The sequence below is a fragment of the Acromyrmex echinatior genome, chromosome 11 (genome assembly GCF_024713525.1).
Source record: "Acromyrmex echinatior isolate Ae372 chromosome 11, ASM2471352v2, whole genome shotgun sequence".
In the NCBI taxonomy this organism is placed as follows: domain Eukaryota; kingdom Metazoa; phylum Arthropoda; class Insecta; order Hymenoptera; family Formicidae; genus Acromyrmex; species Acromyrmex echinatior.
In genome coordinates, this window is record NC_141862.1 from 2,427,798 (window position 1) to 2,499,886 (window position 72,089).

The following is a 72,089-nucleotide window of genomic DNA, read 5'->3' on the forward strand; positions in this document are numbered from 1 at the left end:
CCGGTGTGATAATGATCGAATTCATTGGTCTTAGAGCGAAGATATACGCGGGTGAAGATATATGAGGGTGGACGGCATGAAAGAAATTAAAAAAGCGAAAGGCGTAAAGAGTAACGTCGTCGCGCGAACGATAATGTTTGACGATTACACGCGATGTTTGAATGAAGAGATCGAAATGGCTCGTCGTCAATCATGTATACGATCTAAACTGCACGAGGTGTACACGATATTACAATCGAAAATCGCTTTGAGCCATAAGACGACAAACGATACGTAGTACCGGATTCGACGAAGACATTACCATGAGGGCATTGGCGAATACCTTTGTAATATATATGTGTATATATAAGGGTGATCTAAAAGTATGGAAACGGCCAAATAACTGTGGAGGAATGCACTTTGGGGAAAAAAGTTTCAGACAAAAGTCTTAGGTTTTTTTGCTGGCTATTCAATCGTGACCTGAGATTTGACCTTGACCGTGACCTTGAATGTCATTTCAAAGTCAAATTTACTTTTTTAAATAGGAACACATTTTTGATCACAGGAATGGAAACAGCGGAAAATTTTACGTCCGCCTGTGACTTTGATCATGACCTTGACCATGCCCTTGAAAGTCAGTTCAACGTCAAGTTGACATTGTCAATGGAAATTCCTGTAAATTGGTATCTAGGGGTTTTCGGGGTCGCTGATTACGATTTTGAAGTCGATTTTCAAAAATTCAAGATGGTGGATCCAATATGGCTGACGAAATTTGAAAAAACTATTGAATTTGTCTGCAAATTGGTATCTGGGGATTTTCATGGTCACTGATTACGAATCTGAAGTCGGGGGACTCCTAAGTACGATTTACATCCCATTTTTTTAAACTTTTTTTATTTTATTGTTTTTTTTGGTTTTTAAAATTTTTTTGTGTTTTTTTGTTTTCTTTTTATTTTTTATGATGAAGTGAGCACCCAGCCAACTAAGACAAGATGAAGTGAGCACCCAGCCAACTAAGGTAAGTGTTAAGCTTTGAAGAGAGTAATTTTAAGATGACACACTTAAAAGCTTGTGTACAAAAATCATCTTAACCCGCTACATTAACACTTACCTTAGTTGGCTGGGTGCTCACTTCATCATAAAAAATAAAAAGAAAACAAAAAAACACAAAAAAATTTTAAAAACCAAAAAAAAACAATAAAATAAAAAAAGTTAAAAAAAATGGGATGTAAATCGTACTTAGGAGTCCCCCGACTTCAGATTCGTAATCAGTGACCACGAAAACCCCCAGATACCAATTTGCAGAAAAATTCAATAATTTTTTCAAATTTCGTCAGCCATATTGGATCCACCATCTTGAATTTTTGAAAATCGACTTCAAAATCGTAATCAGCGACCCCGAAAACCCCTAGATACCAATTTACAGGAATTTCCATTGACAATGTCAACTTGACGTTGAACTGACCTTCAAGGGCATGGTCAAGGTCATGATCAAAGTCACAGGCGGACGTAAAATTTTCCGCTGTTTCCATTCCTGTGGTCAAAAATATGTGTTCCTATTTAAAAAAGTAAATTTGACTTTGAAATGACATTCAAGGTCACGGTCAAGGTCAAATCTCAGGTCACTATTGAATAGCCAGGAAAAAAACCTAAGACTTTTGTCTGAAACTTTTTTCCCCAAAGTGCATTCCTCCACAGTTATTTGGCCGTTTCCATACTTTTGGATCACCCTGTATATGTGTGTGTATCAACATTTGTATTACTATTATGTTTTTTATATTTTTATATAATATATATGTATTACTATTATGCTTTATGTATTAACTTAATTTATACTTCGTATATGTTTCTTTACATTTTTAAATATTTTCATACAGTGTACATGTTATTATGTACTGTTATCATTATAATTTATACGTAATATATATTTTTAATATTTATAAAAGTATTACTATTATGTTTTATGTAGTACCATTTATTATGTATTACTATTATTTTCATTTCATGTATCATACATTTATATATGTATTTTATATCTGTATACTACAAAACGAAGATGAATGGGAAGTAATAAAAATATAGGTTTATATATTTACATTGAAATATTTTTTATATGTAGAAATAAAATATATGAATCAAATTTTTATCAAATAACATTGTTTTTGTGTATCCATGAATTGTGCGATCCATCGAATCCCAGCCACGTACATCTTGTCTCTCTTCTTGCGCAGTACTTTCTTCACAAGATACACGTCCGGATGAATAGCGCGATGCAATTCGCGCTCCAGCGATGGATTTTCCGCAATAATCCTCGAATAAACAGGTGACAGAATTGATATACTGTATCTTAATGATTGTAAATACCTCCAATTTGGCGTGTACCCTTCTCAAAAATCATCTTGTACTTGCTCACGCGTTGAATCACGTACCGAATCGCCTACTTTGAATTTTGCAAGACCCGCGATCTTCATCGCGCTGTACACCATATCCAAGAGTCTTTCGGCGATCGCGGGAGTTACGTCGGCGGATCGCATGCCGATGGTGCGATGCTTGCGCGCGTTGTAATCTATCACGAGACGCGGCAGCTCGTTGACCCATTTGTAATTGCCTTTGAGCGTAAACATCTTTCACATGTTTTTCTTGAGCATGCGATTGAACCGCTCGATCATTGACGCTTTTAACGTCGAATACGTGGAATAACAGTGATTAACATCGTGCTTTTTCAAGATTTTCTGCACATCAGCGTTGTAAAACTTTTTCCCCATATCCCATTCCCCGTTTATAAATTTTTCGAACATTTTCTACTCTCTCGAACGATCTCAGCGTTAGCCGTCTCGCTTCCATCCTTGCTCTTGAGTTGCTCACGCGTATTTGCTCAATACATTGATGACAGTGGGTATGTACTGATGGCCTCTGAAGCCCGAGTACGGACGCATCTCAACAACATCAGCCTGCTACAGATCGTCGTATCCCCGGACTATGACGTGCCTTCGCGGAAAATTTCTTCTCGCAGGAGCATGCAATTCCTCGACGAGTCGACTCGGAGCTAATTTTCTCTCTCTTTTTCTCAGATTTGGTTTTCATGATTCGACGCGTAATACACAGGGTACAAGAAAATAATGTATTTTTTCTTGCTGGTGTTACTCGACTGAATCGTTTCATGGATACGCGATTTAATTTATAAGTCCAGCTCCGCGAAGTTCCTCGATGAAAAGTCGCAGCGGCTCGATAAGAGGTTTAAAATGTCTGTCCAACACCATGCCCTCCTCGATTCTATCTTCAGAGCGTGATGTTTTTTGCGAATCGACTCGCTTATCTTCTTGATCTCCCTTGCGATTTTTCCACGTTCGCGCACATCTGCTATTCGTCTCTGGCTAAGTACTAGTCACGTTACGGTATTGCGAACTCGTTAAATCTTTTCTGTATCATCCATTTGTGAGCTTTGTTTATCTGTTTTCCTTTTTTCTCTATTATTTATATATATATATATATATATTATATATATATATATATATATATATTATAAAATATATATAATAAGTAATATATATATATATATATATATATATATTAGGTGTTGGAATTAATTCGTAGCGTTTTTAATGAAAGAATGTTATTTATTTCACATGAGCATTAAAAAATACATTAATGAAAGTACTTCCCATCACTTGTAAAACGCTACGAATTAATTCCAACACCTAATATATAAAACTTTCTTTTGCAGAGCATTTTCTTGTAATAAATCCCGTTATATACCTCATATATTGGGAAAAAGATTTACACTGACTCCTACAAATACCTGAATGTCGGAATCGTCGTGGGACCTGTGTGTGTCTTTTATGAAAATTGCAATTGGCGACAACCAAAGTAACAACATAACTTGCCACTTGCCTCGTGCAATGTGGCAAGCTTTCATCGAAAGACGTGCGGATATTGAGCGGTTCGTGCAATCGCACCTTCATCATTATCGGTCCAAGATCTAGTGACAGAAATCGCAAAAATGTGATGTGAATGTGATTAAAACATTGCGCAAAACATATCTGTATATGAAGCCGTTAATCATGCTCTTCATGTTCAAACTCAAACATTGCGTCGAGAACGTATACTCTGAGCTGTGCCAGTATACGCATATTGTCAATGAAAAATTTAAATATTTTGTAACACTTTTAGGTGAAAATTGTATCATCGATAAATGTGATGCTGTAGATTTTTTGCGCAAAATTTATAATAAATTATCCAATATAGAGTGTGAATTAATAATTTATGCTTTAGATAATATTGTAAACAGTTTGAAAAGTAAATGTACATTTTATTGCTAATTGGAAGCAGATGCTTAAAATTCGATTTGAAATTAATTAAATTAAATTAAATCAAATATAAGTTTCTGCTTATATATAAATATTGTGAGAACTATATAATAAGTTATATAGTATTGTATAGTATTATATATTGTAAAATTACATTATATATAAAAAAGTAAACACATATTTAAACTATATATCTGGGTGTATGACATTATTCATTCCTTTCTTATTGTCGCAGCGCTATCATATTACGCGCGCCGCCAGCATCTTCGCGATCAACGGTACTGCGACAGACGGTCACGACCGTATTAACAGTCCTCTTTATTTAAATTATTAAAGACGTATGATAAAATATTTTTGGATACGAGAAGAAGATACAATGGGAGCGACAAAGATAAAACATAAGAAGGAGAGAGATGGTAAATATATGCGGTAAGTGTATGCAAGCCTTTGTTACCGATGCATTTTTAGGGTGGACGGCGGCGGGCGGCAGCGGTGGGTGACGAAAAAAATACGGAACTCATAACGGAATGTCATCATGTTTACGTAATCAATCGACCGGAGTCCTATGTTTATGTAAACAGCGATGCCGCCGACCGGGGACCTTCCTCGCGCCTTCCTCCTCTTTCCCCGCGTCTACGAGTACCTCCGCGCCTTCCCCCCCCCCCCCTCGCGCCAATGAGAACCCCCCCGCATCTCGCGTTCCCCTCAGAGGACCAAAAAAAAGTTAGAACCACCCTAGTATACTTACCATATATAAAACAAAAACTTTATGTAATATCACTTTTTTCTTTTTAAAATAAACATTTTTGACAAAAAATTTCGTCTGTTTCTTACTCTTAACCTCGTCCTCTTTTACATTAATTTTTTTCTCGCGTATTCCAGATTTAGATAATGTTCATTAAAAACAAAACAGAAAAAATTTTCTTTTAAAATAATGTTCGAATCAACGCATCGATTACGACGTCGTGTGTGAACTTGTTCATTTCTGTTTTACCTCCTCTTTCTCCCTAGTGTGAAAGCAAGAGTCTCCCGAAAATACTACTAAAAGTAGTCGTCATAAATAATAACAAAAAATCCTTTCACTAAAAGATCAGCCGGAGACATTGAGCCGCTGCAGCAAAAAATGATCTAAAGAACAAAAAACTGTATGCTATTCATATCCGCTGCCCGCACTTTCCCCCTTCCCCCGTAACGAAAAAATGTCTCGGACCTGATTTTCGTTGATGTCACGGTATTCATCTCTGTCGACATCCCAATTCTTCTCCAGTCATCGCGTGGATGTGGACAAAGTCAATCAGCGCGTGGGCAGTCATGGACCAAGCTAATCAAATAACATCATTTAATTATCTCATTACCCACCCTCGCGTCGCCGACCAAGAGCGCGTTTTTTTCCAGACAAGGCCACGCCCCCGGCACTGGAGGTAGAGTGGGGGTTTGTTTTGACGGCTCATGGCTGCTCATATACTGTTATTATTGCCATAATATAATATTATTATAGTAACCTTATATGTATAGTTCTATCAACTCGTACAAAAATTGTATTATATTATAAATTGTGATAATTTCAAATATTAATATAGTAAAATATGAAAATACATATAAATAAAATAACCATTTTTATATGATAATAGCAATAATAATTATAATGAATATAACCATTTTTTTAACATTTGTTTACTGTTTACATATAACAATATACAAAGTGTAGAAAAAATCCCAGACCCCTTAAATATCTTGAAAGTAATCATTTTTGAGAAAAATGTTTTATATAAAAAGTTATAGGTTTTGAAAATGATCTATTGACTGATCTTCAATTTGACTTGGATGGCGTCACCAAGGTCAAGACAAGGTCAAATTGATTTTTTTCAAACGAAATACCCTATTTTTGATTTTAGAATCTGAGGTCGGAAGCTTTCTAAAACATTATAATAAAGCTTCTTTTTAATCAATATTTTTCAAGTTATGAGAGTTGAAAATTACGGAATCGTCGCGGCATTAGCATTATCTAAGATATTACGTAGAGATTGCTCGACTGATTTATGAGTCATGTATATGTCTGCGTCTGTATCTCTATCTTCTCCTCCCTCCTACTCTTTCCTCCCCCCTTTCCTCCTACTCCTTTCCATCCCCTCTCCCTCCTTCCCATCCTTTCAACAAAGCTGGAGACTACATAAGTCAAAGATCTCTCCTGTCAAGTTCACTCTTTCTGCGATTGAGAAGGTATATTTTTTCGTGATACTCCGTTCTGAGATTGCTTATCGCCACATAGTATCTTCGTTTAAAGTATTTATTTAAAATATTTTATGATGCTTATTGAAGCAGCGTATATCCTTTTGATGCGGTGGGGTCTTACACACATGTGACTGAACTTTTCAATCAAACTTTTAGGAATGAGGACAATGGTGTATCTAAATCGACTGTTATTCATACTGTACAACGTTTTGAAGAAATGGATTTTGTAAAAGACCGTAATAGACAAGGTAAACCAGCAACAGCAACAAATTCTGATAAAAGATCGAATGTTCTACAGTCTTTTATCAAAGATCCGCGTAATTCAATTCACAAAGTTGCACAACACGATTCTATGTCAGTTCATAAAATTCTAAAAAAGGAAAAATTTCATCCATATAAGATCCATCTGGCTTTGTGAAGATAATTTTGATCGCATTGAATTTTGCGAATGTATGATGTTAAATATCGATAGAAATCTTTTATAATATTTATAATCAGCATTATTTTTTCAGATGAAGCTACTTTTGAGCTAACCAGGAATGTAAATCGATATAATTGCAGATATTGGAGCGATGAAAATCTTCATTGAATGTACGAGGCACATATATACTCAGAATCAGCAAAAAGTCAACGTATGGGCTGGAATTTTAAATGAAGCTATTATTGGGCCTTTCTTTATTAAAGGTAATTTAAACGTTGACAATTACTTAACCATGTTTCAAGATGAAATAGTTCCGGCAATCCGAAACATCTCATCAAAACTTCAATGACATTTGATTCCAGCAAGATGGGGCGCCACTTCACTATGGTTTACGAGTACGCCAATATCTGAATAAAGTTTTTCCGAATTGCTTGATCTAAATCCACTCGACTATTTTTTGTGGGGATATTTAAAGAGAAAAATTTATAATATAATACTAAATCGAAATCTTAACAATTTACGTCAACGAATAATAAATGAATTTAGAATGTGCCTCCCGAATTCTGTAGAAATGCAGTCTTAAGTTTTTATAATCGTCTAGCATATTGTCAGACTGCGGAGAGACGCCAATTTGAGTATTTATTATAATATGTAATATTCCTTTAATCCTAACTCGCCATATTGGGATATGACGATTTTTCATATTGCAATTCAGACTTTAACTTTTTATAATGTAATTTAAGAATAAAATATTTTTTGTTTCATCTTTGTTTATTTGTTCTTGTCTCTAAAGATATCAATTTTGCATGTGATAAGTTAAAAATATGTTTTCTATTCAGAGATATAACTTGATGAAGTTTCTGATTTCGGTGGGGTCTAGCCGAGAAAGTAATTAAAAACTTGTAGGTAAGGCGAGCTAGGTTAAAGGAATGACAAATGCTCAAACGAATGACAATTGATTTAGATATATATCATTGTCTTTATTTCTAAAAGATTGATTGAAGTCTTGTCGCTTGCGTAAGACCTCCTATGACCATCCTCGCATCATTAAAAGGGATTAGCATTTTAGCTTAAGTAATGCTAATGCCACGACTTTCCGTAACATTCAATCCTCTCATAACTTGAAAAGTATTGATTAAAAAACTTTATTATAGTGTTTTGGAAAGTTCCCGACCTCAGCTATTAGATTCTAAAATCAAAGGATGTTTCGTTTAAAAAAATCGATTTTACCTTGACTTGATTTTGGAGTTGTCATCTAAGATCAAATTGATAAGGTCAATCAATAGATTATTTTCAATCCTACAACTTTTGTATAAAACTTTAATAACTTAATTTTTCTCAAAAATGATTACTTTTCAAGATATTTAAAGGGTCCGGGACTTTTTCTACACCCTGTATAACTATAGTTGTATATTTAAAATATATTTAAAAAAATGGAAAAATCTGCAGTCATTTTCAAATAGTGTGTGTAACTATATTAATAGCACATCTAATTGTACTTCTAGCTACAAATTTAATTGGTCAAATTTATTATACGTATTATAAAAATTAAAAAAAAAATAATTGTAAAAGTAATTATTATATTTGCACTAAATGTTTGGCAATACTATACAAAAAACAGATTTGGTTGAATTAACTGAAATTGTGGCGAAAAATGAACGATCCAGAGTTCTAATTAAATTTACTAGATTTCTTGTTAAATCTATCAGAATTCTGGTTGAAATAACCAATTTCAAAATCTACCAGAATTTTAGTTAAAATAATTCTCAATTTACCAGAATTCTGTTTGAAATAACCAGAAATCTTCTATCAATCTATGTTCGAGAGCGAGACAAAGCGAGAGCGATAGAGAGAGAATTTGTCCACAGTCGAATGCGGCGGTTTTCTTGCGGTCTCAAAGGCGATTGCATTTATTGCGGAGCGTTAACTTTGACCGAAAAAAAGCGAAGAAGAGGGATCACTCGATTCGGTCTTTTATCCATTTTGTAGAACAAAGATTTCCCTTTTCAATCGCCTATGAGATTCTCAAAAAATTATAAAAGTTGAGGTGATTAAGCGTTAAATATATAATACTATTACAAAGAAAATCGTTGAATTTATTGTATTCGTATCATCGAAAATTGCGACAGATAGATGAAATTAACGCGAATATTACCGCGATTACACGCGCGTTGACTGACGCGAGTACATTTAATAAGATCGCACGATCTAATACAATGTACGATTTTTATCGCTCTTGCGAGTCCGCATGTAGAGTGGTCGAGGCAGCATCATCAATTTGATTAGAGGTCGGACGAGGTTGTGCGAACAGTTGCTATTCGGATCACACCGTCCTCTCCTGGGTGCTTTGTAATGCGAGCTAGAGGCCGTCTACTTGGTGGTGATGTCTCTGAAATTATGAGGCACAATGAGCCAATCTGAGGAGTGCTTACCTTGCACCACTTTGAGCGTGAGATCAAGGAATGCAGGTTGCGTGACCACCTTTCCCAAAAATAATCACGCATTTTTTGCTGCCAACGAGAGAGAGAGAACCTCGTTGCCTTCTCTGTGAGTGATGGTTCTGGAATGGCTAGCAGCGAGGCTCCAATAAGCAGATGTCCTGGAGCGCGGAGAGGTCGGTTGGGATTGTCAGATAACGCCAGCAAGAGCCGAGAATTCAGATAGGCCTCTACCTTAGTTAAGAGAGTGCTCATCATCTCCTCGTAGGTGAGCGTGGTGTCGCCGATTACTCTTCGAAAATGCTTCGTCGACTTTACTGCTGCTTCCCAGAGGCCTCCGAAGTGAGGTGCGGAAGTAGGATTGAAGTGCCATCGGATTCCTTCTGTGACAGCAGCATGCGCGATGCGGCTGCCGTTGACGGAAGATGCACGAAGAAGCTTTTGTATCTGTCGGCGCCAATGAAGTTCGTGCCACAGTCGGAATAGATATCCGAACACAGTTCTCTACATGCTGTGAACCGACGAAGTGCGGTCAGGAATGCGTCCGTCGTGTAATCAGAAACGACCTCAAGATGCATTGTTTTAGAACAGAGACACACAAAAATTGCGATGAAGGCCTTGTGGGACCGGTGCCCACGTCCTCGATTTGTGCGAATGAGTATCGGCCCGGCATAGTTAATTCTGAGGAATGGATGTGCAGGAGTTACGCGTCCTTAAGGAAGGTTATCCAGTGGCGGCTGTGACGTGACTCCTCTCCATCTGGTACAAGTGACGCATCGATGCAACCAGTATTTGTCATAGATCCCTCGAGGGATCCAATATCGTAGTCGCAACAGGCCCAACTGCACTCCTTCATGGAGTGTTCGGTGATATGACGATATTAAGAGACGTGTGAGGTGTGAATGATCGTGGTGAAATGATCATTGGATGCCGCTCGTCCGAAAAGAGAACTGCGTGCTTCAGGCGACCTCTGACTCTCAGCACTCCGTTCGTCTATGAATGGATTCAAGGCCCGTAACTGACTGTGAGGTGGCATCGGGCGTTGATCTTTTGCGGCAGTGACCTCGTACGCATAGTGCCTGGACTGCTCGAATCCATCATCCAAGTGCGACATCGAGCTCGTCGGGTGTCAATGTCAACTCCTTCCGTCGTTAGCATCCCTCTTGGGCGCAGCCAACATAGACACCATGCTGTGACCTTCAGGAGCCGATGAAGTAAGGAGAATCGGAGGAGGAGCTCCGGTTCCGTGACAATCTTTGACGTGACAGTGGACACGTTGCTCGAGCAATTCCTCCAATGGAACTTCAGGTTGTGCGCTAGGCCAGGTGAAGTTGTCCTTGAACAGCCAAGAGGGGCCTGACCACCAGAGTGGATGATCTATAAGCTCTTCTGGTGTTATCCCCCGAGAGGCGCAGTCGGCCGGGTTGTCCTTTCTGAGAACATGACACCATTGTCCTCCTATATCATGGACACGCGGTTGGCCATACAAGTCTTCCATCGAGATGCGTGACCCTGAATCCAGTGTAGAATCTTGGAGTTAGACCAGAGAGTGACTGGAGCTGTATACAGGCTTAGAACAGTGCGTGTATGTGCGACTAATTTTGTGAGCAAGGCGGCGGCACACAGTTCCAATCGCGGCAAGGATACTGGCTTGATCGGTGCGACTTTGCTTTTTGCCGCTAGCAAGAGAATGTTGACACTGTTAGAGCTGATGACACGAAGATACACCAGGATTGCGTACCCTCATTCGGACGCGTCGGAGAATCTGTGCAACTCTACTCTCACGTCCTTGGCGCCCGTGTTTAACTAGCGGTTGATTCGAAGCTGTTCAAGCTTTGGAAGTTCCTCCAGGAAACGACTCCAATGGCAGGTGTCTGCTTGAGGGAGCGGGGCGTCCCAGTCCAGCTTTTGCAACCACGCTGACTGAAGCAGGATTTTTGCGCTGATAACTACCGATGTCAATCATTCGAGCGGATCAAATGAACGCGCGATCTCCGAGAGAATCTTCCTTTTGGTGAATTTTTCAATGGTGCGGCTTCGAATTGAAAATGTGAAGATGTCGTCGACCGAGTGCCACTGCAAGCCCAGCGTTGCGTGATTCTCGTGTTCCCATGACCGCGAATCAGCGAGACAGTGATCCGTAGGAATACCGAAGAAAATTTCAGGATGGTAGGCGCTCCATTTTTTTCAGTGGAAACTCGCTATGCACAGCTCGGATTGTATCACGATTGCCTTGTCTTTAGTATACGCTCCGGTCACAATGTCGTCGACGTAGCAGTCTCAGTACGGCGGAACCTCGCGGAAATCTTGCGTTTTCGTCGTCGGCGAGCTGACGAAGTGTGCGGACGGCAGAGAATGGCGCGCACGACAGATGTCACTGTATTTAACTGATACTTGCACACCGGATCGCTGACTCAGTGAAGCCAGAGAATGCGTTGGTAATCTCTATCCTCAGACGCCACAAGAATTTGACGATACATTTTTTCGATGTCCGTCATGATTGCGTATCGGTGCCACCGCCACCGGGTCAACACATCGGTAAGCGATGGTAATAGGTTAGCGCCGACTAACAGCTGAGTGTTTAATGACTTATCGGACCTTGTACTCTGAGATCCGTTGAATACCACCTTGAGTTTGGTCGACGCGTTCGATTCTCGGAACACTCCGTGGTGAGGTAGATAGCATCTTGCTTGTGACTCTGATGACCTTGGCACTAATGTGATTTAACTCTTCGTATTATTTTAGAAAGACGTGGTCCGAACTGAACGTCACGCTCATACCGTCGCTCCGTGGCAGTGAGCAATCGCTCGGCTGATTGGATGTCACCGACTGCTGTTGGCGACGCGGCAAATGGCAGTCGCATAACGTATCTTCCTGCGGCTGTGAGTTCTAGGAAAGATTTCCTCGCATCGTTGTTTTTCTGGCGTAATGGACACTGAGGTTGAAGGTTTTTTTCTTGCTCCCAAAAACGTTGCACGAGCGTGGTCAGCTCGTGGTCAGCGGTGCACTAGAAGCGGTGTGAAGTCACTGAGAGATTCTCGCCGCAGTCTCTCGAGAAAATCCGAGCAGAGTGCACTGAGCGACGGGAGTATGCGAATCGTCCTTTCGAAGGCCCTCTTATAAAATGATAGAGCACGCTTCCGCGCCGAGTAACAGCTCGATGGGATCGGCGGCCGAGAATTGCGGATCAGCCAGCTGGAGATCTTCAATGTGAGGCCATATAGTCTTGCATGCTGCGCCTTGATACAGTGAAAGACGTGGCAGGATGAAAGCGACAGCGATAACTCGAGTTCCATTGATCCTGAAGGTGAGACTGAGAGACACTTTCCCGCGACAGGAACCTGAGAGTGAGCTGTCGATTCCGAAAATTGAGATTGCCGCGCGGAGTCGCGGCAGGCGTAAGCGTTGGACTAGCGCCTCGGAGATCAAGGATACTTCCGATCCTTGATTGATTAAAACTCTAACCGGGTGTGGATTCCCATGGCGATCAGCGACAGTAATTCTCGCGGTAGCGAGCAGAATGGCCTTGCATTCGTCGTCTTGGCGTACAGCGGTCAATGCGCTTACGTCGGCTGGTTTCGCAGTGACGTACGGTTTGTGAAGGAGCGTGTGATGCCTCGCCTTACACGTCTTCTTGACTGGCACTTCGCGATTGGATGTGAATCGAGACAGTAGTAACACAACCGGTGTGTTTCCGCGACGGACTTTCAGATGCGGATTTTGCCTTGAATTGTTCGCACATCATTACATTATGCCTATCCTTGCAGAACACAGCCGGGAGCATCGTCTACACGTTTAGCGACGTACGATTTCGCGATTCGCGGTGGATCTCTTTGGTGATCTTTGGTTTTGCGGCCTTGAGAGTCAGAGTTCACTTAGTAATAAAGTCCATCAAGGTATCGTGATCTGGCAAGTCCGTGGTATCACTTGTGTGAGATTCCCACTCGAGGGAATGCTTCAGCGAACTCTTCTAGGCAATGCTTTAAGTGGAACTTCTCTACGTTTGAGATAGACGGATTATTACCGACGATGGATAAGAATATGTCTCGAAACGATGGTCAGTTTTTAAACGCGCCCGAAAATGATCGGATTTTCAGACCCGGCAGCGCCGATTTGGTGGAAAAATCGTTTCCCGATTCATTCGGAGAAGCTGTATTTGACTTCTTAGCCTTGAGCTTTGTCAGGTAATCATTCAACAGGCTATGTTGTTGTACGTAAGTAATTTCAGCGGAATCGGCGAATTGAGACGTAGGCTCACTTTCATCGTAGGCTTTCTTATAATGTGCTCGAATAAGCTCATGCTGTCTTTCGAACTTCGTCCACAGTTGATCGAGAAGCGCTAAGCGGATTTCGACAGCGTGGAGAGTGATGTTGGCCATACCCATCTTCTTTCAATTTGCCACTGATCTGGTCATGTGACCGTGGATGTTACTCTGAGTGGTCAGCAAGGTATTTATTTCTTCATTCATGATTTACTTATTTACGTTCTCTTTTTGTTCTTTTAGGTATTACGCGCACTGAACGCGATGATACTCCCGAACGAGCAATAATCGGCGAAGGCGAATCCGGCTCGAAGGACCAACAGTGTTTGAGAGTGAGACAAAGCGAGAGCGATAGAGAGAGAATTTGAGCGAGAAGGCGTTTTGAGCTAAAGTTCGACTTACGCGAATCTTCGATCACATCGAATGCGGCGGTTTTCTTGCGGCGGAGCATCTCAAAGGCGATTGCATTTATTGCGAAGCGAACTTTAACTTTGATCGAAAATAAGCGAAGAAGAGGGATCACTACTCGATTCGGTCTTTTATCCATTTTGTAGAACAAAGACTTCCCTTTTCAATGAGATTTCTCGAAAAAAAATTATAAAAGTTGAAGTGACCCCATGATTCGGGCAGCAATTGGCAATTCTCGATTGCGATAGCCAAGCGGTACATATTGCCATGCGCCCGCCAAATCAAGAATTTTGATTGGGGTGTCAGTATGTTACGCGTTTCGCGTCACGCGAACGCGCGTGCGTTGGATCGTTCATTTTTCACCACAATTCCAGTGAATTCAACCAAATATTTTTTTCCGTGTAGCAATATATATATATATATATATTTGACCATATTTATATAAATAATAATTAATATTTTCTTTAAAAAAAAACTACAGGAATAAGAATTATATCATAGTCGCTCATACATGCTCAAAGATAGAACATGCAACACTCAGATCGCAGTGACTCTCGAGACTGAGGACAATCGTTTTGTCATTATCATTTCCTAACAAATATCAACGTATTATTTCGTTTCCATGTAATCTCAAATATTAATAATATTAAACTAGCAGCAAAGGCATGAAATTAAGAATGGTTACAGTAGAAAGTATAAGTAACGTTGACAATGTCTCGATCACAAGCGTGCGATTAGCTCAGCGTAAATGTATTAGGCTACCGTTCTAGAGATTGTAGGTCCAAATCTTACCGATGATGCGATGCGTTTTTTAATAATTAATTGTAGTTAATAAGATAGAATATAGATATGCAAAATAGTTAATAATTAATTGAGATGGAAAATAAAAAATAATAATAACAAAAAAATTATTTTTTTCATTTTAAGATGAACTGTATACATTTTTTTTTATTATATAAAAGGGATTGTTTTATCACAATTACCAAATTATTTCGGTTAAAACAATTAATAATTTGGTTATATTTAATCATGTAAGTAATATGACTCAATAAATTATAAAATTAGTATAATAAAAAAGGGCTATGAGCCAAAAATTATATTAATTCATTAGTAATTATAAACAAAAATTATAACAAAAAGATATATAAAAGATATATAACAAACATAAATTTGATAAATTATTCGACGTAAATAATAAACAAAAAAATATATATTAGGTGTTGGAATTAATTCGTAGCGTTTTTAATGAAAGAATGTTATTTATTTCACATGAGCATTAAAAAATATATTAATGAAAGTACTTCCCATCACTTGTAAAACGCTACGAATTAATTCCAACACCTAATATATATATATATAAGAAAATATAAAATATACAAACGTTTCAATCTCGATTGGGTCATTTTCAATGTTTCAATGCATAAAAGTTCGCTTGGTCTACAGAAATAAAATTATTCGGACATTATACAATATGATCGCTTATTGAATATATTTAAAGCCTCACCGTAGTCGTCCATAGAATTGAAATCTTGAAAGAATTTTGAGTATCAAATGTTCCATTGTAAATGGATAAGGATTGTTTCTATTAAAATAATGAAGCAAATTTATCAAGATATAATATCTTATGGAGATAATGCATTATATTAGGTGTTGGAATTAATTCGTAGCGTTTTACAAGAGATGGGAAGTACTTTCATTAATGTATTTTTTAATGCTCACGTGAAATAAATAACATTCTTTCATTAAAAAACGCTACGAATTAATTCCAACACCTAATAGAATTAATGACAGTTTAATTATATAACGATTACCGAGATATTATATTAAAAATTTTAATTTAGTTAAAATTAAATTATATAAATTACCTTCATATTAAGAGAATCTGATACAGAAACCGCAGTTAAGTTTTTTGCAATTTATATTATAGGCAATAACGATCAGAGTTAAAGTTGTTATCATGTTGGTGCTTTAGGACCGTTGTGACATTCAAAAAATTATAAACATTATGAGAATATTAAGTAAAGAAATTTTCTGGAAGAGAGAGGAAATGTTAGAGAAGGGAGATATGGAAGAAAGAGGGATTAGAGTTCCGATTAACAAGGACAATAAAAAAACAACCATGATAGAATTTATGAAACAGATAGAAAATAATATAACTGGATGTCCAAATAATGTTGTAAACTTTGTCAGAAACAATTCTATATCAATTCTTAACAAATTTAATAGTAAATTTCCTTCTATCGAAAAACTTATTAATTCATGGTTAAATAAAAAAATTTATCAAAGAACATCCGGATATACTTATTATGAATGCTGACAAGGGAAATGTCACTGTTGCTCTAGATAAACAACTTATTACACAAAATGGAAGAAATCTTTTCAGATAAAGATATCAAAAAATTGAAAAATATCTTTCGGAAAAATTAACCCAAGATTTACGTGCCTTATCAGATGGAAGAAGAAAAGTTATGTGATGATTCCATGTATCGAAAATTACTTACCATAGATGGTAACATAGAGCTTATGGATTATTTCTGACTATCGCATGAAATTAAACCATAATTTTAAATGAAGTCAAAATTTTAGATAAAGAGGCTTCGTATAATAAAAGATTGATATCATATAAAAAAGCAAAGACAAGACATTAACAAACAAAATGATACAGAATCATTGCCAGAATCATACCTCCAGATCATACAATCACTTTCCCCTTCATAATCACTTCCCCTTCTCAATTACTTTCCCTCTTTCTTCCATACCTCCCTTCTCTAATACATTTCCTCTCTCTTCCAGAAAATTTCTTTACTTAACATTCTCATAACGTTTATAATTCTTTGAATGTCATAATGATCCTAAAGCCGACGTGATAACAACAACTTTAGCTCTGATCGTTATTGCCTATAATATAAATTGCAAAAAATTTAACTGCGGTTTCTGTATCAGACTTTCTTAATATGAAGGTAATTTATATAATTTAACTTTGACTAAATTAAAAATTTGAATATAATATCTCAGTGATCGTTATATAATTAAACTGTCATTAATTTTATAATGCATTATCTCCATGAGTTATTATATCTTGATAAATTTGCTTTATTATTTTAATAGAAACAATCCTTATCCGTTTACAAAAACATTTGATACTCAAAATTCTTTCAAGATTTCGATTCTATGGACGACTACAGTGAGACTTTAAATATATTCAATAAGCAATCATATTGTATTGTTACGTAATGTTGCTATTGAGATTTTCTCCGTTTTTTGAGTCAATGTATTTAAACAATTTACTTGGGGATTGGAGATTAAGTCGTGCGATTAAGAATCGGTTAAGAATGCGGTTCACTGGGAAGTACCGGATAATTTATAGGAAGAGTAATCTTGAATTCAGTGCCAAAAAGATCACGAAGTTTATAGGTGAATCTACGTGTATCGCCTTTTAGAATGTTTTTGTAACTAGGAAACATGAGATTGCCCTTCAATTTCTTTAGAGTGTAGATGGGTTCGCGGGGTAAGTCTACCGGTTTGTTTTGATCTAGCAATTACACTAGTTTTTGAAGATAGGGGAAAGAGTCTTGGTTTAAAATAAGGGCCGATTTAATTTGGAACCTTAATCTCTTTTCTCTTTGTCTTCGTCTGCCTTTAGTAGGCATGGAGGTAATGCAAAAATATTAATAATGTTCCGGAGAACCGCCGTAAGATGGGGGCTACGCTATTGGCAGCGACAGTCACAACAGCCCTTCGGATACCCATATATTTATATATGTACTTGTATGTAACTGAAGATCAGAGATTTAGGTTCCGTCCAATTCGATTCAATATTTTCGTTTATTAAAAGAAACAAAAATGCGAAAAGAAAAATATGGAAGTGTGGTTCTGATGAAGCGCGAGGATAGTTCTCACCTTGATTCGACTATACTGGATAGGTTTCTACTTATGGTTTGCAAATGAATGACTGAATGACTGTAAATAAGGCTGAACGTATAATTATAACTGTAACTGTAACTGACTGTTTTTGCTTTTGGCAGCTCCTTTTATACTTTGGAAATGAATGTGGGAGTGTCCTTTCAAAACCAATCAATATTTCTCAAAATTTGGTAGAACCTATATTCGCGCTTTCCTTGAGATAAGGCAGCAAGGCTCCGCGTAAACCCTACTCCCCACTCTACAAGTTTATTCTTAATAAGTAATAGTTGAGTTTTAATAATTTGTAATAAAAATTCGGTTTTCCTTAATATCCTTTATGCGAGGCGAATCCATTACATTCATATGTTTAAAATTAATTTAATTTTATTAGAAGAAGAAAAAAGGAAGGAAAAGATATTCGTCCTCGCATTCAGGAAGATTTCTATTTTACTGCTAATTACTTAATTGTTAAACGCTAATATACACTATTACTAATGTTAATGTACGCTTTTATTTATAATAATGTTAATATACGTTATTTGTTATTTTATAGGAGGGCTTCTTTGAGAAAGATCGTGGGATATTCTTAGTCATTCTTTAGAATAATCTGTATGACGATAATTTGTATGACGCATAAAAGTATATAATGATTTATCTGTTGGTTTGAATGTTTAAATAAAGAAATTAAATATACCCTCCTATAAAAGAGAAAAGAAATTTTCGGTTTGAAATAAAGATAAAATAGGAACGAAATATCAAGATTAAGACGAAATATTAACTTAAGATATAAGATAAAAATATAAGATAAAAATAAGGTATAAATCGTATATCTACAATAAAGAATGAGAGGATTTTATCGGAATGTAACAGTATACAAGTAATATCCGAATAATTTTATTTTTGTAGACCAAGCGAACTTTTATGTACAGGGTTGACCATATTCGACGGAAAGATCTGGCAACACTGTAACTTTTGACAGAGATGTTAGATCGAGTAACGACGTTTCCCATGATTGAAAAAAAAAACATCTTTCCGTCGAATATGGCCAATCCTGTATTGAAACATTGAGAATGATCCGATTGAGGTTGAAAATCGAGTCTGTATATTTTATATTTTCTTATATATATATATATTTTTGTTTATTATTTACGTTAAATAATTTGTCGAATTTATATTTAATATATCTTTTTGTTATAATTACTAATGAAATAATGTAATTTTTGGCTCGTAGCCTTTTTTATTATACTAATTGGTTATATTTGTCATATGATTTCGTAATAATCATCTAACTTTGCTACCAATTTCCAAATCTTGGTAGTAATAGATATATGATTCTACGTACTTTTAATTGTGTTTGTTGTTACAACATTTTATGATATTGTATAATTTACTATATGCAAATACGATTTATGTGTAAGGTAAACATACAATATAGTTGAATGAATACATATTATGATCGTTATGATTATAATTTAGTGTTCAGATTATTATAATTCATGTAGTCAAAACAATTATAAATTTATGGTTGTTCCAAAAAATGACTATAAATTATAGTTAAATTATATTATTCCAACCATTTTTTTTCTCAGTGTACGATCCCTAGAACGGTAACCTAATACATTTACACTGAGCTAATCGCACGCTTGTGATCGAGTCAAACGTTACTTATACTTCCTACTGTAACCATTCTTAATTTCATGCCTTTGCTGCCAGTTTTATATTATTAATATTTGAGGAGATTACATGGAAACGAAATAATACGCTGATATTTATTAACATATGTAGTTAGGAAATGATAATGACAAAGTGATTGTTTTCAGTCTCGAGAGATCGTCCAACCGTGGCTGGCGTGTTTCATCTCGCTGCGATCTTAGTGTTACATTTTTATTTTTGAGTATGTGACTGGCTTTGATTATAATTATAATATAATTCTTATTCCTGTAGTTTTTTTTAAAGGAAAATATTAAATTGTTATTTATGTGAATGTGATCAAATATATTATTGCTACATGGAAAAACATTTGGTTGAATTAACTAGAATTGTAGTTAGTGAACGATCCAGAATTCTAGTTAAGTTTACTAGATTTCTGATTAAATTTAGATTGATAGAAAGTTAGATTCTGGTTATTTATTAAACAGAATTCTTGTAGATTGGGAATTGGTTATTACAACTAGATATCAACAACTAGATAGAATCAATTCTCATAGATTTTGAAATTAGTTATTTCAACCAGAATTCTGATAGATTTAAACTTAATGAAATGTAAACTTAATTAGATTTCTTAGATCGTTCATTTTCCATCACAATTTCAGTCAATTCAACGAAATCTGTTTTTTCCGTGTGTAGTATTGCCAAATATTTAGTGCAAATAATTACTTTTATAATTATTTTCTTTTTAATTTTTATAATACGTGTAGTAAATTTGACCAATTAAGTTTGTAGTTAGAAATATAGTCAAATGCTATTAATATAGTTACACACATTATTTGAAAATGACCGCTTTTCCATTTTTTTAAATATATTTTTTAGTATTGTTACTACATGTAAATAACCAATGTGTGTGTGAGAGAGAGAGAGAGAGAGAGAGAGAGAGAGAGAGAGAGAGAGAGAGAGAAATGGTTATATTCGTTATAATTATAATTGCAATCACATAAAAATGATTATTTTATTTATTATATGTATTTTCATATTTTACTATATTAATATTTGAAATTATTATAATTTCAAAGTCCAATTTTGTACGGGTTGACAGAACTATATATATAAGGTTATTGTTATATATACTAATATTATAGCAATAATAACTATAAAAATGATGACCCTAATCATAATTATTTTACCATGCAATTATATTCACAAACACGATATACTTTTCTCTCAGTGTATATGAAATCTTTTTCTGTATAAGGCATGTACTTGGTGTCTTATTTTTATCTTTTCATAAAAGATAATTTTTGTTGATAAATATTAAATCAAGTTAAACCATGAAACCTTCAATACATTTGATTATCTGTCAAGTAAAACATATATTTTATAATTTGAAGTATTTACATTTTACTTTTACACAGATTAAAATATAACAGTCTGTTAAAAATTCCAAGCATGTCCGTATATGAATTTGGACATCTGGTTAAATGTGGTTTCTTGCACTTGAAATCTTGTTATATCCGAAATCACATTTGGAGTTCCAAATAAGTTCCACGTCAACTTTTGTTTGCAAATTTCGTTCTGTCCGACGTATATTTGGAATAATCGGACGTAAATTTGGTATATTCGAGAAAATTCAAGTTGAATTTGTTACAAAGAAATTCCGTTATGTCCGAATATTATTTAGAATTATATTATTTAGAGTCTAGATATCATCTAACTTTTGTCAACGAATCTTGTTTTGTCCGATGCATATTTGAAATTCCAGAAATTCAAGATAAATTCATTTATTATCTGTTTTCAATTGAATACGAATCTTCATGCAATTACAAATCCGTCTTTTATTGAGGAATCCATAAGAAGTCATCACTAATTTAAACACAAGAATACTTACTTAAACCAGATTATATTTTCTTATAAAAACCAATAAATTTTATGTCGTAAATTGCTTGTATCATGAAATGAAAATGCTTATATAATCAAATTTAATACTTAGATGAACTTTATGCCGGTTAAAGTCTGATCTTGTTCATGTCTATCCTGATGTGAGCGTGCCACTTTTTATTTGGACATAACTGGAATTTTTAGCAGGGTAACTTAATATGCATCCCCAGTAGCACATCAGCGCTTGCAAATCGCTAAAAAAACGATTAATGCCTTTTTAAATGCCATTTTTTAGCGCTCTGTTAACGTTTTGTAAGTTCTGTGTGCTACATGGGATTAAGAGCTATCGCAAACAAAATTCTGTAACAGTAAGCGTAAAGCGTAAACTTAAGCCGATGAGCCAATTAGGATATTACTTTAGATCTATGTAATATGACGAAAATAGAAATGGCAGTAAACTTATTCATAAGACAAATTTCTACTGGTTGAAATTTGCTTTATCCTTCAGATTACATAGATCTAAAGCAATCCTGATTAGCTCATTGACTTAGATTTTTATGATTTACAGAAATTTTGTCTGCGGTACAAAACCCTAATGCGCACCTGTGAATCCAATCAAATTTGCTATTAGATTATAAATTGTACTTTAATAATAATATTTATGGTAATATTCATGGTATAACATAAAATCGGCTTTAATAAATTGACTACGAGAAACAAAGGAAACATATCATCATTAATTTCATTTTCATTGGGAACAAATAATTTGTGAGAAAAGAATAATATTTCTTATCAAATTGACGCAATGAAGAAATGGTTATCTGTACCAAATGTTACAAAAATCGTTTCAGACCATCCAGTATTCTTATCATTCCACAACAAAGTAATTAAAGATGTAAATATTTGTTTATATTTTTATATAAATTATAAGTTAAGCAAGTTATATGAAGTAATTTATATATGAATAAATTATAACTGTATTTTATATAATTTGCATTTTATCTTACGTCATTTTTCTGTAGTTTATATGCTGATATATATATTATTTTTATATAACATATTCTGATTTTTGATTTTTCAATAAGGAAATATGGACTGCGTTAGAAGCAGCATCAGCAAAAGCTAAGAAGATTCATTATAAAAAATTTCATATCTATTCAAAGGAATGCAAAATAACAGAATTGCAAAATTTGTTTAACAAGATAAAAGAGACCGTTGAAAAAGTGTCTATTACTGGTTTGCTTTTGGTAAGATTGCATTTTAAAATTAATTATTGTTCAATAATATAATATAATATAATATAATATAATATAAATATGTATATGTATAGTTAATTATTAATTAATAATATATATTTATATATATAATATATATTTATATGAACTTTAGTTAATCTGTGAAAATTTATCTTGTAGAAATAATAATTAATCTGCCATTATAATAATTTTTGTTTTTTCCAGCAATGTTTATTATTAGATTATTAATTATTGACAGGGAAAATTACTTTTTAAAGTAATGCATTGCTGTTACCATTTGCGGTAAAATGTAATTCGTTACTGTTATTTACTCATTACCGTTTCTAAAAAGTAACGCGTTATCGTTATTTAAAAGTAACGATAATTGTTTCGTTATTTTTTTTGTAATTATGCAAAATGAGACGAGCCTACTCACCGATCTTAATGAAATTAGAATCATTTGATTCATTTTTGCACGAAATGAACGAACCGGACAAAAAAATGTGTCGTTCTGCCTGGCAATCTTAAATTAATGGTTAAAGTTGATTACTATTGAGGTAAGAAAATCTGTCCTAATTTCATCAAAGTCGATGAATAAACCTGTCTTTTATATAATTACACTTTTTAAAATGTTAAAACAGACTTCTAAGACAAAGTATAAATAATCTATAAGATATTTAGAAAGATATTTACTTTTGAACGTTTTTATTTTGTATTAATTTATTTTATATACTTATGTTTAATTATATGGTATTTTATTATATAATAGATATTTTCGTTTTTAGTGTTTTTATGCTAAAGCAACGAGAGTAATTGAAACAAAAATAGGCAAAAAGTTTTTTGTTTATTTACTACTTATAATTTTGTTCTCTATGATGGCCATGACCTATAAAAAAGTAATATTAGAGAAGATGTAACGGCGTTACCAAATCGTTAATCGAAAATAAGTAATGAAAACGTAACGTCGTTACAAATAACGTGTTATTTCGCAACTCTGATTATTGAATAAAGTGTTCCTATTTATAGTAAGAAAAATATGTAAAATTGTATAATATATAATATGATTATATGTAAAATATTCTTTGTAATTAATCTTTATGTTATTCGAAAAAACATAAGGTATATAACGCAGCATTCCTTTTTAATATATTGTAGCATTCTTTTAATTCTTTAAAATATGTTTGAAATGTATACAAGAAAGCTAGAAAAGCAGATAGAAAAGCGAGAGAGAGAGAGTGTGTGTTTTAATATGTTACAGTATTTTTTAATAAATTGATATAAAAAGAAAATGTTATATATTTGATGCATAATATTATAATTATATATATATATATATATATATATATATATACACATACAATATGTGTGTACACATACATATATAAATAAACAGGGTAACTTTTAACGTTTTGCCAAATTTATAACGTTTTGGGAAATGATTATTTTATTCTTTCTTACGCAAGATTTCTTACACTTTTTTTCAATTGCAATCTGTAATTCATCTTTCATGATGCAACATTGTTATTAAAATTATCCTAACATATATACATACGTACACATATACCCAATGGGGAAAAAAAGTTTGAAAAAACATTTATTAAAACATTTTTGAAAATGTTAAAAGAAGTTTTTTAAAAACGTTCAATATAACGAGGAAAATCTCCTTTTTTCATTAAAAAAACGTTAATTCAAACGTTAAAAAAAACGTTGTTTAATGCTTTTAATTAACAAAAAAAAACATTTTGTTAATATTTCAAGGAAATGTTTTGTAATGTTAAAAAAACGTTTTTTAAAGAATTAACAAAACTGTTTTTGTAATGATAAAAGTAACGTTTAAAATAACAAGAGAAATCTCTTTTTTTCATTAAAAAAATGTTTATTCAAATATTTAAATAACGTTTTTTTAATGTTAAAATTATTTGAACAAAATTTGAAAAAATATTGTACAACAGAATATCTTTTATAATTTATTACTTTTTATCGATAGTACATTTAACCTTAAACAATTAATTTTACTAATTAATAGTAATTTATAATTATATAATATATTTATCTTTTTTACTTACCGGGTTTTGAACTTGCGATCTCAGAGTTATGAGTCTCATATCTTATTCGTTACGTCACTTATAATTGTCGATAGACACAGTTCTTATTGTCCATAAATAATACTCTTAACGCAATTATTGAGTTAATTTCTCTTCCGTGTTTATTTTTTCATTCCTATCCGTTTTTTATTAATTTGAATTTTAGAAGATAACACAATTTTTTAACTTTTATATTAAACGTCAAATAAACATTAACTAAATGTTTTTTAACATTTAACATACTTTAAATAAATACTTTAAATAAATAAATAACGTAAAACAAACATTTAATAAACGTCAAACAAACGTTTAAAAAAATCTTTCTTCGAAACATTATTTTAAATGAAAACTTAATATAAAATGAACATTTAAAAAACGTCAAATACATTTAAGAATATACATTAAATCAATATTTCAAACAAAAAATTAATGTAAAACGAACATTAAATTAACGTTAAAAATCTTATTTTGAAAACGAATCATAAAATTTATTAAGAATAAACTCATTAAATAAATTTATTACGTATAAAAAGCATTTTAATAAACATTAAATAAATGTTATCCTGAAAACAAATCGTAAAATGTAAAATTAATCAAAAATAAACGTTTAAAAAACGTTTAAAAAACATTTTCTCTCCATTGGGACATAATGGTCCAACATGAAATAAATGTTTAGAAAATGTTTCTTCAAGTCGTTATCTTAAATAAACAATTTTGATTTAAAAAGCACATTTAATAAATGTTAAATAAGCATTTAAAAAATATTTTTTCAAAATACTGTTTCAAATGAGTAATTAATTTAAAACAAACATTTAATTAACATTAAACAAACATTTTAAAAATGTTACTTCCAAACAATATTTTAAACAAAAAATTAGTGTAAAATTTACATTTTATAAATATTAAATAAACGTTTTAAAATATTTTTTCCAAATATCATTTCAAATGAATAATTGATATAAAATGAACATTTAATTAACATTAAATAAACATTTAAAAAATGTTTTTTGGACAGTTATTTTAAACGAAAAATTAATGTAAAACAAACATTTAATAAATGTTAAATAAACGTTTAAAAATATTTCTTCTAAATATAATTTCAAATAAATAATTGATGTAAAATGAACATTTAATTAACGTTAAATAAATATTATAATAAATAAAAAATTTTTTCATTGTTATTTAAAGTAAAACATTAATGTAAAACAAACATTTCATAAACATTAAATAAATATTTAAAAAATGGTTTTTAGACAATTATTTCAAACAAAAAATTAATGTAAAACAAACATTTAATAAAAGTTAAATAAACGTTTAAAATATATTTCTTCCAAATATCATTTCAAAAAAATAATTGATGTAAAATAAACATTTAATTAACGTTAAATAAACGTTTAAAAAAACATTTCTTCGAAACATTATTTTAAACGAAAAATTAGTGTAAAATTAATATTTAATATTTAATTAAATAAATGTTATTTTGAAAACGATTCGTGGAATGTGAAATTAATAAATAACAACAAACGTTTAAAGAACGTTTAAAAAACATTTTCACCATTGAGTATATATGGTGTGCATATACTATATATATTATATATATATATATATATATATATATATATATATATACACACACACACACATATATATATATATATAGGGTGTCTGGAAATAATCGCCAAATATTTCATGGGCAGGTAGAGTGGACTAAGCTGAGTCGAAAAGTCCTCTACCATTTTATAAGTTTCCCTAATAGTTAACGAGATATTAATCCTTAAAGAAAGCCGAATACGTGTGCTCGCCCGATTTACTACTGCGAAGTGTATACGCCTATCGATCGCTTGGCGCGTCGGGAATGGAGATAGCCTGGCAAGCGCATCGTCCGAGCTATGGAGGTTCGCAGCGGTGTGCGCGACGTGGGGCGCGTATATACTTCGCAGTAGTAGGCCGGACGGGCGCGTGTATTCGACTATCTTTAAGGATTAATATCTCGTTAACTATTGGGGAAACTCTCTACCTACCTATGAAATATTTGGCAATTATTTCCAGACACCCTGTATATATAGTACACACACACACACACACACACACACACACACACACACACACACACACACACACACACACACACACACACACACACACACACACATACAGGGTGTCCTGAAAGTTTTTGCCAATCGCTTTTGTATAGACAGAGCGGACTAAAACTGAGTAAAAAAATCCGCTATCATTTTGCAATTTTCGCAATAGTTAACAAGATATTGATTTACAAGATATTGATTATTAAAAATTGCCAAATATTGGTCTTGAATAATTTTTTACTCAAATACTATCAATTTTATAGAAAAGCTGCAAGAGACAAAAATCATTTATTTTCTAGATATATATCAATTGGTCATATCAATTTTAAATAAAACATCCTACTTTTTATTCTAAAATTTAATAGCAGATGTCAATAGTTTCCCAAAACCTTATAATAAAATATGTTTTGATTAAGCAAATCTTGAGTTGTGAAGATTAAAAGTTACGGTATCATCGGCATCAGCATTACCCAAGGTGTACGCGTGGAGGTTGCCTGATCGGATTTACATCTTTTGTGTGTGTGTGTGTGCGCGCGCGCGCGTGAGTGTGCGTTGCGTGTGTGTGTGTACGTGCGCGTGTGTGTGTCGTAGCAGAGATAAGGACTCCATGGTTCGTCATACCCGTAGTATTTTTTGACAAACTCTCTCTGCTCTCTCTCTCTCTCTCTCTCTCTCTCTCTCTCTGTGTGTGTGTGTGTGTGTGTGTGTGCGTGCTCGCGCGTGCGCCCGCATCTACATGTACGTATACTTGCATATGTTGGTGTTTCTGAATAAACAAATGTTTACTTATTTATGAGAGATATTTAAAATGATTATTGTTTTCTTATTAAAGCTGACCGCGCGACAACTTTATTGCTGTTTTGTTTTAATAAGCACTCGACTTCGCACACAACGGCTCTCCGCGCGCAATCTGTTGGGACCGAGCACAAACGCGTCCGGGCCCTAGTAATAAATATTCAACCTTAGTAGAGACTTCTTATGTTGCTATAAAAGTGAATCAGAGATAAATAAATATTCACTATTCCGTTTTATTTCTCAAAGATTTTTCATAGATTTATCCAGCCATGTCTTATTTAAAGAAGCATATGATATGTCGTTGCTAATTTTTGGATGATTGTCGAGGTTCATTTGCTGGTGAAAAATTGTGGCGACAGCATATTCCTAATTGGACACCTCACTCGCGGAAAGTCTTTTTACACACACACACACACACACACACACACACACAAATGGTGTAAATCTGACCGGCCAACCTCCACGCGGTATACCTTGGATAATGTTAATGCCTTGCTTTGACCTTGGCAAAGCTACCTAAGTCAAACTGATATGATCAATAAATAAATCTTATTAAACTCCACAACTTTGATCTAAATATATTTTTGATTGGATCTTATCCTGCGGAGATAAAAAGGATGGACGGGTGATCTGAGACACGCACGCACGCACGCACGCACGCACGCACGCACGCACGCACGCACGCACGCACGCACGCACGCACGCACGCACGCACGCACGCACGCACGCACGCACGCACGCACGCACGCACGCACGCATATTATTGCGAGCATTGCTAAATGATAGAGGATTTTTTGACAGTTTAGTTCGCTCTACCTGCTCGGGACGAGTGGGGCCATATATTGATGTATAATATATATATATATATATATATATATACACATACATATGTACATATATATATATACATACGTAGGGTGTCTGGAAATAATCGCCAAATATTTCATGGACAGATAGAGAGGACTAAACTGAGACGAAAAGTTCTCTACCATTTTACAATTTTCGTAATAGTTAACAAGATATTAATTACTAAAAGTTGCCAAATATTGGTCCTGAATAATTTTTTACTCAAATAGTATCAACTTTACAAAAAAACTGCAAGAAACAAATATCATTTATTTTCTTCTCATAAAGCTCTGAGAATTTTTTCAGAATTTTTTCAGAACTTTTTAATATCGTATTTTCTCATGTTGGTAAAAAAAAAACAAAATGCAGTACTAAAAAGTTGATAAAAAATTCTGAAAAAATTCTTAGAACTTTATGAGAAGAAAATAAACGATTTTTGTCTCTTACAGCTTTTTTATAAAGTTGATAGTATTTGAGTAAAAAATTATTCAAGACCAATATTTGGCAATTTTTAGTAATTAATATTTTGTTAACTATTGCGAAAATTGTAAAATGGTAGAAGACTTTTCGATTCAGTTCTCTCTACCTGTCCATGAAATATTTGGCGATTATTTCTAAACACCCTGTACATACATGGGTAGCATCAATATGTGGCTCCACCCGTCCCGAGCAGTTAGAGCGAACTGAGTCGAAAAGTCTCTACCATTTAGCAATGCTCGCAATAATTAACGAGATATTAACGTTTAAAGATAGCTGAATACGCGCGTCCGCTCGACTTACTGCCGAAGGTACGACCCATCGAGCACACCGCGCGCGAGCCGCGAGGAGCGGGGATGGCCTAGCAGGCGCGCCGCGCTGTTCGAGCTTAGAGACTGGTGGCGATGAGCGGGACGCTTGCTCCACTTCCCGCGCGCCAAACTATCGATAGTGGATATTCGGTGCTTTAGAAATAATATCTTGATTGCGAAAATTGGGAAATGATCAAGAACTGTTGAAAAAAACTCAGTTTATTTCGTTCTGAAGCGTGCACAAAAAAATATTACATAAATATTATTCGTATCAAGTAAATAATAAGAGTATTTTAAAATTATATTATCAAGAAAATATTCTTTGTAATGATATAATTGTTACTCAAAAGAAGAAGAATAAAAATAGCGTTCTCTTTTAGCACTAGAATGATATTTTTCTGCATTTTTCTATACTACCGCTCATGGAAGTTCGGACATCCGCATAAATCGAATGATCGTGTAAAAAATTAAGACATAAAACAGCAATTGTATTATTTTTTGAAATATATTTTAGATCACTTGTACACATATTAGCAATTGCAAAAGTTTTGTAAATTATTTTTATAATTAAAAATAAAATATTAAATAAAAAATATTAAATAAAATGTTAAATATAAAATATTTTTAATTCAATTTTACTAAATATTTTATAAAGCTTTCGCTAGTCTATCCCCTACTTATGGGGATAAGCTGGCAACGTACACCATAGCGTGAGCCCTCTGTTCTCTGATCGAATTTTTGAAATTTATTAATTATAATATCAGTGTACGAAGTAAAGACAATACTCTTTGAGATACAAAATTGAAACTAATTTATAAAGCTTTTGCAATTGTTAGTTTGTATTGCATACAAGCGATTCAAAATATATTTCAAAAAATAATACAATTGTTGTTTTATAAAGTCTAAATTTTTTAAATGATCCATTCGATAAAATTTATGTGAGTGTCTGAACTTCCATGAGCGATAGTATACGTACATGACAATTTTTTTTTAATATAGCAAAGTAACATTTCTTTAAATCTAAAAAATTTTTCTCTAGGCTTGCCAGTCAAGATTTTTCTTTGATAGCAAATCAGTTAATTTTTTTCTTCAACAGAAAAGAAACATTTCTTTGAATGGAAGGAACCTTTCTCCATTTGGATGCGTCGATTATTATTCGTGTACATACACTACGTTCATAGAAGTTCAGACACTCGCATAAATTTTATCGAATGATCATTTAAACAATTTAGATTTTATAAAACAGCAATGTATTATTTTTGTATGTTGCCAGCCTATTCCTATAAGTGAGGGATAGACTAGCAAAACTGATCATTAAATACATAAAATTATTTAAAGTAGAAAGTAAATAGAATATTTGTAAGATATTAACTTTGTTGTTTATTTCAGTTATATAATATCTATTTATAGTTTTTATTTCTTCTACATTTGTTAACAGTAATTTCTTTTATAAATTTAATATATTAAGAATATCCATTACTAAAATATATCTATTTTGAAAAAATTTTGTCCTTAAAAACGGAGTAACCGTTTGTAATAATTTAAACATATGTTATATGTGGCAGGAATGGGAAGACAATATTTACGAATTGACGAATCAATCAAAAATATGTGACAAATTTGTGAATATTTTCGAGAATCAGATTCAAGAAACAAAAGACCAATACTTTGAGACAATGCGTAACATGGCAATATGTCGAACAATAGCTATTAAATGCGAAAATGTATACAACCAGGATATGTTTATTATTTCATCAATTAAGGAAAAGGAAGAACGTTTCAGCCGCACTGTGTTTGCTAAAAAATTTTCTAGAAATCGCTGCGCAATCGCCAAACAATATTACTTGTCGCATCGACTTATTAGAAACATTGTCGTCAAAGCGCATCTCCTCTTGCCAGAAATATTTTGTGATTTTGGACGTTACCGCAGTGTTGAGTTCATAGATTTTGACAAGTATATCAATACATAATTAAAAAGATATTAAATTTGATATTAAATAAATAAAAATTTTTGTTTAATTTTACCAAATGTTTTTTGATATATTCTAAAAGTTTTACTAACAAATATTTGTGCAATTTAAAGTCAAATTTCTTCTAACTTATTCAAAACTTTAAAAAATCGTACATAAAGCTTTTATTGGATATGTATATAGGGCAAATCAATAAGTTCTTAGAAAATCTGTCAGAGGGCACTTGCAGTGTCATGTCACATTACTTTTTGACAAGTAGCATCTTTCAACTGATTACTGTCAAATTTTGAATGAAATTCATTGCGTGATTTCATTTCTGTAGTCGATTAAAGCGAACAACCTTTGTATTTTTTGAAAAAAAAAAACGAGTTTCGTGCAGTAATCAAACATCTATAATATATATGAAAGATTTAACGCCAAAAGAAATCAAAGCCGAGTTGGATAATGTTCATAGCACATCTGCACCAGCGTTTATGACTGTACAATTGGGTGAATGAATTTAAACATGGTTGTACATTCACATATGATGCACCTCGTTCGGGACGTCCGAATTGAGGCTGCTACACCAGAAATCATCGATAAAGTTCACGATATTGTTTTGACTGATCGATGAGTGAAAGTGCGCGAGCTTGTTGAGGCATATCACAGGCATATCACACGGCATAGTGATTTTAATTTTGCACGAACAATGAGTATGAAAAAGCTATCAAGATGGGTGCTGCGTTTGCTCACTGTGGATCATAAGCGCGATCGTGTGACGATTCAAAACAATGTTTGGAGATGTTTCAATGTAATTCTATTCAGATGAATTTTTGCGTCGATTCATTACTGTGGACGAAACATGAATCCGTTACTTCACACCCGAGACGAAGAAACAGTCAAAACAATGGACTTCACCGACTGAACCAGCTCCGAAGAAGGCGAAGACCGTGAAGTTGGCCGGAAAGGCCACAGTTTTTTTGGGATGCACGCGATATAATTCATATGGACCTTCCATCGAAGCAAACGATCAATGGTGATTACTACGCAGCCTTATTGGACCGTTTCAACAACATTTTAAAGAAAAAACATCCCCATTTGGCGAAGAAGAAAGTGTTTTTCCTTCAAGACAATGGGTTCACACGTGCCCGGTACCGATGGCCGGCAAATTCAACGAATTCCGCTATGAATTGCTTCCCCATCCAGCATATTCGCCAGATTTAGCCCCCTGCAACTATTTCCTGTTTCCAAACCTGAAAAAATGGTTCGGAGGAAAGAGATTCCACCAGAGAGCAGCTCATCGCCGAAACAGAAGCTTATTTTGAAGGAATGGACAAATCATATTATTCGGACAACTTGAAAGAGTTGGAGAATCGTTGGATCAAGCTGTGTATCGAGCTGAAAGGAGACTATGTTGAGAAATAAAAATGAATCGATAAAAAAAAATGTGTTTTACTATGTTTTTCTAAAAACTTATTGACTTGCCCTCGTATCAATATATCACATATTTATATAAAAATACAAATTTAAATAGAGATTTTTTTTCTAATTATTTTTCATATATTTTAAATAATTAGAAAATTAAATAGTTATTTATAATAATTATTTATTTACTATACATATATTAAAAAGTTTGATTATCTCGAATTATCATGTTGGTCATATGACGTTAGAAACAAAAAATTACATGCAATTAATTGTAGTTTTATTTTTTTAGTTAAAAGTTCATTTTAAAAACATAATAATTTCATAATATTTAAATCTGTAAAATATGCGACAAACTAAAGCGTCTTCTACAATGTACAGCTGTATGGTTGAAATCCATTTCGCTTATGGACTGACTCTACGCCCCATTACATTCTCTACAAGTGACTGATCGATCAATATTGAATTAACGTCGATCGACGTTGAATTAATATCGATTTGATGTCGAACGATGTTAAATCAGCATTGAATTGACGTTAATCGATCAACTATTTCTAGCTATAAATTGGAAAACTTCCAGCTTATTCCCGACATGTCTATAGCTTCTACTACTACTGTTTCTGATAATCGACGCGTAAGATGGACGTCAGTTTACTACATATTTTACAGGCTTCGGGATTGTGAAATTACGTTTAAAAAAAAACAAAAAATAAAGTTACAATTAACGTAACATTAATTTATTGCATGTCATTTCTCTCTGATACAATCAATATGAAGTCTCGAGATAGTCGAGCCTTAATAATAAGACTACTTCTGTCACAATTTCCTCAATCTCTAAAATTCTATATATTAATGCAATAGATCTATATAGATGCAATAATAACTTTATCTAATTATTTATTTTGTTTTTACATTTTAGTTATTACATTTTGCCTTTAAAATACATTAAAATACATTACAATCTGAAAAATGTGCTTTCTTAATGTATTCTCTGTTACATTATCCACACAACACGAATGACTGTTTGTCGACTTATAGTCGACTTTTTCTAGTCGGCATATAGACGACTATGAGTCGACTATAACTTGACTGTTTGCTGGCTTAGTTGACTATGTTTTAGTCGACTGTAAATCGATTTAAAGATGACAAAAGCTCTTTTCTTCACGCATGCATATACACACCCACACACATATGCACGCACGCATAAAATATTTTATTATTAAAGTTAAAAAGATTAAAAAGCCAAAAAATTAATGAATAATTCTATATTATAAAAAATTATATTTTAATGTTAAATAATTATTCCGTTCCGCTAAAATGTGTTTTCCTATGTCCCATGAAGCGGAATTTCCGGAACGTGCAATTAGCGCTGACCAATCACAAGAGCTTTTCCATAGATCACTTTCATTAGATCCATCGAAATAGCATTTGTCATTGGCTCGTGTTGATTGCGCATCGGCAAGTTCCGCTCCATGGGACATAGAAAACTAAATTCCTACGGATCGGAAATCATACATACAGGGACATTGTCCTATCTTCATTTTGTGTACCCATTTTAATTTTGATTTACATTTTCCTTTCTGTATACTATAATGAAAAATTAAAACCCAGATACTACAATCTTAACTAATCAAGTTAAGTTCTATTAAATTAAAAAGTAAAACACAAATGGTACTGTTTCTTGTTATTTATACAGGGTGTCTCTTAAGATGAGTCGGGGCCACATTGGGGGCGGAGAATGGATCAAAGGGAACAAAAAATTCTTATACCATTTTGAGATACTCGCTGCAGTTTTCGAATTAGAAAAGAAAATGTCTAATAAAATAAAATGCTGCGCCGTGCAAATTCGTAGGACGGCTCACATTCGAACGGCGACGAAGCGCTCCTTTTCCTACGAATTTGCGCGGCGCGGCTTAATCGCATATTGGCTTAGACGTTTCCTTTTCTAATTCAAAAACTACAGCGATTATCTCAAAATGATATAAGAATTTTTTGTTCCCTTTGATCCATTCTCTACCCCCAATGTGGCCCCTTGTTCATCTTAAAAGACACCCTATATAAACTTATCTTTTTAAAAAAAGGTAAAAGGTAAAAAGTAAAAGGTAATTTAATTTTTAAAATTAAATTAAGATGAACAAGAGTACTTAAAGAACGCCTCAAATGCGCCCTGTCGTTGTGACTGCAATGGGGTGCATTCGAAGATCGCTCTGTCTGCACTGGTCAGCGCTACCATGTCAATCAAACAAGAATAGAACGATTGTTGACAGCGCCTTCCCTGAAAGCACTCAAAACACTTTCAAAGGCAAAATGCTTTCACATGGCAGCGTTAAGGCTTCTGATTAATCGCGGCGGCCATGGAATCGTGACGTCAGAAGCAAGGAATGATATGTTAATTTATGTTGTATTGCGTGCCATTTTTAAATAAAGACAATTTGGATGAAACGAAATGACGAGATCATTTTAAAACTTGTAAAATCGATGAAAAACTGTTCTTTCCTCCATTGAGTCACAGTCAGTAAATGGTCGTAAAAGGCACGTAAAGTGAGCCTATATTCGGGCAGAAACATATGGTCCGACAGCGCTTGAACCGAGCAAAATATAGGTTTTTACATATAAAATTCTAAGATAACTTTAGTTTTCATCGATAATTATGACTCTGAAGTACGAGAAAAGTCATATTTTCACAATTAAGCAAATAATAACAAAATGGCACGTAATATAAATTTCGTCGTCAAAACGCCACTTTTCCGTCACATCTATAAGTTCGGTCATTTATCATCGTGCGGCGCTGTAACATAAAAAGCACGAGCTCATGTCCGTGTGCTCGCCTGCGGCGCGCCGAGAGTGAACGAGACAGTGAGCTCCTTCTCACACTAATCACTTATTTTAAGCGACCAAAAATGCTTTCTCGACAATCTCGCTCGGCGGTTTTAGGCATCAATAAGGAGCATCCTAAACAACATATAAGTTTTAATAAATTGTAGTAATAGTGTACTTCTCCCCTTAATCCAGAATAGTATAAATCATGTTAAAACGCAGTTTTTATGAGATATTTAATTGATTTTTCATACCCATTATAATACAGTCTCTTCTTCATAAACTCGAATAGTAAGAATAGTTCAGTAGAAGTAGAATTTTACCAGAAAAAAATTATAAACCAGCATTTCTCTTTACGAAAGTCTCGAAAGGCTATCAGAAAAGAAATGCGTATGTTTGAGACTCGAGAATTGTGAAGAAAATGTGCGAAAAAAATCGAATAGTTGCAAAAAGCATGTTTTTTGTTTATAAATTGAAAGATATTGATTGTGGGGAAAAATTTGGTATAAAAAATATAGGTATTCGAAATACAAAATGGGACGTGGAAAACATTAAAATTGATTTATTAATTAAGTAGAAAAAAAATAAAAACTCAATAAGGTTTTCTTCACTTGCTCTCTGTTCATTGAGATTTAAACGCAAAGCTTTGAAATTCTTGTAAAATGTGGCCCTTGTAATGACGAACAAATCTAGCCATGAACAAGTTTAAAATATTCATTAGTTTTTGCAAAAAGCCATTTGTTCACTAAAAACTTGTCTGCGGAAAACTTAATTTCTTTATCTTTAAGTAATCGTACAGCAATTTACAGAAGTGATTTTTCTTCTTCAAGAGTTGCACTATCATGTACACTTAATAACAGAACGATTTTTTGCAGTGAAACTGTTATAAAACGACTTTAAAAAGTGGGTATCTTTTTCCGTATAAAAAAATAGAAATAATTTTGTTAATATGCATCATATCAAATAGCCGTGTGAAGCATTCAAAATTTGAAATTTTTTTTTATTTTTCTATGAATTAAAAAAAAAAGATTATCCTCCGATTAATAGGAGCCGAGATAACAATTTTTTTTTCAAAAAATCAGTATGGCTCTAGTTTTTAAGATTAAGAGTCCGCCAATATTTTGAAACGTTTCTGAGATACATTTCAGCATTTAATTATACCTATTATACTTTTTCATTTTTCTTAAATTTGAGCATATTATCATATAAATATATGTATATTTGAATGTGTTGTTTGCTATTTTACATTTTATTTGGCTATATATTTTAAGTTATGCAAATTTAAATAATAGCATGACATTTTGCTAATGTGATCCTTTATATAATTACGTATTAATTACTCACGATTTCTTTTTTGAGATTTTTATTTCAAAATAATTATTCCTTGAACTAATTATAGCTCTAATATTAATCTATAATTTACGTTAGATTTTTATAGACTACCGAGCTGCTTATATACAGAGTGTTTGGAAAATAATGATAAATCTTTTGCATAGAGACAGAATGAACTAAACTGAGAAGAAAAGTACTCTACCATTTTCGTAATAGTTGACAACATATTAATTGCCGAAAATTGATCTTCAATAATTTTTATTCAAATACTATCAACTTTACAGAAAAACTGCAAAAGACAAAAATTGTTTATTTTCTTCTAGAATTCTACGAAATTTTTTCAAAATTTTTTTATCTACTTTTTAATACTGCATTTTCTCATCTTTATCAATATAAAAAAATACGGTATTAAAAAATTCTGATAAAATTCTTAGAGTTCTATTGAGCTCTACGACGCTTTTATTGAATATAATTGTCAAGTTTTAAACTTAAATATTCATTATTAATCAAGTAAAGTTATCGTGTAAAATGTAACTGGGGTATCACCTTCTCCTTTACTAAATAGTATTAAAAACATATTAAAAAAAAATTACATTTTAAACATTTGTTTTAAATTGTTTAAAAAAAAGTGTTTAATTTAATTTGATGTTTAAAACATATTTTAACATTTGTTTAAAAAAAAAGAAAACAATTTTTAAAGAAAACAATCCTGGAGGGAAGCCGACGCGCAGTCGAGTGGGGAAGATCGATCCGCTCGGCGATTTGCGTGTATTTGACTTCGTTCGTTAAAATTTGCTTAATTAAATTTACATTTTCTCAGCAATAAATTGACATGAAAACCTGATTTTTTTTAAATCTGGGGTAGTTCGACGAAATATAAACAAATAGTTTAACAAATATTTTGCAAAGTAATTATAATCATGAAATTTTTAGCTTTTTGTTCCTTGAATTTTTATTGTTTCGGTTTATTACTAAAAAATCACGTTTGAGTATGGAGTGCATGTCTGATTAACAAATTTAAGTCACATTAAGGGGATGCTGGAGCGAAGGCTGAAGTTAATCAAGGTCGATATTACAGGTTTTTATTTCCAATGTATAAGATGTTTACGCCCTCTGAGTTAATATGATCATGCAGGAAATTCGATCGATTAATTATCGATATTTTTATTCCGTTTCCTACATTACCATTTTAGCAGGGACGTATATTAGGGTCGGTTCCACAAATATAAAATTTATTTTGGAAAATTTTCCAATTTTAGAATTGAGAAAAAATAAACCGTAATTGAAGTTAATCTTATATTTGTAGAATCGGACTTTAGAAATACAGTTGTATTATGTACACATGCGTGTTCCAATATATATCACCAGTATTAAAAATCTATAATATACATAAAGTACAGTTTTTAACTTTAATAGCTATATCGATACGAAGCCGTAGTAGCACTTTTTCCTTACGTCCAATGTCAATTTAGGTAATAATAATATAATATCAATAAATGAATATGACATTGCACATACATAATGTAATTCTTTTTCATAAATATTCATATATATACATATATATATATATATATATATATATATATATATATATAATGAGTATATCTGTACACATAAAATGAGAATTTATCAGAGAATTCGTAATTTGATTATTTTTTTAAGATGTTACGTCTGATCATCTGCGTTTGATTCTCGTTAGCTTTAATTTATGTATTAGTTGGCGCCATACGAGAGACGACGTTATATTTTAGCGAAATTCTGCGAGAGAGAAAGAGATATACGGTCTCAGTCTATCCAACAGACTATCAATTTTAGGATTAGGTGCAACAGCATTGAACGACATAGATACGTAAAAGTACATTGATAAAAATAAAATTATCGAAATTATTTTAGAAATATGGTTGGTACAATACCATTTTGTAACAATTCATTAAAAAAAGGATATGTTATAATAATAATTCCGAAAGACACAGAATGCCGAATGAATTGGTTAAAGAGTATAAATGGCAAATATAAAAATTGGACACAAAAAATTCATCTGTATGTGAGGTAAAGTAATTTATTCTTTGTAAATAATGTATTTAAAATATTAAAATAAAAATGTAACATAAAATATACACAGATTAATTATAATATCTGAAGACACGGTAGTGTCTTGGCACTAAGTACATATATAGTCATCACATTGGTTACGAATTTAATTTTTTCTCTTTTTGTCGTAATCTTTTCAATTATATATCATTGCATTGTGAGTCTAAATCAAATAATATGATAATTAAGATATTTAATATATAATATTTTATGAAATGGTATATACATATATAATATTTTTCTGAATTTTTGATTTCTTTTATATTATTACAGATGCATTTTGCTCCTAAAATGTAGGAACAGAGAATGAATAATAAACTAGCACATTTAATAGCGCAAATAATGTGCAATAAATAACGTTTTGTATAAAGTAATGTGCAATATTACAAAATACAATATTGCAATAGTACAAAATAAATGAAATTTTATAATAAATAATATATGTATAAGTTTTATTATTTTATATTTATTTATTATCATTTTTTAATTTGTCACAATTTTTTAGCATGTATTTAAAATTTAGAAAATAATGTATTTAAAAAACTGGAGGGAATGGCTAAAATATGGCCAATCACAAGTGATACCCGTATAGCGTCATTCTGATTGTAGGCTCTTTAATGCGTTCCATACTCAAACGTGATTTTTTAGTAATAAACCGAAAAAATAAAAATTCAAGAAAGAACAAATTTTCTTAACTAAAAATTTTGTGGTTATAATTCGAGAATTTTTCAACAGCAAATTTAATTCTTCCTTGACAAATTGGTGCCAAACGGAACTCTTAATCTTAGAAATTTATGAAAAGAAGAGCATAAAAAACCACAGCACAAGATATTGTTTGTGATATTTAATTATCATTACATTAATAAAACATTAGACATTTCGGCCACAATCTGGCCATCTTCAGTAAATTCACAATATTCTTAAAACGCAGAATTACATATAGCTGACATTGAATTCAACCGTCGTGTGATACATTGGGTCATCTAAAAAGTATCCGCGGTACTTTGTCACTAGATATATGACCATCAACACACATCTAGTGACAAAAAACCGCGGATACTTTTTAGATGACCCAATAATTATATTATATATAAACGTGTTCTTTCATCATGTGAAGATGCCTCGTACAACAATGTTACAACGCCAATTGTCATACTACGAAATATGTAGAACAAGAATTTCCAGATTCTAATTTAACAAATTAGCTTATCATTAATATCTTCTAATCGAAATGTATGAGAATAGAATCGTTATCTGTTTTATAGCAAAAAAAATGATGAATCTCAAGTACATCCTTTACACAGATGGAAATTTGTCGTGACATTGTGTGTTATTATTTGTTATATCATATATGTTACCACTATTTATATATATAAATCAAAATTGATACCACTTATTTGGTCTTTAATGTATATCATTTCAGAAATTCTTCTTTTCATTAATGATTGTTCTGTATCTAAAATTCTTATGTTATCCCAATCCAATTCATGCATCTCATTCAACTGGGACGTGAAACCACTGACATCTTAGAGGTGGATTTTCTTATGTCAGCCTTATGTTTTTTTATTCGAGTTTTTAATTTCCTTTTTGTTTGATCAACATAAGAAGACTCACAATTTTTTAAATTGTAAACAATTTATTTTATAGACCACTCCATGATGGTCCTCTTTATGCAAAGGATCTTTTCCAGTTTTTATAAATCTATTCATTTTATTTATGGATTTATAAGCGATATTAAAGCCATGAATATGTGAAAGTTTTTTTTTTAATTTTTCCGATACTTTATTTAAATATGGTATTATGAAAAACTTTTTCTTTGAATTAGAGTCGCTTTCGTTATTGTTGTCCTCACGATTTTTATCTAAATTAGTTCTACTTTTTAAAGTTTTTTTTCTATTTTTTATTGTAGAAAAGATGAATTTAAGAGGATAACCATTCATTAACAGAGTGTGAATTAAATCAGAGATGTTTTTTTCCTAAAATTTTGAATGGGATAAAAGCAAAATTCTGTTTAATTGCTCGATGATTACACTCCTTTTATGTATTAACAGATGATTCGAAAAATAATTTAAACATCTCTCTGAATTAGGTTTTTTATAAATATGATTCTTCCTTCTTGTCTCATTAGTTTTTCGTTTAAAAAATTTTTTATGCCGTTTTCATCGTCAAGGCAAACTGTGAATCTAAGCCTTTCATGATATGAATTAAACAATTCCAGAATCCTCTCCACTTCTTTATGCACCGCTAACACAATGTCAACAATATAACGGAAATAAAAAGACGAGATAATATTATTAGCAGTAATAATTTCTTGTTCTAAGTCTTGTAGAACAATATTCGCTAATATAGGAGACAATGGAGAGCCCATTGGCATGCCAAAAATTTCTAAATATTTTTTTGTCGAATTAAAAAAATGTAGAGTTAATTATAATCATAATTGCTTTAATAAACTCATGTAAAGGAAACGAAGTCTTGTTTTCAATCAAGTTCTACCTATGCTTTTTAATATTAAATCGGTCGGAATGTTCGTGTACATCGAGACGTCGAATGATATAATAAAAAATTTTTATCGATTACCTTTCCATTGAGTTTATTTATAATATCAAAATTGTTTTTCACGTAACTAAAATTCTTTTTATTACTATTGTCTATAATTTCTTTTAAGAAGGTCGCCAATGGATAAAAAGTAAAAACTGTTTATGCAGCTAACTATCAATCTTAGTGAATGACCTTCCTTATGAATTTTTGGCAGTCCATAAGAACTCAGAAGTTCGCCGTCCGATACATACAATTTTTTATATAAGTTTAGATCGATATACCCCTTGTTTTTCCAATTTTTTAGTAAGTTACTAATTTCCGATGTTATTTTGTTAATGGGATCTTTATTTATTAAATTGTATGTGGTCGTGAAAGTTACATAGGGAAAATGTATGTTTACTGTTGTATTACCTTTATCAGCTCTAGTGATTAAAATGTCAGGATTCTCTGAGATGAATCTTTACTTCTCCTACACCTTCACGTATGATCTTATTCTCAGACGATTTAATGTCACAATTATTTATTAATTTGAGTATTTGAATTGTTTCGTTCCTAACCGTTTTACACATTCCTGATGTTTATCTGCCTTTTCTTAAGAAAGATCTCTCTCACACTTAATAAATAATTCTAAAACTTTCTAAACTTTTGACTTATTTATATATATAGTGGTAACATATATGATATGACAAATAATAACACACCATGTCACGACAAATTTCCATCTGGTAAAGGATGTATTTGAGATTCATCATTTTTTTTGCTGTAAAACATAAGGTAACGATTCTATTCTCATATATTTCAATTAGATATTAATGATAGGTTAATTTGTTAAATTAGAATCTGGAAATTCTTGTTCTACATACTTCGTAATATGACAATTGGCGTTGTAACATTGTTATACGAGGCACCTTCACATGATGAAAGAACACATTTATATATTATATAATATAATTATATATCATACGACGGTGAATTTAATATCAGCTACATGTAATTCTGTGTTTTAAGAATATTGTGAATTTACTGAAGATGGCCAGATTGTAGCCGAAACGTCTAATGTTTTATTAATGTAATGATAATTAAATATCACAAACAATATCTTGTGCTATGGTTTTTTATGCTCTTCTTTTCATACGTTTTGATGTATAAACCACGTTCGTTTTTATGATGTATTAAAAACTAGAGCCACAATGATTTTTTGAAAAAAATTATCTCGGCTTCTAATAATCTTTTTTTTTTAAATTCGTAGATAAATGTCAGATTTCGAATGCTTCACACGGCTATTTGATAGGATACATATTAACGAAATTATTTCCTTTTTTTATACAGAAAAATATATCCACTTTTTAAAAGTATTTTATAATAGTTTAACTGCAAAAAATCGTTTTGTCATTAAGCGTGATAGTGCAACTCTTGAAGAAAAAAACCTCCTGTAAGTTGCTATGCGACTGCTCAAAGATGAAGAAATTAAATTTTCCGCAGACAGGTTGAAAAAATGGCTTTTTGCAAAAACTAATGAACATTTCAGGCTTGTTCAGGGCTAGATTTGTTCATCATTACGAGGGCTACATTTTACGAGAATTTCAAAGCTTTGCGTTTAAATCTCAATGAACAGAGAGTGAGTGAAAAAAAGGTTTTTTTCGGTGTTTTTAATTTTTTTCTACTGAACTAATGGATCATTTTAATGTTTCCATCGTCTCATTTTGTTGATATTTCAAATATCTATATTTTTTATAAAGAATTTTTTTCCATACAATCAATATCTTTCGTTTTATAAGCGAAAAACGTCCTTTTCGCAACTATTCGATTTTTTTCCATATATTCTTCACAAGTCTCGAGTCTCAAACATACGCATTTCTTTAAATACGAAGCACCACTACGATTTGAATGTTAAGATGTTGAATTATTATATATATTCATATAAATTAATTAATTTCAGAAATGATAATTGCATACCAATATAGTTGTCGGATTTTCAACGCAATCAATCTGAAATAATAATAATCCCTCCAAATTTCCCAAATTTAATCTTAAAAAAATGTAATAAATTTATTTCGAAAAATATTATTTTCACGAACCACATCTCAGCAACCAGTGGCGACATCTGTGCGTTCAAACATGCATTTTAAAGGTTGAACATTTTGTTATCATCTGTCAAAGTTTCATTCATTTTGGTTGACATATAACGAAGATATGGCAGTTCATGTTAAACAAGATTTTGGTCGAGGTAGAAATTTTAATATGGAACAAAGAGCAGTGATTAAATTTAACGCAAAACTTGGTAAAAGTGCATCAGAAACATTCCGATCGATGCAACAAGTTTACGGCAGTCAATGTCTAGCTAACTAGTCGTATAGCTGTTTTTGAGTGGCATAAGCGTTTTTTGGAAGGCAGAGAGACCCTTGAAGATGACAAAAAATCAGGACAGCCAATTTTGGTTCGAACACCCGAAATGATCGAAAAAGTACGTGATTTTGTTGCAAACGATCGCAATGCATCACTAAAAATAATGGAGGAGGCTTTAAATATCAGTAGAGAAACGATTCGAACCATATTACATGAAGATTTGGATAAAACGAAGGTTTGTGCGAAGTTTGTTCCGCACACATTAAGAACACTTCATTGATTGTCCGTCAATGTTTGGCTCGAAATCGTATCTCTGTGTTAAACCATCCACCGTATTCACCTGATTTGGCCCCCTGCGACTTCTCATTATTCCCAAAATTGAAATTGAAATTGAAAGGACGCTTTTTTGATAACATTCCGATCATCTAATCAGCTTCTATACAGGCACTAGAGACAATTCCGCAAACTGAGCTAGAACATGCATTTGAATCACTATTGAATCGCTGTAACAAGTGCATTGAAGCCAGAGGAGAATATTTTGAATAATAAAACCAAAAAATATGCATATTGTTGTTTCAATTATGATTTTCAGGCCCTGTCCGGGAACATATTTATCGCACTGTGTATAATAGTTCAACATCTTAATATTCAGATAGTAGTGGCGCTTCGTATTTAAAGTAATATATTTAACATAAATGGTCTTGTTTCTAATCTTATGTTTTTACGCATTTCTTTTCTGATAGCCTTTCGAGACTTTTGTGTAGAGAATGCTGGTTTATAATTTTTTTTCCGATAAAATTCTGCTTCTACTGAATTATTCTTGCTATTCGAGTTTATGAAGGAGAAGTATATTATATAACACGCAAAATCGTGAACAATTAAATATTTCGTAAACTGTTGTGTTTTAATGATTAATACTATTCTGGATTAAGGGGAGGGATACACTATTATTACAATTTATTAAAACTTATATGCTGTTTAGGATGTCTTTTGCCCCTGATATTGATGTCTAAGGCCATCGAGCGGTCGAGATTATCGAGAAAGCATTTTCGGTCGCTTAAAACAAGTGATTATGAGAAGGAGCTCGCTGTCTTGTTCACTCTCAGCGCCGAGGGCGAGCACACGAACATGGGTTCGTGCTTAAGTGTGTGCTACCGATTTCGCCAGATCGCCGTCTGATTCTGTATCGTCACTGTCAACGCAGAGTTCTTGGCTGAGTAGTCAGGAGCCTTAGCGTCGAGTATCATGAGCTTGCTATTCGTTAATTTTGATCACGTGATTCACCAGCTGTTTTTTAGCGAATAGTAAGCTCATGACGCTCGATGTTTGACGTTTGACTCTCCCATGTATTGACACTTTTGAAGAAAATAGTCCATAGATAGGCTGGCTTATACGATTGATAGATGTGATATATACGGATATACGGATTGAGCTTATATTGCGTGTGCGCGTATGTTCGTGCGTGTGTGCATGAGTGTTTTCGATTTCGAAGATCGGAGCCATACTGAAATTTCAATTAGTGCAATCAAGTGTAATATGGTCTTTTTCTTGCAAAGAGTTCGAGGTTCCAAGAACAGCTAGCTAATTCAAAGTCAAAGTAAGTCGCAAGAAATAATATTTTGTCTACATACTAGACCTTTCTTCTCTTCAGGTGGAAAGAAAAGGAAGAAAGATAAATACCTGGAGAAAGTACTATTCAATATTATATCTATATTTCCGCGTTCGTTTATATCCATTTCATTATTTTATCATCTTTTTCTAGAATCGGTTATCAGAACAAAAAACACTACAAATGCTGAATTGGAAAGGTACATGCAAGAGTGGGTGCGATGGACCAATGATACAATAAGAGCATTGCAAAGTAGAAAATAAATTTTATGATATAGATGCAACATATATGATAATATATAATATATAGATTGATGCAAAAATAATCAGTTTTTTCTGTTTTAAACTTTGATGCTTCATTCTATTATAAATGTATAATAACTTAAGTTATATTTATGTCCATATTAATAAATATCATTTTAAAGCGTAGATTTCGCTCTGCTTATTTATGTCAATAATGGTTTTTATTTTGGTTAATAAGGTATGTTATGAGCTGAAATATTATTTAAATCTGAAGACTAAAAATCGACATTATTTTTGCATCAATCTATAGATTAAGAATATAATTATTATAGATATAATTATATTTGTATAAAAAAATATTTATACAGAATGCGTCGCCAAAATCCGGACAAATTTAAATTTAAATTTTCCGCTATATTGTGCCTCCGCCAGAGATTGCTGCTGGCATCCGAGAAAGTCTGATGCTTCTAGTAAACAGCCATATTCTCAAAATGGCCGCGATGTTAAATCGCCGCGAGGTTAAAACCAAGTACGGAGTATAATCGAAGAGCCGCGATCATCGAAAACCTTCGCGCTCAGCAACGGAAATAATTCGCTTTTTTGGATATCCGAGATCAACCGTTTATGACATTGTGGCAAAATATACGGCTTTAGAACAGTTCAATGAAGGTTTCACATATGTTTTTCAGCAGGATAGTGCACTGGTTCATACAAGTCATTTGATTTAAAATTGGCTTTCGATATGTTTTAGTTTAAGAAATTCTGGTCTCCCAACAGCCCAGATTTAAATCCCTTGGACTACTACATATGGAGCGTTGGAGTTGAAAGGGTCACAAATAAGTCTCGACATCCCAATGTGACGTCATTAAAGATCACTATTGAGGCAACATTCGTCGGCTCAGGGACAGCGCTACATTACAATGTGCGTGTGAACGTTTCGACCGAGAATAGAGACCGTCATTCAAGCTAATGGGGATATATCGAATAATTTTACAGGAATTCCCTAAGTGTCATGTAAAAGGATTTTTTGTAATATTTAATTTTTCATTAAAAACATTTTGTTTAAAGAAATTGTTCGATTTGTCCGGATTTTGGTGACATTCCCTGCATACATGCTGCCATATATTAATGCATACGCTCTCTCTCTCTCTCTCTCTCTCCCCTCCCCTTCCCCCTCTCTCCCTCCCTCCCTCTCTCTAGACGATTACTTATCCAGTTCTTAACGATCAAAGTTGATTCAATCAGATAACGCGCAAACGGAGTATGCAGGAGCATACCATGGGTATGCTATGGGACTCCTCGCGCTTGCTATGCATTATCCCGATTGAAAATTATTCTAATTAATTGAAAATTATACTTTTTTACATTAACAAATAAATAAATCAATCAATCAATAAATCAAGTCTGAGCCGAAATTGCCAAAGGAACTTTTAGTTCAAAATTTCGTCCTCTTTCACTCTCTGAAATATTAATTAACTATTATGAAACACTCTGTATACATATTGGTTAATGCGAAGAATATTACTCAATCCTTAGTAGTTAAAAGATTAAGCATACCCGATCAGAGATCGAGAAATCTGGGTTGAACTCTGATTGAGATAATATTTGTCGCAATAAGTTTTTTACTTTATACATAAGATGTTAGTAGCAAATTGACAATTGAAAATGAATTTGTGAGATTATTATTATTTCAAACGTTACGAAATAAAATATATGTTATGTGAAATATATAAAAAAATAGAAATATTTATTTCATCTAACTTTGATCGCTTATAAGAGTTTCTTGTACTTAAATGAGAAAATATATGTATATATAGGAAAATGTATTATATATTTTGTATTGTATCATCACATTAACGTGCTAATTTATTATAAAACAATATTATCGCTAATAATTGTATTCAAATATTTATTATATAAATTTTTCTAAAAAGTTCATTCCTGTATAACTGATTATATTGTTTTATACAATTTTACATGAGTATATTGTGCTTTTCGGGAAATAAAAATTTATTATAATAAGACCTCCCAGCTAACCAAAATTGATAATAAGTTATCGAATAATCAATTTCTGGATAGTTAATGTTTTTACTTCTGTGTTAACTTATTGGACACTAATAACTATAAGATATTTTTCAGTCATCAATGCTCCATAACTTGACAAAGAAGTGGAACATTAACCATACAGAAGTTGATTATTCGATAGTTTTTCAATTTTAATTAACTGGATTAATAATAGTTGATTATTTTCGAAACAATAGTCGATTATTAGTCGACATTCAGATTTGATTAAAAAGACTTGACTTCTCTAGTTATAATTGACTTTTAGTCGACTTTTGATCGACTTCTTTTTGAATTCATTTGTCAAATATTAGTCGACTGTTAGTCAACATTCGGGTTGACTTTGAAATCGATTCTTGACTTCTCCAGTTAACTTATATTCGATTTCGTGTTGTTTGGGTAAATATTTGTTTCTAGATAAGTATTTCTTATCGTTAGAGAACTCAAGCAGAATTTGCTAAAATCGAATTAATTGACAGTTTAATTTTTTGACTAATTTACTTTTTATGTTATTTTTTTCTTAATCATTTTTGTCATTTTCCGATACAAAACATTACAAAAAAAATTTTCATTAAGTAGTAAATAGGTTTGGTAAATTAAATAATGCTGTTACTGTGTGGTTACTTTTTATTATAATAATTTAGTTACAAATGATGTTACAATTTTCTATGACTTAACAATAACTAACTAAACGTTAAGATTGTGCTGAAGTTAGGAGAGTGATTTTTAAAAAGTAATCCGTCACCATATATACAATATTTACTAAAATGAAAATAACAAGTAAAAATAACGCATTGCCTTGTTACAAATAATCAGATACAAGTAACGTTACACCTTTTTAGTAATGAATTTTCTGTGCGTGCATGCGTATATGTGTTTGTGTGAGACTTCTTCAATTTATTATAAGTAACGAGTGACTTCCAATTTTGATGTTACCGTTAATGTCATAAAGTTCGCAATATCAAATTGTTATTATAACGAAATAACGATAGAAAAAGTAATCAATGTTCTCTGTAATCAATGCATATAAAAAATATAAAGTACCGAAATACATAATGATGATAAATAATAGGTTCAAATCATTTTCGTAATAAGATAAAAATTTTTGGCTGATATGTTGAATATGGGAAGCAGCATCGATGACTATGACATATGTTGTCAAGACCACGATCCTGAGTAACCACCATCAGGTTTTAGCCTTTGCTCGTCACTCATTAAAAAGTTATGAACAAAAAAAGTTTGAAAAATGATGTCTCTCTTCTATCATATGAAACAAAAATTTTTTGCTTTAAAGTATATTTTACAATTTTCAACGCAAAGCGACTCTGATCCAATCTCTCCTCCAGCAAAGGGGCACACGACTTCCACGCAAAGCAACTCTTACCCCACCTCCCCCCTAACAGATTTATATAAGAAATTATATTAAAAAAATATTTTATGTTGTTAAAGCAGGGCATTTGTTTCACCGAAGCAGTTGTGTCCAAAAGTTAAGTCATCAAATTATTTCATTAATGAACTTTTTTTGTTAATAACTTTTCAACGAATAACGAGCTAAAACCTAATGGAAGTCACTCAGGGTCATGAGCTTGACAACATAAGGTCAGAGTCATCGGTTTCCCTATTCGGTATATTTACTAAATATTTTATAAACAATATAACATATTATACGACCATATATATGTGATAACACAAACTATAGAAATCAAAGCCTTACACGGTTTAGCTGGATCTTAAATGCTTATATGATTTTTGTGTGAATTTATATACTACGTATGTAGTCCCCAGAAACGCGCGCGAAATGATTTTTCGGTCTTTGAAAACGCTAAGTCTATTAAACTACCGCAATATTATCACGAGTTAAATTGACTAGTAATTTAACAAATATTTGATGCAATTCGCATCTTCGAAACGATCTTAATAATGTTGATTGATATATTAAAATCTGTAAATAATTAATTCTTACGAAAAATATTACCTCCCCGCGCGCGAAAAATATTATTGTAGATTCTAATACACAGTTATTATTGATATATTAACTTATATCAGGATATAAATTCGGAAAGTTCTTGGTTAAATACAAGAATCCCACAAATATCAAACTGCTATAATTTTAGAAAAGTTTGATCCTTCACAGGATTACTGTTAAAATTTCAGACAGATGTGTTCATTAGTTTTTTGTTTCGGTCGTGTCAAGCAATCAGCTTTTGATTTATGACAATGTGTCTATTCACATTTTTTCAATTGCAGACGCAAAATTCTACAAATTGGTTCCGCAAGCATCGTATTTTACCAGAAATTGATAATCGAAGTACTTCTGGCAATAAATTAAAAATAGTCAGCTCACAATGAACGCCTCTGGCAATAAATTAAAAATAGTCAATCTCCGATGAGCGCCTCTGACATTGGATCGTAATTAGGCAAAGCACAATTTATTGTTATAACATTAACCATATCACTTGTATGATAAAAGTGATATGGTTAATGTAAGTATTTTCACAAATGACATAAAGATACTAACCTTTCCCATTCTGGCTTTATAGAGTGCCTTTCAACAAGAGACACAGTGTGATACAGTATGACACGGTGCATCATTAGTCTTGTTGTTCGCCAATACAAGTATGAGATAATTACTGTGTTGTACTGAGTGAGTCGCTTGTTAGAAAGCATCCATAACCTTCTTTTACCAAAGGTAGACAATTTTCTACTACTATATTTTTCCTATTTTGTGGACACAAAACATTATATAAATATAGGCACGCACGCACGCACGCACGCACGCACGCACGCACGCACGCACGCACGCACGCGCGTGTGTATGTATATCTATATGTATGTATATGTATGTGTATACACACTATTGTATATACACATACATATATATATATATATATGTATATATGTATTTTATATATACATGCATCAATAATTTACTAAATAAAATGTATGTAAAAGACAAAACAGTGTAATTAAAATTATTATCTTCATTTGTATTCATATGTAAATGATATGACATTTCTTGTTTATGAAGAAATTATTTCAACAAAATTGAAATAACTTATTTATTTTATTTAATATCTTATTTATTTTATTATTATTTTTCTTCTCAAAAGAGAAAATTTTGATCAGGGCACGTAAGAATATTTATTGATATGCGCCTGAGTAGTCGATAATTCAGATTATTTCTATGATTCGGCGACGCATGACAGCGCCGCTGTCGGAATATCGCAGACCTAAAATGCTGCTCGGTTTCATGGCTTCATGTCAATTTCACTCGTAATATACAAACGAAATTTTCGGAGACTCTTTTCTCTTATACTAAACCTCGTTTCTAAAAGCATAAGATTGTTCTTTTAGGTTCTTTGCAATTCGCTAGCTATTTTTTTATGAATGCAAGGTCTGAAACTCTTATATGCAGCACATATTGTGACGTGTTGACTACAGAAACCGATAACAAAACTGTGTCTTCAATTTTCTTTCGTTTTTCGTATTCAATTGTAGCTGGCGAATTGCGTTGTTGTCGCTATTTTAATTGTGGAGAAGGATTTTTCAATCCATAAACACAATTAAGAGAAAAGAATCTTTAATAATTAATGATAAAACAGGACAGTCCAGCATCCCTTTAAACTGAAATTCGGCGTATAAATAGCTCGATTTATACCTATTTGTATTGAATTAATTTTCTGTTAATTAACGACGTTACAGAGTTATCTATTAAATTATTTTATTAGTTCTTCGTTATAGATTTCGGGTCACCTTTCCTGGCACGATGACGCGCACGACACGAGTCCTGCGTGATTGACTCGCGCCGGTAAACACGTGCAAACCGCGTGAGCGCAGACGACGCACTCCACAAGTGAAAAGAAAAATAAAATATAATTTTAATGACGCGCCTCCTTTGGATACTTTACATGATAAATGGTTCATCAACTTGAGTGGCATTGACATTCCCTTAGAGGTTCGGTACCTGTTACAACTCGGTTGTAATATTTGGGCTTCCTATCAATAAATATAATAAAGACAGTACCTTGATTGAATTCATTAAACATATCGAACACAATATAATTGGTCGTCCTAACAATATTATTAACTTTGTCAGGAATAATTCCTTTCCATTACTCAATAGATTCCACAACAATTTTCCTTCTCCTACATTTACTGACCAATACTTATGCTTCTGTTAATAAAGATCCAAGTAAAAAATTGATTCAGGACCTACGCACTTTGTTGGTGAGATGGAAGCGGGATCATTTTATTGACGAACAAACATATCGTAGATTACTTACAACTGATGGTGTTATACCTAGAGCTTATGGTTTGACTAAAATACATAAGAATAGTAATCCGTTGAGAATGATTGTTTCATCTGTTAACAGTTCATTATATTATTTTTCTCTTTTTTTGCATCATTTAATTAGTGATAGTATACCAAAAGCTCCTAGTTACATTAGAGACAGTCTCCATTTGGTTAAGCATTTAAATGGTATTGTTTTTGATCCTGAATATGTATTGGTTTCATTGGATGTAGTATCTCTTTTTATTAATATTCCTATTGAGCTAGCATTAAATAGTATCGATAGAAGATGGGTTTACATCTCGGCGAAGATAAGCATCTCAAAAACGATTTTATTATTGCTGTTAGATTTATTTTAGATTCAACCTTTTTTATCTTTAATAATAGAACTTACAGACAGGTGTTCGGCACTCCGATGGGTTCACCGTTATCTCCGATAATCGCTGACATTGTAATGCAAGATCTAGAAGAAACAGCTTAAAAAATTGTTAGTACAATCTTTGTTTTATTTTAGATATGTAGACGATATTCTTTTTGCGCTTCCATCTGATACTATCAATGACACTTTAAATATTTTTAACTCTTTGCATACGAGATTGCAGTTTACGTTGGAGGTTGGTACAAATGGCAGATTAAGTTTTCTTGATACAATGCTTGTTATAGATAATCAGAGAATTATATTTGATATTTATCATAAAAAGATGTTTTCCGGAAGGTTTCCTTAATTTTCATTCTAATTATCCTCTTTGTCATAAAAAAGATACTATCATCAATTTCATTGACAAAATTATAATATTATCACATCCACGGTTCCAACAAAAAAATTTGATAGAGGCTATTCATACTTTTTTAAACAACTGTTATCCTCTTCTCTTTATTTTCTCTACAATTGAACGTAGATTAAAGTTTCATACACATAATAAAGATATTACACATTATTCACGTGAGAAAGACAAATATTTTACGATTCCTTATGTCAAATCTATTTCTGAAAGTTTCCTTGCCATCTCTAGTATGTTTCATTGTAAATTAGCCTTTTCTATTCCCAACATTAAAAAGCTTTATTAAGAGAGGAAAAGATAAGCTTGATTTTCTATCCAATCAAAACGTTGTTTATAAGATCTCCTGCGATGATTGTGAGGCGAATTATGTTGGCCAGATAAAAAGAAAATTGAGTACGAGACTACGCGAACATATCTCTGACATTAGAAAGAATACGGGTTCTCCTACTGTCATAACTGATCATCGAATTAATTTTGATCATAATTTTAAACGGAACGATGTGAAAATTCTAGACTGCGAATTTTCTTATAATAAGAGATTGGTATCTGAAATGATTCATATTAAAAGACAGAAACAGGGTCTTAATAAACAAAATGATATCGAATCGTTACCTGAAACCTACTCACAGATCATCCAATCACTTTCTCCTTCTTAACTGCTTTCCTTCCTTATCCATCTCTTCTCTCCCTACTTTCTCTCTCCTCTACTTTATTTTCTCCTTCTTATATTCCCCTTCCTTTTTTAGTTTTTCATTTCAATCTTCCTGTCTTTATATGTCGTATTTCACTTTATCTTAGCTTCCTAGAGAGATGATCAATTTTGATTCCCATCGCATTGTCTAATCGATACTACACCAATTTGACACATACTAAGATATTTATTCTAAATTTATTTGTACTAAACTCATTACACAATTGTATATTAAATATACAATGAATGACGATATTTTACTCTTTCTCTATCGACATTAATAATTCTTATGTACATGTCTTATAATATCAAAAATAATTTTCGCCTCTTTCTATTAATTTTAATTTTATTAATTGCGATTTGTTTTGTACCTTTCTTTTTATTATTTGCGACTCGATTGTATTTTTCTTATTTCTTTTATTTATTCCGTTCGTTAATTTATTATTACAATTTGTACTTGCTAACAGAAACATGTTCGTCCTTTTGCACATACACAGTTCGAAGGAACACATTGGTGTCAACTACAATCATTTGTTTGATTTTCTCTCAATTTGGAGCGATTTTTATAATTATATTGCGTCCGTATGCGAATTTTATTTAATTTCTATATGTTTTATTTACGTTACATTTCCATTTTTATCTTGTCACATTGAAAATGATCCAATAGGGATTGAAACGTTTGTTTTTGTTCACTTACTGACTGTCAAATTATATTTTACGTTTTTTAATTTCATGACATGTTTTATTTCATTTTTTAATCATTTAATGCAGATTGTTATTTTGTGTTGATTGTTTTAGGCTCGTAGCCCTTTATTCTTTTCATTTATTTTAATTTATTGAGCCTTATTATTTTCATAATAGAAATAAAATAGTTCACCTAATTGTGACTTAAATTAACAACAAATTTTACAATATACGAACAGCTGTACATAACAATATTTTGATTTGTTATATTATGTATTTTTGAAATGTATTTCAATTCGTATAAAAATTCCAAGAAATATTTTCGGCAGAATTATGTTTTTGTATTTTATTATGCTTTATAAATTATAATAACACCATATCATTTTACATTTTTTTTCAAAATTGTTTCATTTATCGGCATCTTCCCTTTTTAATTCTTTGTTGAATTCAGAATGAATTTTACTATAGTCATACGATAAGTATTGTAGATTTGTTCACATTGCATGAATAAAAATGCTCCTAATATAACTCTTACTCACTAACGAGCACGTTGAAGTGAGTAGGAGCATGTTAGAGCGTGCGAAGCGGTCATATGTTGTCTAGGCAATACATGATAAAAAGAGACCAAATCTGCGTTCAATGTGCATTCAACGAAGATAACAACTTCAGTCGTAAGGTCATAATCACACTATAGATTGCCAGTTACAGTTTGTCGGTTCTATTTTCATTAATCATCTTGCAGCTAACCTGCACTCGCTGCATTATGATTGGCTAAAATAGAACCGACAATCATAAATCGTAACCGACAACCTGTAGTGTGATTACGGCTTAAGATTGGCTAAATTGTAATCTGAACAGTCAGCGAACATGCGAGAGGACAGAGAATTGGAGAGAAACGCTGCAAACTGAGACTTGCACACCATGTAATTCTTCCAGTTTTTCACTATGAATTGATATTAGTACCAACCGTTGCAGAAATAAAGGGTGCTCATATTACCTGCATAATACCCACTGTTCATAATATCCAATCTTACCTTATATGTAATCAAATATTATTATTAAATATAATTCGTTTATGGCTTATCTTTTATCTTCTTATCATTTAATGCATAAAAATCCTTTAAAATTAGACGTAGTTAAGTTCACATACACCCGAGAAATATTTAAAATTTTAGCGAAAATAAAGTCTGCTATGAAAAAATTTCTTTCTACTTTTTAATTTCATTTTTTTGATAAAAACATCTCCTTTCTTTTTGTATCATCGCTTCACGAACACCTCTGCACGCAATATATCCATTATAATATTTCTATGTGATCGTCCATTTCCTATGTGAAAATCCACATGTTTTAAAAGGAATTATTTTGTACAAAAACTGTATGATCTATATGCAAATGATTTACTTAAAAAAAATTAGAAACCGATTTTTTCAAGTCGTACAAAACAGTTTCTTATAAAATTATATTAATTTAAATTTTTTTTGCGTAATATGATTCCTGTAATTATTTGGCATATATAAAAGTATTGAATTAGAATTATTTAAAAAAATCAATAATATGTAAAGTAAATTTATTTAAGTTTGCAAAATATAGGACAATATTTACAGTCTATTCTTATCCTAAGACTGTACTTAAGACAGTTTTAAATATAAGAATCGAACAAGTATCGCCTATGAAGTTCTTCTTATTTTTACTCGAAACAAAGGTAAACATAAGAAAAATTATATGTTGCAGATTTGTTGTATCGGTCGAAACAAACCTAAAGAAGAGCGCGCACATCATTGCATCATATTACAGTGAAATTGTACAGTCATTCTCTCAGCGTCGTTATGTACAGGATGTACCAATGAGTGCTTTAATACGTTTCTTCAAATGTGCTACGATTCTCCTTGGTCTACAAATAATCACCCGAACAACTGACACCATCAAACATTTGTTAAACGTCCTTGATGACCAAACTACGATTCCTTTATTAAAAGTATGTCTTCGGATAAATTAAAGGCTGAACTTCACAATGTCCGATTACTGTGTATTTTGGTAAAAAAACTTCAAATGATGTCAAATGAATGCTTGTAAATAGATTTTCACCGTCATGAAGATTTAATGCCAAAAATGTTTATACGAAGTTATGTATCGCTGAAATGAAGTTTTGTAAATGTTGCCTCGTGCCTAGAGGCGCACGACCTTCCACGCGAAACGAGGTCCACCCCACTTTCTTCCCCCTGTTTAGGAACGTACGACTTTCTGCGCGAAGCGAGTTTCATCGTACTCTCCCTCTACCCTCCTCCAGCCAAGGGACGTACGACTTTTTACGCGAAGCGACTTTCATTCCATTTCCTCTCCCCCTTGCCAAGGGATGTGCGCTTTCTGGGCGTGTGACTTTATCCTACTTCCTCCCTGCTAAGGAGCGCTTAATTTTCCACACGAAGCGACTTTTATTCCATTTCTTCCCTTTTCCAGGGGTGCATGTAAGTGGAATAAATCTTCTTGGAGGTAAAGGTCAATATCAAGGTCACTCAAAAGTGAGCTGTGTAAAGGTAGTCCATTCGGGCGTTATATATTAAATATAACTTTATTTAAACGTTAAGGACTCCGAAAAAATCCATTTTCTTTAGATTTTTCTGAAACTTACAAAATAAGCTTATTTTAGTGTCTTAAACACATGTGCTTTAAAACTCAATACCTGATGTGGAGCGGGATTAAAAATCGAGATATTCCACTTCAAAATTGAAGCATTTAAAATATATATACATATATATGCACACACACACACACACACACACGCACGCACGCACGCACGCACGCACGCACGCACGCACGCACGCACGCACGCACGCACGCACGCACGCACGCACGCACGCACGCACGCACGCACGCACGCACGCACGCACGCACGCACGCACGCACGCACGCACGCACGCACGCACGCACGCACGCACGCACGCACGCACGCACGCACGCACGCACGCACGCACGCACGCACGCACGCACGCACGCACGCACGCACGCACGCACGCACGCACGCACGCACGCACGCACGCACGCACGCACGCACGCACGCACGCACGCACGCACGCACGCACGCACGCACGCACGCACGCACGCACGCACGCACGCACGCACGCACGCACGCACGCACGCACGCACGCACGCACACGCACACGCACGCACGCACACGCACACGCACACACACACGCACACACACACGTATGTATATATATATATATATATATATATATATATATATATATATGTACATATATGTATACATATATATATATACACATATATATATACATAAGTATCCCTATCTAAAGCTTATTCGAAAGTGGTCTTTTTATTCACTGTAAAAAAGTTATCTTGATAATTTTTTTAAACAATGAGATATAAATCTTGACATCATAAGGAATATGAAATTTGTCTGAATATGGTTTTTGGTATTCGTTTTTAAGAAATCATTGAATAAAGTAAATAGCAAAGTCATTATTTTTTCGGCGGCAGTAGCGAAGGCGGGAGGTATTTTATATTGTATAAAAAACTTGTATAAAAACATTAACTTATGGAATACCTTATACTATATAAAAGTTTAATAAATTGTCATAAAAATTTTCATAATGATGAGCACTCATTAGATTGAGCACAATTGTAATCGGAGAAAATCCTTTTTATTGATGAAATTCCATTTAAGAGCATTCATTTGACGGCATTTGAAGTATTTCTGCCAAAATGGAAATCGTGGGATCTTTTCGGAAATTTATCCAAATTAAATTAATACTATTAAATATAAATTATAAGAATCTCATTTTAAACCGTATATGTGAGAACACAATCGATAAACTAGAAGTCTATAATCGAAACTGGATCCTTAATGCTAAAATAATGTAAATTATATATTATATAATTAAATATAGGCACCATTCCAGGTCATAAATTGAACGAGTTATATTAAGTGTAATAATGGGATATCTATTTTATTGAACTATAAGTTTTAAAGATAGGTTTCGACTTTATTTACAAGGGGAATCCCCAAAATGGTACCTTTGGATTTTAATGTCAATTTTTTTAGTAACTCCGCAGATCAGAAAAGAAATCACCGTGTTCGGTGATTTTTCCAGATAGCTCTTAGTTTTAGAGTTTTTAAATTTTGAAAATCGGCTGCGCTTTGGCGCTTGACGGTAGATGAGCCGTCTCATTGATATGCTTCGCAAGCAGATTAGCTTAGGTGCTCGCGTTGGGAATCGAAGGATGCGAGTCGTAATTTTTTTTTACTTATTTATTTATTTTATTTGTTCGTGAATTTTAATGTATTATTTAATGTAATATTTTATTGAAATTTTAATATATCTCCATATTATGAGTACATGTAAATAAATGTAAATGTACGTGTGTATGTAAATGTAAATTTACGCTGTTAACATACGTAACCAAACGGAGAATCAATATATTGACATAATTAGATAATGAAAAGAAATTAGAATAAGAGAGTAAAATATAATAAATTGAAACTTTATTGCAATATTTGTATAGAATGTTATTTATAAAACTCATTTATTTATAACTTTGTTTTAACGTATAATGGTTAGGATGATACATATCATAAAAGCACACGAAATATAAGAATTTTTTGCAATTTGTACATTGACTGAATGACGTTATGCTGCACGCACAATTATTTTTCTATATATCTGGTGGAAAATATATCTGGTTTACATTAGAAAACAAATTTCTTTCAGAGAGTAATTTTGATACATACCATGTGTATTCAATCATATTATTGAAATATCTGATGATAGTTGTGAATGTATTAAGAATGAATGTATTAAGAATGAATCTTGATCCCATCTTCTCGGGATGAAAGTTGACGGTTTTGTTGTAAAATATGCGTATAGTTTTATATTTATTTGATGAAATTTTTTTGATGAAAGTTTCGTCGAAATCGTAAGAGGAATCTTGGATCTAAGGCAAGCCGTAGCTATCGAAATACGTTCTTATTCCTTGATGTAGAAGGCGACTCAGTGTTGACCAGGTCGATCATGATCGTTCGTGTTAGCGATAATGGCAGTCGATCTCGTCCACACCTTCGGGAGTCGAGCAAGATAGACCCCCGCATATCGAACACTGAGATGATATAATGCATTTAAAACTTCCAGCGAATTTATTTCTCATTGTCGGAGAGCGTGAGAAAGGAAATGTTTGCGTAAATTCCAAATGTATCTCTTTTGCCGGCGTGTGCGATGTGGAGCTCTAAAAAATGCTCGACGTTTGTGAGACGCTAGTGTTAGCTTTATCTCTATCAATCGAATTTTGGAAGATCTTTTTTCTCCTCGTCTGTCTCTTGTTTATCCTCACTCTAGTTCTAGTCTTTTCTGTCACGATATTTTTCTTCCACGTTTTAATGTTGCGACTGATATCGTGTTTCTGATTTTTAAATAGTATTGAAAAATTCCCACTGTCCGTTTTTTCGCTCTCGACGTCGCTTCGATTTTTTGAGGGAGGGCTTTCGTAACTTGAATTGCTGCTTTTCGTATAGAATCAACGTTTCAATTTGTAAGCATTGCGTAAGGCGCAATGTGATTCGACGTTGGTTCGAAATCTGTGATGCGTGTAGCGTTGTCCATGACCTTCAAAATGGTAGATTTTTGAAAGCCGGAGAAATTCCTTCCAGATTATATACGTTTCTAGAGAACAGATTACTCAGATAACGTGCTTTCTCTTGTCCTCTGATATAGATGTAGCGTGTCGTGTAATGTCACGCAGATATATCGTAAAGTTTTTTGGATTGACGTCTCCATCGAACCATCCGATTCCGTGATAATTTCGTATAAGCCAGTTTTCTCGTCTTACTCTCTCGGGTAAATCGTCAAATGGATAAGGTGACGTCATAATCCAGTGTCCGATCGTCGCATTAATCGCTAGAACGCGACTTCTTTCGGAATAAAGTTTTCTTCGACATCGCGAAAACCTTGTCGATGACTATATCCATTATAACATTCGAATCTTCGCTACTGTTTTTATGTCACGAAATGTTGGCATCGGTGTCGCGAACAAGACTAAAACTTTTACGTCATTTTGCACCCAATTAGATGAGAAAAAAATGTAGTGGGGGAAAATAATTTTCTCGTGGAAGCCATAGGGCTAACCGAAAAAGTCAACAACGACTTGACGCGAGAAGTCGATTTCTAAAACGTTATCGAACTCTGCATAGACGATATAATTAATAGTCACGGAAAGAGCTTTTTTGAATCTCATTTCTAATCATAAGCTTCCGGGTTTTATGAGATTCCAATGTTCTTCGCAATTAGCGAATAGATCTGGAATAAGATCGAAAGCAAAAAGAGTATAGCCGTTGGCGTAATCGTTTCTACTTATAGAATTACCCTCGTTCAGAAAGTGAATGCCGAAAGTGAATTCCCGAGAATAATGTGTGATAAGCTTCAATGTAGAGTGGCTCGTCTTTCAAAAAATTTGATTGTATTGGTTTACTGGGAATTTGCATGCCATCGGCGTAAAGAAATTTATTCCGTAATTTTTGAAATTAAACGGGTTCAATTTTCTATCGCTATCATTAAACGCCTTATTATTGACAAAGCTGATTATTATTCGTTTCGGCAGCTGTCTAAGTATTGCATTGTCTATTGATTTTCCCGTGTATCGTGAATATTTTAACTTCGACTCTCGTAAGGGGATACTTAGCGGTAGTTTTACTCAGCATTCTAGCGTGTGCGAGTAGCACACCCAGATTTATTTTTGCTCTTTTTACGATTAGACTGGCGTCAAGAATTGGCGTATTTTTTATATTGGCGTATCGTTTTACTCTCCATAAGACAAAATGAATCTTTCAAACGTACGAGTCCCATTCTAACTTCTACTCTGTTAATTAAAAATTTATCTTGATTGAAAACTTCGCAGTGAAGATGACCAATGAGATCTAGCGCATGATTTCCTTGAATGTATTGCGCGCGTCTCTCGAGCGTTGTATTCGAATTTAACGAGTCTAACGTGTCGTCCATGTAACCGGGGATATCCGCGTCACTTAAGCAAGAAGTTAGGGAAGTTTTTGCGGGTGAAGCATAATTGAATAACGTCTCGATATACATGCGGTACACCTAAGCGTTGTTTGGTGGTGATACGAGTTTTTGATTGAAATATTCGTCGATTTGAACATGGAATGCAGTAAATGATTTATGAGTTCTAGTTTTACCCCGCTGTCTGATGCGATCGATGTGTTCTCCCCGCGTTCGTTTTCTACGCGTATGCGAAGGCTCAACATGATGTGAGTAAGATTCAGATAGTCTTTTCCATGTCTGGTATGACGAATTCTATAGGCGAGTCATTCGCGAACGAAGTTACGAGTTTGTAATAAATCCATTGCGAACTATTAATGTTGGTTTGCGTAGGAGGTAGAGAGAAGAGATCGAGTTCGCTCTTTATACACTCGCTACGAGTGCATATAAAGAACGTGCTTTTTCTCCAGCCATGAATTTCTATCTCAATTAAGAGAATATGTTGGATGCGTCACGTTTCTTGACTCGATGTTTCCTAGCGGATGATTTTTTTTCATGCAGCACGAATTTTTTTTTCTTCTTCGTTACTTTTTTGCTCTTCTTCCCTGTGGTACTTCTCGATGATTTTCTTTTGACCCCCCCCCCCCGATATATAGAATGCACGATACGTCTATCTCGACCATCGAATGGAAACTGAAGTGCTGCGGATTTCGCGGATATTTTATATCTAGACCTCACCAGGGAACTTTTTTTTTTTTTGGCTTTTCTTTTCAAATTACCCCTCGATTCCGCGAGCCAACTTTTGACCGCTTCCTTTAACGGCTTATTATTTTCGACGTCTTCTATCACGTTAATTCCAGTACGTAAACCTTCTTTTCCGATACGTTCGCGTACGAAAGAAAGTTATTGCTTACGTTTAAAGTGCAGCGTTACAGTTAGCGTACCAAATTCGAATGGAATTTTATTTCCAAGATGATCTCTTGTATCTATTCCGATCGTTCTGAAATTCGTTCGTAATGGGATATAATTTGGAAATGAGAAATGCTTCAAATTTGTATCAAATGTGTAATTATGACTGCGTATCTTGATCGGTACTATTCTGAGAAAAGGAGTACGCACATCATCTGTTATAGAAGCCGCACAAATATCACAATACCGGATGTCTCAGAGCACCTGTACCACCCTTTTAAAAGGTAGGAATGTGTTTGTACAAAAAAATGGTTCAGACAAAATTTGCAGGATTTCGGGAGATCTATCTGATGGTGACCTTGAATTTTACCTTGAGGTCGACCTTGGGCATAACTCAAGGTCAAAGTACCGTTTTACAAATGTAAATCCTTATTCATGACATCACAAATGAAAATAGCGGAAAATTTTACGTCCGAATACGTTATCAAGCCTAGGTCAAAATTACCCTTAGAGGTCATGTGGAGGTCAAGTTACTTTTAAAGCACCCGTACCAACCTTCTAAAAGATATAGATGTGTTTGTACAAAAAATAGTTCAAACAATACTAGGTATTTACATAGCTATGATGCATCCATCTGCTGGTGAATTTGAATTCTATCTTTAGATTCATTTGTAGTCGTGTACATCGATTTTTAAAGATTCCTAATTATCAAGATCTTGAACAGTCGATGCCGCCTGTGTCAGCGTTACCCAAGATGTACCACGTGGAGGTCACAAGGTCGGACTTACACCTCGTCGGGGTGCTTTTTTAAGATGGTTCCCCTTGCCGTCACCTTTGTTCGTACGCATGCGTTCAGTCTAGATTTTCGAAGTGTCCTCCACGTGCATGTATGCAGGCTGTTATTCTTCGTTGAAAATCATCCGTCACCCGACGAATTTCGACAGGATCTAGAGACTGAATAGCTTCTCGAATTCTGTTCTTCATGTCTTCTGAAGTCGTAAGTCGTTCGCGGTATACGAGGTCTTTTATTCTTCCCCACAAATAAAAATCCAAAATTGTAAGATCCGGTGATTGTGGTGGCCAGTTATGTGGACCACATTTACCTATCCATTGGCCGCGAAATATGCGGTTCAGTTGTTGACGAACAATGACAGACGTGTGGGCTGGACATCCATCCTGTTGAAACCATATTTAGACGTAGTTGAAGTGGAATATCTTCAAGTAAAGTGGGAGTCCGTTTTCGAGTAAATCGACTAAACTGAATTAAACTACACTAAACTAAATTAAACTGAACTGAACTGAACTCAACTAAACTGAACTGAACTAAACTTACTTGTTTGTTTTGCTTTTCTCCCTTTGCTCGCTTAAGAGTTTTTTATAAACTGTCGGTTTTTTTTTTAGGTGCGTTTTATACCTAAGTAGGTAGGTACTTAGGTACTTCAATATTCGGGGATTATTATTCATTTATAGGTAGATATGTCTTACTCAAGCGAAGAAGCTGCGTTAATATTGTCGGTTTTGGATAGGGCTGGAAGTTTTCGCGAAGCTGAAAGAATGTGGCGAAATGAATATCCCGATCGTACACCGCATTCGCGCAATGTTTTCAGTCGTTTGCAACGGCGGATAATTCAAAAAGGTATCGTCCAACCGGATTATAATAAAGGAATGCAAATTCATCGTCCGCTTCGTGCAGTACGGGCACCTGATATAATTGCTTCTGCTCTTGTAAATCCTACCGATTCTTTAAGAAGACGAGAAAGAGATAGTGGAATGAGTAGAAGCACTATCAGTAGAATTTTGCGAGAAAATTCATTTCATCCATATCGAATGTCACTTCACCAGGCCATGACATTGGACGATCATAGACAAAGACTGATATTCTGTAATTGGATTACTCAACAATTACCTACTTTCCATAGAAGTATCTTGTTTTCTGATGAGTGCACTTTCAAAAGTGATGGCGAAGTGAACACACATAATCTCCGTTATTGGGCGCAAGAGAATCCACATTGGTATCGAGAAATCGATCATCAACGTATCTGGAAAGTCAATGTTTGGTGCGGAATTGTTGATACGCATATCGTCGGACCATTTTTCTTTGAAGAAAATCTAAACCGTTTTCTATGTCGATTTACTCGAAAACGAACTCCCACGTTTACTTGAAGATATTCCACTTCAACTACGTCTAAATATGTGGTTTCAACAGGATGGATGTCCAGCCCACACGTCTGTCATTGCTCGTCAACAACTGAACCGTATATTTCGCGGCCAATGGATAGGTAAATATGGTCCACATAACTGGCCACCACGATCACCGGATCTTACAATTTTGGATTTTTATTTGTGGGGAAGAATAAAAGACCTCGTATACCGCGAACGACCTACGACTTCAGAAGACATGAAGAACAGAATTCGAGAAGCCATTCAGTCTCTAGATCTTGTCGAAATTCGTCGGGTGACGGATGATTTTCAACGAAGAATAACAGCCTGCATACATGCACGTGGAGGACACTTCGAAAATCTAGACTGAACACATGCGTACGAACAAAGGTGACGGCAAGGGGAACCACCTTAAAAAAGCACCCCGACGAGGTGTAAGTCCGACCTTGTGACCTCCACGTGGTACATCTTGGGTAACGCTGACACAGGCGGCATCGACTGTTCAAGATCTTGATAATTAGGAATCTTTAAAAATCGATGTACACGACTACAAATGAATCTAAAGATAGAATTCAAATTCACCAGCAGATGGATGCATCATAGCTATGTAAATACCTAGTATTGTTTGAACTATTTTTTGTACAAACACATCTATATCTTTTAGAAGGTTGGTACGGGTGCTCTAAAAGTAACTTGACCTCCACATGACCTCTAAGGGTAATTTTGACCTAGGCTTGATAACGTATTCGGACGTAAAATTTTCCGCTATTTTCATTTGTGATGTCATGAATAAGGATTTACATTTGTAAAACGGTACTTTGACCTTGAGTTATGCCCAAGGTCGACCTCAAGATAAAATTCAAGGTCACCATCAGATAGATCTCCCGAAATCCTGCAAATTTTGTCTGAACCATTTTTTTGTACAAACACATTCCTACCTTTTAAAAGGGTGGTACGGGTGCTCTGAGACACCCGATATATGAACATTTTAGCTCGTCACAAACTATAGAGTTCACTATTCCAGTAATCATATGTTGTTGTTCCGTCTTCTTATTAAATCCGTAAGTAAAAAAAGTTTTCTCTTCTGTCTCATTGGAATTAGGTTTACGTATCGCGAACTTGGAATAAAATTGGTGTTTACTAAAAATTGCTGCTGAGAAACTTAGCATCGTAGAAGATTATCGGAAAAGTTTATATGATGTAGCATTTTACATTTCTCATCACAGTTAATACTTATGTAGACTTTGTCGCTCTTTGCTGTTCAAAATAAAAATACGATTCGGCATCTTTACACGAGATATTAATCGCTTCAATAAGTTATAAGATGGATATCATTGTAAATTCCATTATGAAATATAATTTCTTTATCCGTAAACAGGCCATTCGTCCCCTCATCGGGTTTAACATCGACGAATCTGATCATATTTTCGTTATGACGTATGTGTAAAACGGTACAAGGAAATTGAATCTCACTTATTGCAACCTTCCATTATCCGTGCAACACTATAGAGTGAGGTAATTCCGTGATGAAGGACGACATTGTATTATCCAGAAAATGATGCATATTGCTGTTACTCAGAAGTATTAGAAGAAATTGTTCCTCCTCCATCGCGAAGAAAAATTAAACTCGATGCCGAAATCCAAGTATCAAACTTACTGGGAATAACCGCGCCAGCTAACTAGCACTTACTTATTAGCTTCTTGTCACCTACTCTTTATCACGCGATCGACAATAAAGTCTTCTTCCTGTTTTTCTCAACTGGAGCTAATTCTTGCTAAAAAATACTATCTATGACTTCGTTTGCTAAATCTCACAATTCGTACACGTGAGGGTTTTGTCAATCGAGAACACAATAAATTTGAAATATTTCCTCGCTCCACTTAGTGGAGCCTCGTAATCTTTCTTGAAGGCAGCTTTCGCTCTATTCATACGAACGAGATTTCTGACACGATATTTAATCTTTCATTTCTTTAATATTTTGTTTTTTCTACGACGTGCTATATTTGCACGAGCGATATGTGCGTTACTACCGCAGGTTGCATTCTCGGACGAGTGATGCGTGTGATTCTAAGCGCATACAATGTCCTGTAGAACATTGATTTAGCGTTGCGTATTTTTATGTGTGAAATAACGCCACATTCGCTCCTTCAATGTTCTGTTGAAGCGCTCGACGATAGCGGCTTTAATGTCCGAATTGTGAGTTGCTTGAAAACAAATGTCGTTTTTTTTTAAGAAATTTCTGCATTGGCGCGACAAATTCTTTATCTTTGTCCGTTTGTAAGTATACAGGTACTCGTCCTTCGCTTTTCGCAAGAACGTATTGAAAAATTTTTAAACAATAATTAGAAATTCAGAACAAGGCTAATGAGAGTCTAACGCTGATGTAAGAGCGAAAAGTTAGGAGATGCAGATAATACTCAAGTATTGGTGGTTATCTTCATTTATTGTATTGTTATTGTATGTTACAATAAATGCAATACAATAAATGAAGACAACTGCCAACACTTGAGTATTATCTGCATCTCCTAACTCTTTGTTCCTAACTCTTACATCTGCGTTAGACTTTCATTAGTCTTGTTCTGAATTTCTATTTATTGTTTTTAAGATTGAGAATCCTTATTTATATATTTATATATTATATAAATTTATGTAATTGAATTATTTATGTAATTGAAAAACTTTTATCACGCTGTTGCTCGTTTTATCAATTTCGAAATTTTTCGTAATAATATCTATGTTACTGATGGAATGTGATGGTGGTGGTATATCGGATGTTTGTGATCGTGAAAAACGCCATAGTTCGTTGTCTCATTATCAGAGGAGGCATCTTATGCATTGTCTTCTGCATTTTCGTTTTCGTTACGTCTTTCTGTCTTCGCGTTTCTTAAATTGCAGGATATTGCCATAATGCTTCTCTGTACATTTTCCACTTCTCATCTTCGTCACGCGGCAGTCGGAATTAAGAATACGACTCATTTCCGCATCGAGTCGTATTAGATGAGTGTCCGAGGTTTGCGTTGTATTATTAATGCTCGAGATGTTATCCGAATTTTGTGGGGTACTGCTATTTCTTTTGATTCTCTATCAACGAATAATGTCGGATTCTGATGTAACTGATGATGCATTCTCTCTAGATTTTTCGTCGAAATTAAAACCATTTTTTTAGTCCTCTTCATAACGTTTTATCCCTACTATTTCGTTCCTTCAGTAATTAGTGATAATATAGGTCCGATAATATAGGTCCGTTAATATAAGGGTAAAAATCCGCCTCGCTGCAACAGCTTTCTTTTACCTTTCCAATTACCACGTTTTGCAACGACGTGACGCAGAGCCTTTTTGTATTTGGTTAATCGATTTTTTTTACACCGTTCGAGCGAGACGTTGCCTTTGAGTGTATTAAAAACACATTCACAGATACAACGAATTTTTCGTCAGCATTGCGCAAGAAGGTTGTGCATTGATTTTTGTTCAATTAACAGAGCGTCGCGAGGAGACAGGCGTTTCTCTTACCGATCGAATATGGCGATTTTCGTCTCTCTGTGCGATTTTTTGTCACCCACCTTCATCGCGAGAAAAATCTAACACGTGCGATTACTTGTACTCAACTTTTAAACTTTTTAACTTATAAATCCGTTGGAAAATGATCTACGCGACACGTAGACGTAATGAATTAGGAAAAATACACGCTTGAAATCGATACTTGTCCGAGATTGATTGTTTCAGATCAAGCAATAAATACCCGTGAGGCCTCGATGTGGCGTTTTCTAATTTCGAATTGTCGGGATAGACTTGACGCGTTAAATGACGAATTTGAGTACGATCACGGATTTTTGAAAATCACGATGTAATTCGTGTTAAGTGATATATCACGCTGGCCACGTCCCTGAAATAGATTCAGCGAAATAAGAATAACACTGAGATTCTTGTGATGACTGCCTTTGGTAAAAAGATCTACGATCGCGTCGCACGACGACGATTCTCTCATGAGATCATTGATTATCACTAATTTCGGGGAAAGCGGATCGTTCGGGTAATCTTCCGGATGGGGAAATTTCTCGCAAAATTCAATTATACACAGGGCGACAAATATGTTCCCGGACAGGGCCTGAAAATCATAATTGAAACAATATGCATATTTTTTGGTTTTATTATTCAAAATATTCTCCTCTGGCTTCAATACACTTGTTACAGCGATTCAATAGTGATTCAAATGCATGTTCTAGCTCAGTTTGCGGAATTGCCTCTAGTGCCTGTGTAGAAGCTGATTGGATGATCGGAATGTCATCAAAAAAGCATCCTTTCAATTTCAATTTCAATTTTGGGAATAATGAGAAGTCGCAGGGGGCCAAATCAGGTGAATACGGTGGATGGATTTAACACAGAGACACGATTTCGAGCCAAACATTGACGGACAATCAATGAAGTGTTCTTAATGTGTGTGGAACAAACTTCGCACAAACCTTCGTTTTACCCAAATCTTCATGTAATATGGTTCGAATCGTTTCTCTACTGATATTTAAAGCCTCCTCCATCATTTTTAGTGATGTATTGCGATCGTTTGCAACAAAATCACATATTTTTTCGAACATTTCGGGTATTCGAACCAAAATTGGCTGTCCTGATTTTTTGTCATCTTCAAGGGTCTCTCTGCCTTCCAAAAAACGCTTATGCCATTTAAAAACAGCTATACGACTAGATAGCTGGACATTGACTGCCGTAAACTTGTTGCATCGATCGGAATGTTTCTGATGCACTTTTATCAAGTTTTGCGTTAAATTTAATCACTGCTCTTTGTTTCATATTAAAATTTCTACCTCGACCAAAATCTTGTTTAACATGAACTGTCATATCTTCGTTATATGTCAACCAAAATGAATGAAACTTTGACAGATGATAACAAAATGTTCAACCTTTAAAATGCATGTTTGAACGCACAGATGTCGCTACTGGTTGCTGAGATGTGGTTCGTGTCCGGGAACATATTTGTCGCTCTGTGTATTTTTCTTCATCGTTTTAGTATTGCTGCATCCTCAACGCTGTTCTTCGAATTCTTTTTCACGTGTGTCGTATTGTAATTGACGATAGGCTTCTTGCCAATCCGCGTAATAAAACAAAACTCTCTCGAAAACGTCTCAATGACGTCGGTCATAAGAGATAAATGACGAAAAGCCTTCACAAAGATCGTCTTCCCGCAACTGGTCGGTCCGCATACGATCGACGTTCAAGGATATTTCCAGCGCACGTTCATTTAACGAAATGAATGATCGATCTCCGTGCGCGATTTCAAAACCAAAAAGAAAAAAAGACAAAACTTTATTTCTAGAATACGCGAAAGGAAATAATTTTAGGAGGGTGGATGGATAAGCTGATCAACGTGACGGCAGGGCTTCCCCATGCGGCGGACGAGCGCTCAGCGTATCTCCGCTTGTCAGTAAAGAGTACCGCGGCTGGCGAAAAGCTGATCTTGCCGCGATGCGACGCGAATAAGCTTATTCTTCGCGTCAAAGAGGATCGCTATCAGCGCATATTTCTATCGTTAAGTGACACGTGACATCGCCGCCAATGAGTTTACTGCCACTACCGCGATGCCGTAGCGAGGGAAAAGCTTTCGTTGAAATCGGAAAGGTTAGTTAGAATTATATAATAAATCGCCTCTTCTTGTTTTCGTCAATACAAAATATTTTTTATTCGATACTTTTCTTAAAAAAGAGGAAGGGAGAAAAGGAAACATATATAATTTTAATTTTTTTATAGTTGATTATATTTTTGCTAACTCTTATATTGTTCAAGATACAGTCAACATGTACAGTTTTTACATATTATTTGGCATTCGTGCGACATGCGGATCGAAAGCTTCTAGAAGGATCCCAAGCGTCCTTAGAGGTTTCAAAAACATAAACTCGGCCATCACCTCGTCGATAAAGTCGAAAAATAATAAGCTAAGCCGCACGTCATACGTACGCAGATCTCAATCGCTATAACGGCGAACCAACTCGGATCGGTCGCAGCGCACGCGCGATCGCGTGACGCAAAACGTGTAACACGCGTTCATCCCAATCAAGAATCCAGATTTAATGGGCGCGCATGGCAATAGCGTGCCGCTTGGCCGTTGCGCTCGAAATTGCCAATCGCCGCCCAAAATAGAGGGTCACCTCAAAATTTTCAATTTTGCAAAAATCTCATACGCGAATGCAAAGGGAAGCCTTTGTTCTTAAAAGAGCATAAAAAGCAAAACCGAGAAGCAATGACTATCTTATTTTTCGCTATTCTCGAGTCAACGCTTAGCTACCAGTGCAATCGCCTAGGAGACGCTCTGCCGCCAGAAAACCGCCGCGTTTGATTCGCAATTGATAATTCGCGTGAAGCGAAATTCAGCTAAAACGCCGTATCACTCAAATTTTTCTCACCAGCGCTCTCGCTCTAACTCGCTCTCGAACATATATAAAAAATTCAATTATTCAGAAACAATATTTATATCTTTATATTACAATTCTTTATAATAAATCTTTATATTAAATATTTACATTTTTATATTTTTACATTTTTACATTAAGTCATTCAATAAAATTCTAATAAAATGTTTTTTTTCTGCAAAAGAGAAATACTTATATTTTATTATTTATAAAAAACTTAAATTCAAGTTTTTTTTTTACATAATATTATGCAAATAGATGGAAAACTTGAGAACTTAAAATGTAAATGATAGAAAGTCGAGAAAAAGAAGTCGTTATTCTCTCCTGAAACCATACGAAAAGGAATAACGATTATTAATAAATTTGTGTTTTATCAATACCGGTGCGCACGTCTTTGTTTCGTTTCACGTTACGATTTTATGAAATGTGGTGCGCCGAATTGCGCTAAAACACAAATTTATCGCTGCCGTTTCTTCTTCTTCTTCTTCTTCATCGCACCTTTCTTTCTCATTATTGATTATTAGAGAATCTCGTGTGACATCTTCGTGTTGTTAACATCTCTGCTCGCCGCTCCGCTCTGATTTTGCTTTCTTGTTCAATTTCTGCGTTTTCTCTTGTGAAAAGTGCTATTTTATATCATTATTGTGCCTTATATTGGGAGTACAAATTAGTTCGGTCCGTTTTTTTGTGTTCAAAAATGCATTTTTTTCAAAACAAAATGAATGAACAGATTAATTAAAGATTAATTATTTTTATTGTCCATCGCTGGCTACTACTTTTTCCCCATCTCTCAGGCAATTTTCGAATTCCATCTCGAAAAAATGACTCGTTTTTGGAGGCGATCCAATTTTGGAGAAGTAAACTGGTGACTTGCCAAATCGTGCTGTATCCTTCGGAACAACCAGTAATCAGAAGGAGCAATGTCCGGAGAATATAGCGGGTGCGGTAAAACATCCCATTTGAGCGTTTCCAAATATTTTTTTACGATTTTTGCGACATGAGGCCGAGCGTTGTCATGAAGAAAAATAACTTTATCATGTCTTTGCTCGTATTTCGGCCGTTTTTTCGCAATGCATGGCTCAAATCAATCAATTGTAGCCGATATCGATCGCCCGTATTGAAATCGCCAGGTTTCAGCAGCTCATAGTAAACAACACTCTTTTGGTTCCACCAGATACAAAACATGATCTTCAAACCATGAATGTTCGGCTTTGGTGTTGATGTTGAGATCGATGGCAACGATTGACCGAGCTTAGCGTAGTATTTTTTCTTCTTAGGGTTGTCATAGAATATCCACTTCTGATCTCCAGTCACAATCCGATGCAAAAAACCTTTTCTTTGTTATCTTTGAATCAGCTGTTCGCAAGTGAAAAATCGCCTTTCAACGTCTCTCGGTTTCAGTTCATAAGGCACCCCATTTCCTTGTTTTGGAAT

The 72,089-nt window shown here is 33.7% G+C and overlaps 1 protein-coding gene, 3 long non-coding RNA genes and 1 pseudogene across 11 annotated transcripts; 3 read left to right on the forward strand and 2 right to left on the reverse strand.

Annotated features, from left to right (window-relative positions):
- Positions 1-3,576: 3,576 nt before the first annotated feature.
- Positions 3,577-8,381, forward strand: LOC147908027 (uncharacterized). 6 transcript variants are annotated; one of them, XR_015546671.1, is made up of 4 exons: positions 3,577-6,506; positions 6,675-6,766; positions 7,080-7,202; positions 7,306-8,381. It is a non-coding gene; the product is annotated as an uncharacterized LOC147908027 (long non-coding RNA). The 6 variants fall into 6 exon arrangements; XR_015546675.1 differs by having other exon boundaries at positions 3,614-6,506; positions 7,031-7,202; positions 7,302-8,381; XR_015546674.1 differs by having other exon boundaries at positions 6,491-6,569; positions 7,031-7,202; positions 7,302-8,381.
- Positions 8,382-9,221: 840 nt separating this feature from the next.
- Positions 9,222-10,491, reverse strand: LOC147908028 (uncharacterized). The gene is made up of 4 exons (XM_087411181.1): positions 10,267-10,491; positions 9,480-9,824; positions 9,372-9,420; positions 9,222-9,328 (listed from the first exon to the last, which is right to left on the reverse strand). The coding sequence occupies exons 1-4, from the start codon at positions 10,489-10,491 to the stop codon at positions 9,222-9,224; spliced, it is 726 nt and encodes a 241-aa protein (XP_087267307.1).
- An 18,574-nt stretch (positions 10,492-29,065) lies between these two features.
- On the forward strand, positions 29,066-37,527 carry LOC147908029 (uncharacterized). Its single transcript, XR_015546592.1, has 2 exons — positions 29,066-29,588; positions 29,694-37,527. It is a non-coding gene; the product is annotated as an uncharacterized LOC147908029 (long non-coding RNA).
- A 996-nt stretch (positions 37,528-38,523) lies between these two features.
- Positions 38,524-56,249, forward strand: LOC147908030 (uncharacterized). 3 transcript variants are annotated; one of them, XR_015546590.1, is made up of 3 exons: positions 38,524-46,331; positions 46,414-50,412; positions 55,903-56,249. It is a non-coding gene; the product is annotated as an uncharacterized LOC147908030 (long non-coding RNA). The 3 variants fall into 3 exon arrangements; XR_015546591.1 differs by having other exon boundaries at positions 38,524-45,672; positions 46,031-50,412; XR_015546589.1 differs by having other exon boundaries at positions 38,524-50,412.
- Positions 56,250-66,882: 10,633 nt separating this feature from the next.
- Positions 66,883-70,712, reverse strand: LOC147908031 (uncharacterized; annotated as a pseudogene).
- Positions 70,713-72,089: the final 1,377 nt, after the last annotated feature.

Bases quoted from the DNA above. Each gene is read 5' to 3' on its own strand.
- LOC147908028 (XM_087411181.1), bottom strand. From the start codon at position 10,491: ATGTCGCACTTGGATGATGGATTCGAGCAGTCCAGGCACTATGCGTAC. The intron at 9,825-10,266 runs GTCTCTTAATAT...TGGCGCCGACAG, and splicing joins CGATCATTCACACCTCACAC to ATACAAAAGCTTCTTCGTGC. The intron at 9,329-9,371 runs GTAAGCACTCCT...TCATAATTTCAG, and splicing joins CACGCTCAAAGTGGTGCAAG to AGACATCACCACCAAGTAGA.